This window comes from Lathyrus oleraceus, chromosome 7 (genome assembly GCF_024323335.1).
Source record: "Lathyrus oleraceus cultivar Zhongwan6 chromosome 7, CAAS_Psat_ZW6_1.0, whole genome shotgun sequence".
Classification (NCBI taxonomy): Eukaryota; Viridiplantae; Streptophyta; class Magnoliopsida; order Fabales; family Fabaceae; genus Lathyrus; species Lathyrus oleraceus.
In genome coordinates, this window is record NC_066585.1 from 146,316,739 (window position 1) to 146,388,827 (window position 72,089).

At 39.1% G+C, this 72,089-nt stretch overlaps 3 protein-coding genes and 1 pseudogene across 3 annotated transcripts; 2 read left to right on the forward strand and 2 right to left on the reverse strand.

The window, feature by feature from the left end:
* Positions 1 to 15,405: 15,405 nt before the first annotated feature.
* On the forward strand, positions 15,406 to 18,070 carry LOC127106495 (protein SRG1). The gene is made up of 4 exons (XM_051043780.1): positions 15,406 to 15,735; positions 15,806 to 16,053; positions 17,102 to 17,426; positions 17,531 to 18,070. Exons 1-4 carry the CDS (start codon positions 15,499 to 15,501, stop codon positions 17,795 to 17,797), a joined length of 1,077 nt encoding a protein of 358 aa, XP_050899737.1. The 5' UTR covers positions 15,406 to 15,498; the 3' UTR covers positions 17,798 to 18,070.
* A 13,451-nt stretch (positions 18,071 to 31,521) lies between these two features.
* On the forward strand, positions 31,522 to 31,621 carry LOC127109088 (uncharacterized; annotated as a pseudogene).
* A 2,506-nt stretch (positions 31,622 to 34,127) lies between these two features.
* On the reverse strand, positions 34,128 to 35,595 carry LOC127102505 (aminopeptidase M1). Its single transcript, XM_051039871.1, has 6 exons — positions 35,391 to 35,595; positions 35,002 to 35,286; positions 34,797 to 34,918; positions 34,620 to 34,717; positions 34,356 to 34,533; positions 34,128 to 34,271 (listed from the first exon to the last, which is right to left on the reverse strand). The coding sequence occupies exons 3-6, from the start codon at positions 34,848 to 34,850 to the stop codon at positions 34,128 to 34,130; spliced, it is 474 nt and encodes a 157-aa protein (XP_050895828.1). The 5' UTR covers positions 34,851 to 34,918; positions 35,002 to 35,286; positions 35,391 to 35,595.
* A 300-nt stretch (positions 35,596 to 35,895) lies between these two features.
* LOC127105744 (uncharacterized) lies at positions 35,896 to 36,674 on the reverse strand. Its single transcript, XM_051042946.1, has 2 exons — positions 36,249 to 36,674; positions 35,896 to 36,161 (listed from the first exon to the last, which is right to left on the reverse strand). Exons 1-2 carry the CDS (start codon positions 36,459 to 36,461, stop codon positions 35,940 to 35,942), a joined length of 435 nt encoding a protein of 144 aa, XP_050898903.1. The 5' UTR covers positions 36,462 to 36,674; the 3' UTR covers positions 35,896 to 35,939.
* Positions 36,675 to 72,089: the final 35,415 nt, after the last annotated feature.

Genomic DNA, 72,089 nt, shown 5'->3' on the forward strand with positions numbered 1-72,089 from the left:
CAGAGATGTGTGCAAGCCATTTTTGCCGACCTTATTGAGAAAACAATGGAAGTCTTCATGGATGACTTCTCGGTATTTGGTGGTTCCTTTAGTCTATGCTTGGCAAACTTGAAAACGGTGCTTGAAAGATGTGTGAAGACCAATCTTGTGCTTAATTGGGAGAAGTGTCACTTCATGGTGACCGAGGGGATAGTGCTTGGCCATAAAGTCTCTTCAAGAGGGCTTGAAGTTGATCGTGCTAAGGTTGAAGTGATTGAAAAGTTACCGCCTCCGGTGAATGTGAAGGGAATCCGAAGCTTTTTGGGGCACGCCGGGTTCTATCGGCGCTTTATCAAAGACTTCTCAAAGGTAGCTAAGCCTTTGAGTAATTTGCTAGCTAAGGACCAGGTATTTCTCTTAACCGATGAATGTTTGCAAGCTTTTGAAACTTTGAAAGAAAAATTGGTTACCGCTCCAATTATAGTCGCTCCAAATTGGAATTTAAATTTTGAGTTAATGTGTGATGCAAGCGACTATGCAATCGGAGCAGTATTAGGCCAAAGAAAAGAAAAAAAAATTCATGCGATACATTACACAAGTAAAGTTCTTAATGAGGCTCAAATTAACTATGCCACCACTGAAAAAGAATTACTTGCGATAGTGTATGCGCTTGAAAAGTTTAGGTCTTATCTTATAGGGTCTAAAGTCGTAGTGTATACCGACCACTCGGCGATTAAATATTTGCTCACCAAACCGGATTCGAAGCAAAGGCTCATCCGTTGGATCCTCTTGTTGCAAGAATTTGATGTTGAAATTAAAGACAAGAAAGGATCGGAAAATTTGGTGGCGGATCATTTATCTCGCTTAGTTAATGTGGAGGTTACCGATTCAGAGAAGGAAATCCGGGAAGAGTTTCCTGATGAAAAACTTTTCAAAATTCAAGTTAGGTCGTGGTTTGCAGACTTTGCGAACCACAAGGCTAGTGGTTTTGTGCCTCCCGACCTAACTTCGAACCAAAAAAGGAAGTTTCTTTCGGATGCCAAGTATTACGTATGGGATGACCCGTACTTGTTTAAGTTGGGTAGTGATAACCTTTTAAGGAGATGCGTTACTGGCGATGAAGCGCAGAGCATCCTTTGGCATTGTCATAACTCGCCTTACGGCGGACACTATAATGGGGTGAGAACGGCCACTAAAATCCTTCAGTCAGGATTTTATTGGCCCACTATTTTCAAAGACGCACATACCCATGCGCAAAGTTGTGATAGTTGCCAGAGAAGCGGTGGGATTGGTAAGAGAGACGATATGCCTCTCCAAAACATCCAAGAGGTCGAAGTATTTGATTGTTGGGGCATCGATTTTGTAGGACCATTCCCACCCTCTTATGGTAACGAGTATATGCTTGTCGGAGTTGATTACGTTTCTAAGTGGGTTGAGGCGATTGCCTCACCTCGGGCGGATGCGAAAACGGTAATAATTTTTTTGAAGAAAAACATATTTTCCCGTTTTGGAACCCCCCGAGTGTTGATAAGTGACGAAGGGTCACACTTTTGTAATGCCCCGTTGGAAAGCATTTTAAAACATTACGGTGTATCACACAGGGTGGCAACTCCGTATCACCCACAGGCTAATGGGCAAGCCGAGGTCTCTAATCGTGAGATTAAGAGAATTCTCGAAAAACTGTGTCAAATTCGAAAAAAGAGTGGTCACAAAAATTGGATGAAGCGTTATGGGCATACCGTACCGCCTTTAAAGCTCCAATTGGGCTCACTCCTTTTCAATTGGTGTTTGGTAAAACTTGCCATTTGCCGGTCGAATTGGAGCACAAAGCCTTGTGGGCTCTGAAATTTTTAAATTTTGAAAAGGATTTGGCCGGTGAGAAAAGGAAGGTGCAACTGCTTGAGTTGGAAGAAATGCGCAATGCCGCATATCACTCAAGTTGGTTGTACAAAGAAAAGGTAAAAAAATATCATGACAAAAAGCTTCGAAAGAAAGAATTTGTGCCCGGACAGTTGGTCCTACTGTTCAATTCCAGGTTGAAGTTATTCCCCGGAAAGTTGAAATCAAAATGGTCCGGGCCATTTCGGGTCAAAGAAGTTAAGGAGTACGGAGCTATTGTCATTGAGGACATGGAAAAGAAGGACAGTTGGACCGTTAATGGCCAACGTTTGAAGGTTTATCTTGGCGGTCATGTGGATCGCGAGAGCTGTGCTATTCCTTTGGATGCTCCTCTGTGAGCATCGCACCGTCGAGCTTATCCGACGTTAAACAAGCGCCTGTTGGGAGGCACCCCAACATTGTAAGTATTTATAGTTTTTCTGTGGTGTCGTATTGGGATTTCAATTGTTAAAACCTTGCTGAATGTACCAAGAATGTTGTTTTTGAAAAAGCAAATGCTGTCATGCTCGCTAGATACTCGCTAGGCGAGGCAGTAGCGAGCGGATTCGCTAGTTGCTCGCTAGGCGAAGCAGCAGCGAGCGCTGCGTGGCAGCACTCATTTGATTATCAGCAGGCCACTCTTTTGGGCCCAAATGCACTTTTATTTTTATAACTCTGCTGAAGCACTCTCACAAACACTCACAAGCACTCTCTCACTTTTCATCTCACTATGGCGGCAACTCAGCGCGCCATGCTCGATATGCACGATTCTATGCAGTTGTTATAGCTGCAGGCACGTGACCCCTCCGATGATCACTCGTTGATGACGCATGAGCAGTTTCTGCAGAACGCTAGCTGGCCTGTGGACAGGCCTGTGTTTGGAGAGGGGGCGGGTGCTGGTGCGTCTTCTGGTGCTGCTGATGGAGATGATGATGATGATGATGAGGCTACCGGTTCTGAAGCCGGTACTGATGAGGGTTATGAGTCCGTGGAGGGCTAAGTTATTTTATTTTTCATATTATGTTTTATTTCTATTGTATTTTCAGACTTGTGTATTTTGATGTTGGTTATGTACTTTTGGGGTGTTTTGTCCCCCATGAACAATTTTAAATTTTGAAGTAATGTTATTATTTATGTTTTAAATTTCTTCTGTTTTAATAAACTTTTGGTTGGTTGAGTGTCAAACCTTCTAGATTGGTTGCTCCTCAAAGAAGTATCCAATGAAGGTGCATCCGAGCTTGGATGGCAATGATAAAAATAAACAAGTGAATAATGCTAAGGTACATGGTTACCTCCGGCTAGAATTTTAGAATGCACTAAGAACTTTACTCTTTTTTGTAATTGAGTATTGTCTTTTTGCAACATAATTGAATGAATGTTTCATCTAGGACTTAAAACCACAAATTGTGAGGAAACCTCCATTTTACACTTAAATGTTGGATTCTAATAAGCTTTGTTGATTCATTTGATTCATGCTTTGTCTTTTATTATTGTGAATATCTGGAAGCAATTAGAAATGATCAAGGCACTTGTTTTCTATCGAGCACAACCAGTTCCAAATACAACTTACCTGTGAGCAGAGAGAGTATTCGTTAACCCATTTGAGCTTAAACAGTTGAATCTTAGCTTGAAATAAAGCGAGATTTCAAAAATCTTTTTCTTGAAACCCGGATTTTTTTGATAATTGTTCTTTTGCCGTAAAAAGTCAAGAGCATTCACTTAGGGTGAGTAAGAAATAAGTTGGGGAGAACGAAAATGAGAATCGGTAAGTGCCACAACTCTTGAAAAACCGAGCAAGCATAAAATATATATATATATATAATATATATATATATATATATATATAATATATATATATATATTATATAATATATATAATATATATATATATATATATATATATATAACATAGAAAAGAGAAACATCTGTTTTGTAAATATGATGTGAAAGAAAAAAAAAAAAATAGAGAAAATAAAAATGAATGCTTGCTTGGAAGAAAAATAGTGAAAAACAAAAATTGAGTTGTGAAATAAGAGTTGTGAAGGTTTCAAATGAGAAATAAATGGAACGAAGTTGAGATGTGTGAATAATGTACAGTGAATGTCTCTTTTGCATCGGCAATTTCGTTTTCAATGGCCTTAGAAATGACCCTTGTTTGTTAACCTAACCAAGCTTCAACCGAAAAGCCCTTAGTGATCTTCGCGCTTCCACATTACCATTTATAATTGCTAGACATTGTATGAATTGAATTGATTTCTTCATTGTTTGTTGGAGAGTGAGATTATTCCCGCGGTTGCAAACGCGTAATTTCTTCAATCCTTATTCGAAGAGGAGAGATAGGGTGATTCATTCAAGATAATATTGTTGTGGATAGATACATATTTCGCATTGCTACTAAGTTTTAGTTCTTGTGTATTATTTTATTCTAACCGTTGGAAATTTGTATCAGCCGATTCGCTTGTGTTTGAGCCGTTTTATCCGATTTCGGAGAAACCTTTTTCTTAAGGAAAATTCTCTTGTCCTTCAAGAGGCATACTTTGCTTGAGGACAAGCAAGAATCTAGTTGGGGAGAGTTGTTAGATACCCAAAAGTGCTTATTTGAGCTATCAAATATGGGCATCTTTCACTCCGTTTCCTTGCTAAAGTGTTCGAAACCACCTTTATTTTTGATGAATTGCAATACAATGATAAACGATCTTGGTACCTTTGATTTGTGTGTTATTGTGCAGGAATTAGGCATGAAATAATAGAAAATGAAGCCACAAGAAAGTTGGCAAAGGGACCAAACAAAGGATGCATTCATCAGCTTGCTCGCTAGGCGAGGGCTGTGACGAAGCGCTCGCTAGGCGAGCGCCCAGCGAAAAGCTCCAGTATTTTACAGTGGCAAACATCAACGAACTCGCTAGGCGAGCTGCCAGCGAAGTGTGTAGCGAACACGTCCAGACTTGGTGAAAAGCGCAACCAGCACTAACTCGCTAGGCGAGCCATTAGCGAGCTCCCAGCGAGCATTCAAGTAGCAAAACCTCTCAAGCTCGCTGGAGCGAAGGTTGAAGCGTGGGCTTCGCCTAGCGAAGGTTTTGTTCGCCTAGCGAACATGCCAGTCTGGCAAAGGTTATTTCTCTGGGCGCAGGTGCCTCAGGTGCCTCATTTAGGGGCTCGCTAGGCGAGCCATTCTGCTCGCCTAGCGAGCATGACAGCTCAGTAGCAGCTCTATAAGTAGCAAGGGCTACTTTTTGGAGCCACACTTTACACCTCCATACTTTTGTACTTTTTAAGATATTTTCCAGCATTGCTCTAGAGATCTTTTGTGACCTAGAAATCATTTCTCTTCATCTCTTAACAATCTTTCACAAAAAGAATGTGGATTCCCATCCAATCTCGATCATTCGACTCGGATGTTGATCAACCTTCTTCTGAAACTTGTTGACCAAGCTACCATGAAAATGAGTAGCTAAGTTCTTCATTTTGTCAAGGTTAGATGTAGATGATCATTAGCTTTGTGTGTAAATGGGATGATCTTCATTTGTAAACTCTTTAATGGTGAATATATGGTGAAAACTTTGTTTTATTGAAAACTCTTTGTGTTGGTTTATGATCGAGAGATGTTTACCAACTCTTTACCTAGGTTTTCATCCAATCTTGTTTGTTAGCTAGAGATAGTAATGAATGATTTTGTTCACCATAAGGTTGAACCAAAAAGTTGTCATTTTGATAGATTGTGTTAGAGATAAACAATGGATCAAAATGGGAAAACTCACAATGTGTGTTAGAGATAAACACATTGGGAGGACTTTGTGAAATAGTTTATAATCTAAAGGAGTTTATAAATTTTGTTGATCGAACATATACATGCAAAGTGATTGTCGAACCCTAACTTTGGCAATATTTCTCAAATATTAAAACCAAATCTTTTACCGCATTTTCTTACACTTTTATGCAAGATACCGTGACTAAAACCAAAAACCATTGTTACCTTAAGCTAAGAGTTAAAACAACTGTCGAAAGGCGGTGATATCTCACAATCCCTGTGGAGACGATAACAAAAACCCGACACTTAAAATTACAATCAACAATGATACGACTCTTAAGTAATAAGGAATGATGAGACGGAGTTTCTCCTATCCTTGTCTAGAGCGACTTTGCAAACGGGGCATATGCCCTAGCTATTCAAAGCGTTTTCCCTTATTCATAGACTTTAGTGTAATACGAATCAAATAAACTACCAAGTCTTCTTCATACAAGACAACATCAATGCAAAGATCAACAATGAAGATTCTTCTCCAACAACTTGTCAGTGATAAGAAGCATCATACGCCATGAGCCTTAAGTAATAGGGAATGATGAGATGGAGTTTCTCATATCCTTCACTAGAGTGACTTTGCGTACGGGGCATAAGTCCCAACTATTCAAAGCGTTCGCCCTTATTCATAGACTTTAATGTGATTCTCATCAATCAACCTCAAGTCTTTCTTTTTCATCATTACAATAAATGAAGACAAAGATTCTCCTTCAGCAACTTGAAAGTTAGGATGAGGATCATATGCCACGAGCCTTAAATGGTAAAGAAGGAATGAGACTGGAGCTTTCCTATACTCATTTTGGATATCTTTGGGTGTGAGACGTTTGGCTCGTTGCTTATCGTGTCCACGTTTACTCATAGACTTTAGTGTGAATCTTATCAAATAACTATCAAGTCTGTTCCATTCCCTCAGTCAATCATTTCAATCTTTTCTTGCCTCCTTAATCGCCTTGCTTTCTGCCCTAGTAGGCTGAACTACGAAAGCTCTGATATCCTTATTGCACTATAAGGATACATAAGAAGGAGAATTCAGATTCTTCACGAGCTACCTTATTTATTAATCCATCACTCTTCACTCATCAATCAATACCATCTTTTTGAGATCAAATGTCACATTTCCTTGGTTTACATGTTCATCCTTTTAGGACGCCTAATGAATAGTCCGCCTTATGAACCAAGAGTTGTTTGGCTTGTACCTAGACATTTAATTCATTTGTTTTTTTGTTATTCCACTATAGTGATACCATGCCACGGGCCCCTCACTTATTGGTTTACCTTTGCTCTTCGGTTCAGAGTTTATTCCTTCATGGATCCAAGATATCTTTCTCTTCGATCTCGAATTGTCTGTTCCCCAGCAAGTGATATATCTTATCCTTGTACCAATCAATATTTCCTTGGAATTCCATATTCACCCTTTTAGGACGAACTAATCAATTACCATCTTTGTATCAAGAGTTGTTTGACTTATTGCCAGACATTTAATTCTCTTTGTTTCCAGTCATTCCACGACAGTGATACCATGCCTCTGGCCCCTCACTTGTCGGTCTGTCTGTTTACTCTTTGATTCAAAGCCATTTGACTTTATGGATTCCCATGTTACCATTATGTTGGTATGAGTTATACCTTTCATCACTTTCAATCTCTTTCTTTGTTTTCGTAGTTCCACGAACTACGATTTCTATGACTTTCTCATTGCACAGTGAGAATACGTAGGCACGAGGATGCGAATCCTTGGCGTGCATACTTATAATTATTCCCTCTGCCTTAGGTCACCATCCATATCTTTCATGGTCCATTACCTACCTTCACTCATTACCGTTCACCCTAGTGACATACAGTTTCTTTGAAATCTGACACAATTTCTTTGGATACCCATATATATCCTTTAAGGACGCCTAATGAAAAGTCTCCATTTGTACCTAGAGTTGTTTGGATTGTCCCTAGACATTTAATTCCTTCTTTTTCGGCTACCCATACAGTGATACCATGTCTTAGACCCCTCACTTGTGGCTCGTGCCACCTTCCTTATATGGTGCAAATTCCATTTCTCCTATGGAATCCAATTTATCTGACCTTTGGTTTTAAACAATACCTTTGCAGTCACTTGTTATCAAATACTCTGTCGTACCCCAAATTTTGTTCATCCTTCATATGCTTTCTAGTTCCACTTTATTTTAAATAAATAAAATGTCATAATTGATAGAAGAGCACATGTAAGGATGAACAAGCAGGTCATGACTTTGAGTCCCACGTACCTCACTTTTTATATTTTTCTTCTTTTTGCTTTTTTCACAAAAAACAATATTTTTTATTTATTTTTTAATATTTTTTGTTTTTTATATATTCTTTTTTTTTAATAATTAATTTTCATATTTCTCACTTCTTCTACTATTTTTATTAGGATTATTATAACTATTTTATCATTATTAGATTAGGATTATTATTTTAATTTATTAGAATTATTATTATTTTGTAATCTTTTATTAAATATAAATAAAATATTTTTAAAAAATCAACATTTGTATTTTTAAGCTTTTTAAGAAAATGTTATTTTTTATTAGGATAATATTTTTATAAACAAGTTAATATGATTGATTTTCAAATTAATTAATTTAGAAATAAGTTAACATGATTGATTTTCAAATTAATTAATTTTTATCTCATTAATTTTCCTACCATTTATATTAACCTATATTTCTTGTATATAAGAACAACAAATCATAGTACAGGGTTGTATCTAAAATCGAAGCGCAACCAAAACATACACGTATCGGCAATGAAAAATTTGTATGCATCAGAAAAGGAATCGCCCTCCTCCACTAAGTTGTTCAAATTTCCGAAATCCCGTCGACAAACGAAGCCATCATGCAATCGACATTGCATTGTGCGCAACTGATGTTGCATTGTGCGCAACCGCCCTCATCACTGCAGATCTGATGTCGATCTGGTCACCCTCTGCTTGTCGTCTCCACCATAGTTCCTCCACCCAGCCGCCTCGCACAATGTCGCCGCCACCACACCATCAACGGACCACTTCGAAATCATATGGAACCGTCGTCGTTGTTTCTTTTCCTCTTTTGCTTGTTGTTCGTTTCCAGGATTGATTATGTAATTGATTGTATTTATTATATATCTATTTATGTCTTGAATCTTGGTTGATTTTTTTTTTAGAAAAGGATAATGAAGGGTGGGATGGAAGAAAGCGGAAAGTGTGGATACTACTTCTAAAGACTCCATCACGTTTTGCAATAAGATAGAAAATGGAATGTGAGTACTTCCTTCCTATAACCTTTTTAATTTTTCATTTATTTTAATTTTAAAAGTTATTTTATTCTTTGATTTGAGTAAGTCTTAGTGTTATTTGCTTTATATTAGTTCCAATAATAAAACAGGTGAATATCAAAATAAAAAATAAAAACATTTTACTTCATTAGGATTTTTTTAGATCAAATAGGATGAATATGGTACTAAAGTACTTCACAAAAGTGATAATAATAAAAAATATTTTTAATATATGACAACTTGGTTAATTTAATTTTATTATTAGAGTAAGTTTGTTTAATTTAATTAGTTTATATCTACAATATATATATATATATATATATATATATATATATATATATATATATATATATATATATATATATATATATATATATATATATATATATATATATATATATATATATATATATATATATATATATATATAAATTAAATGTTTATTCAGGGTTTTTAATTAGGATAAGAATATAATTAGGATAATTAAACATAGATATAACTAATATAAATAAAATTTTAAAAATATATATAATTAATTATAGAATATTAATCAAGAATTTAGAGTTGAATGAGGATAATTAAAGTTAATCCATATTTTTACAATAATTATTAATTAGGGTTATAACTTAAAACTAATTAAATTAATTTAGAGTTTAATATAATAATGGGGTTTAATAAAAAAATAATTAAATAATTACTTAAATAATTATGATTAATATGAAATTAAAATACTGAAACTAAGGATTTAAATTAAGTGTTAGGGATTAATTTTAGAATAATTAGGCATATTAAAATTAGGGGTTAATTCTTGAAAAATGGGTTAATATAAATAATATAAAAAATAGGGTTAATTATGGGATATTGACTAAATTTGGAAAAGGGTTAACCTATGGGATAATTTTAGGGATAATAAGGGATAAAATTTAGGGATAATTCTTATTACATTTTATTTAATTTTCTTAACTAATTAAATTATATTTTCAAATCAAATGGGACACGGACATGGGATACAAATATGAGATAAAACATGGGATGAAAATCTAGGATATTCAAGCGATACAAATCGGGGATAAAAATCGGGGTATGGAATATATTATCTAAGGGATACATTATTATTTATTTTCTTAAATAAATTAAGTATTATATATTTTTTGTAATTTATAATAGGGATAATCATGGGATAAATCTCTAAGGAAATTTTAGGGTTTAAGGGGTAAATAATTAGGGATAAGGGTTATAATATTTGAGTTTATATAATTAACCTTTTTATATTTTCATTAAATAAATATTTAATTTATTTTCTTAAATAAACTAATAATTATATTTTTGTAAATAATTAATCGGGATAAAATCAATCTAAACTGACCTCAAACTATAAGTCCTCTATCCTTAGTGCATTGAGGCATTTTATCAAAATCAATTACTTCTCCGCCCCCGATGCGTGAGAATTTTCAAGGGATAAAAACAATCAATCAACCAACATTTTTAAGATGAACTACGGGACTCTGATCTTTCAATAAATTTGAGGGTACGTAGGCATAGAGTTATAAGACTCTAGCGAGTATAATAAAAAAACAATTCTTAGGAATTCCCTTATTAAAATAATAAAATATTTTTGTAAAAAAATAAATAATTAAACAATTAATAAATATTAAAGCAAACGTTCCTTAGAAACACATTAACCCTAGAATTAAAGGAGGGTCCCATTGAGTACAATGGAGGTAAGGTGTGCCTAACACCCTCCCCTCACTTAACCGACTCCTGAACCTAGTATCTCATCCTTAGTTTATAGGTTTTATCATTATTTCCCTGTTCCTTAGGAACGAATAAAGGATGGTGGCGACTCTGTCATTTTTCCAGCTGTGACATACTCAATATTGTGACTTTAGTCACTCCACTCCATTCATTTCCATGATACATTCACTACTCTACCTTCATTCACTTCATGTGATATACCTATTATTTGAGCCAAATACAATATTTCTTTGAACTTCATCTTGTACCCCTTTGTGAACCAATAGATGTTTGACTTGTACCCAAACACCTAATTCATTCTTTTTTCGGTTATTCCAATACAATGATACCATGTCTTAGACCCCTTACTTGTTGGTTCATACCAGTTTTACTCTTTGGTTCATACTTTCACCCTTGGTTGGAGTTCAAATCATATTATCCTTTGGTTTAGACCATACCTTGATCACACTTCTTTTCATCTCCCATCATTAGTTCTTTGAACTACGGAGCTCTGAATTCCTCATTGCACTATGAGGATACGTAGGCATGAGGGCCCCAATCCTCACCGAGCACTTTATCTATTCTTTTCCTTTTCCCCATTCTTTTGTGAGTAATCTTTAGATATAACATTCATTCGAGCGATAACAATCAAAACGGTTCCCATGGAGTACCATGGATGTTAGGGGTGCTAATACCTCCCCCTTGCATAATCGACTTCCTGACCCAACATATCTCTTTCCCTCGGGTTTTATCGATGTTTTCCCTTTCTTTCGAGAATAAATAAAGTTCGATGGCGACTCTGTTGTATGTTCGATCATGCGATATGTTTGGGTATATTTCCGCTAGCTTCAGTCATAAATGAAATATGAGATTTTAAGAAGCGCGGAAGAAAAACATAAAAATGAGAGAGCTTGAAATCATCTTAATGAATTATACCAAATGAAATAATACGTGATTATATGCCACATAAGCTAGATTATTCTTATAGATATTTTATGTATAAGCTTAAGTTTGTGGTGTATCAATCTTATAGAATTATCATGAATTTAATTATGGATTGATAGAATATCTATGTGAAGAGTTTTTAAATCGCTTTGTTTAAAGCGGTTTTGGTTGTCTTGTGATTGACTTGAATTTGGAGCAATCAATCACTTAGTAACATCATGTATTATTTCATTTGGTATAATTCATTGAGATGCTTTCGAGCTCTCTTGTTTAGGATCGAAGGAACCATATCCTCAACTTTTGTAGTCGCAAGACTTTAATCAAAAGTCAGACTCTGATACCGATTATTAGGTGAGAATATGGACACAAAGAGGTCTAGAGGGGGGGGGGGGGTGTTGAGTAGACCATTTCCCTTTAAGACAATTTCAAAAACATTTTAGGTCCTATAAACGAAATCATAGATTTTTAGAAGCACGAAAATAAAACACAAAAAACCAGAAATCTTGGAAGTATCTCAACGAATTATACCAAATGAAATAATACATCATGTTTCTAAGTGCTCAATTGCTTATAATGCAAGTCAAACGTAAGACAACCAAACACTCCTTAAACAAATCAATTTAAAAACTCTTCACATAGATATTCTATCAAGCCATAATTGGATTCATGATAATTCTATAAGATTGATATACCATAGGCATAAGCTTATAAATAAAATCTTTATAAGCATAGTTTAACTTATGTGACATAAAATCAATGAAAATATACAATAATGCAATAGCAATATTAATTTATGCTAGTAAAATAAAGGAGATAAGGGAAGAAGAAAAGATACACCGAGATATATAGTGGTTTAGTGTTTGTCCTCGCTTTGCCTACTCCACTCTTCAATGGTTTTAATTAACCATTAGAAAATAATCACGGTCTTCAACTATTTTAATATGTTTGGTACAAGCATTTTGGTTACAACGAACTATCATAAGTGAATTACCTATGTTGATACACACACTCAAACTGCTAATAAAAATAAACTATCTAAAATATCTTGATCCAATAACCTTGCTATCCATAATAACTTGCTCCAAGTATTTATGTGTGACAATCCACCTGATCCCACCAATTTCTTGTCCGAGCGATTTCCATTATCTAAACGTTAGTTGGACAACTCACAACTTTGTCTGCTAGTAATATTTCTCCAACTCCACCAAAGAGGGATAACTTTCAACTCTGCCTTATGGACAGTTGATACTTGATCTCACTAAAGTCTTCCTTGGAGTATATTGACCCCCCCCCCCTTGATACACAATAATAAAGAACAGACTACATTCAAGAAATGATACTTGCACCTGTCTTCCTGGATAAAAAACAACAAACTTCAAACAAAAAAGTATTAGTTAACATGTCTTCCTGGATATATATATATATATATATAATATATATATATATATATATATATATATATGTGTGTTGTGTGTGTGTGTGTGTGTGTGTGTGTGTGTGTGTGTGTGTATATATATATATATATATATAGAGAGAGAGAGAGAGAGAACACCAAGATTTATACAAGTTTTGTGCTTTCCTCCTTGCATGCACCTAATCTAGTCTTTGATGGTAAATCATCGAAAGTTCGATCTTCCATTATTTGATTTGACTTAGGCTTTTTGTTACAACAAGTCTAAACAAGATGAAGTAAGATAAAACTTCTTAAACAAAGTAATCTTTGCCTTTCATCTTTATTGAATGTTGTATGCAACTTAGCTAACCACAAATACCACCTTGATCTAAATATTCAATATTTGATGTACTTCAATCTTGACACCAATTATCTTCAATCAATCCTGCTTGCAAGCCTTGAATCCTATCTTTAAAAGGTTTTCGAAGGAATTTCAATCTTGAATTCAACCAACTAATCAAACATTTTTGAAAACTACACATTTCAACAACAATTAGAACTGTAATATTTCCTCATAATCAATCATCACACGCACACAAATGTTGATGATTCTTTATACATAAAAATGAAGATAGAGAGTGGAGAGAGATGAAGGTGTGATTCTATATTTCTCACTTTATAAAATATTATGTGTTATTATTTAAGAAAATTAAGAGAAAAAAATCCTTATATAGGTTCAAAAGTCCTTATATGATCATATTCAAAGATGATTTTGAATCTACTTAAATGTTTAATATTTTCCTTAAATATTCAGGTCATGAATCAGATCATATGAATAGATTCAAAAGATGTTATGAATCATATCACTCAAACAGAATAAAAATATGCCATGAAAATTCAATTTATGAATCAATTCACTAAAGGGTTTGAGTTGGATCACAATAATAGAATGAAAACATGTTTTGAGTTTGTGATATATGAATTAATCAATCCAATGTTTGAATTGAATCACATGAAAAATTTGAAACATGACAAGAATTTTAAGCCATGAATCGCTTCATGTACTATTGTGAACTGATTCACACAAACAAAGATCATATGAATTAATAAAAATCTCATTTGAATATATTCATATCCTAGTTTGAATCAATTCGTGTAAACAAAACACTTTGACTCGATTCATGCAATTTATACATGAAACTCATTTTGACTTTGTGAGTGGGAGGTTTAATAAGGAAAAGCATTAGACCGAGGATAAGGTGATATCAGGCATGAGAAAATTTCAAGGAGCACTTGAATGGGATCTGGTGCATGCTTCACTTAGTGACCAAGTTCAAGATTTATTCTAAGTCTTGGCATTGAAACCCCGAATAAGGTGCTCTTGCATGGTTGAAGTTCGTCTAAGATGAGTTGCAATCCTTAAAACTCCTTCCATTACAAGATGTGAGGAGAGGTTCTAGAATCAATTAGAACTTTCTTGACATCCTAGTTAAAAATGTGCACCTTTATCACTATCTGGCTGTCTGCATGACGACAAACTCCATCTTGCTATTTTAGCTAAAAAGTGATGTTTGAGGTCTTAAGAATCATCAAATATTCAAGCAAACCTTATATATAGTCCATTTGTCACAAATTGTTTTTTGGCTAAATTAGACTCGCATTCTCCCGAGAATCCTTCAACTATCGTAGAAATCTCAACATCTTCTGGGTGTCTTTGCCAAGCGTGTTTCTTGTTTGGGATCATGTATGAACTTCATTAAGTGACCATCTTAGATAAATCTGTTGATGTCTCGTTTCGACAAGTAGCATCAACTCTTAATGTTGTTTCCCTTCTCTTGGTGGTAGAGTCCCAATGATCCTAGCCAGGGCTTATTACCTCCTTCCCTTTGGTGTCATGTCTATCCATTTACAATACATGATTTCTTTTAAAATATCGTCTCCTCTTATGTTCAACTAGGTGGTTGGATAGTTGTAATGTTATATTCTCTGGGTGGTAGTTCACATTGTTGTGTTGGAGAATTCTCTTTTAAACTGTAGTTCACATTGTTGTGTTCTTCTAAAAATCACTCTAATCATTCTTATGTTCATGTGAAAGTCACTCTGATTGATCAATTTTTTTTTCAAAACCAAACTAAACCGCGTACATAAATTCTATTACTTATTTATATTTTTTATTAATATGATTTGTTGATTTTAATTTTTTAATAATACTTATAAATTAAAAAATTAATCTAAATTAAACCGCATTTAAATAGATGGTATTATTTTTTTAATAAATCATCAAACAAAATTGAAGTGCCTTTGGTTTTATTTTTCTATTCAAAACAAATCAAAACCTAACAGCAAATAACCTTCCAATACTGCCCCTAAGTCATATATAAATATATATATATTTAACCCCTTTCTCAAAATATATGATGTAACAGTTTCCACTTCTATAGTCTCACATAACAATCAAACAACCATTTGTGTATTCTAAATTAAAGCTATGGAACGAACATCTCTGATTGTTCCCTCTGTCCAAGAAATAGTAAAGCAGCCATTAACAACCGTTCCAGATCGTTATATTCGTCCACATCACGACCGTCCAATAATATCCACAATTACTCCTTTACCCCAACTTCCTGTCATTGACCTTACCAAATTACTGTCCCAAGATCTCAATCTTAAGCAACCTGAGCTTCATAATCTACACTCAGCTTGCAAAGAATGGGGTTTCTTTCAGGTTAGAGAAAAACTTAATCAATTATTATTCATTTTGTTTTACTAATAGTTATTATGGTTTTGATTTATAGCTGATTAATCATGGAGTGAGTAGCTCCTTGATGGAAAATGTGAAGAATGGTGCTAAGGAGTTTTACAATCTTCCATTTGAAGAGAAAAGAAAATTTGGTCAGAAAGAAGGTGAAGTGGAGGGATATGGGCAAGCCTTTGTAATGTCTGAGGAACAGAAATTAGATTGGGCAGACATGTTTTTTATGGTTACTTTGCCACCACAGTTGAGGAAACCACATTTATTCCCTAAACTTCCATTACCATTCAGGTTCTCTTTCTCTAATGCTTTAATTTATTTTGTTTTATTTTTAATGTATTCGTCCATTAGAATTTTGATTAATCTGCAATGGAAACCAAGAAAGAAAGAAGTTTATATTTGAAATATAAAACATTACGTCCTTCCAAAACAAAACAAAAAGGGACATTGACATATTCACCATAAAAAAGGACATTAACCAAATGACAATAGAGAACAAACAACAAATGAAAGTGACCGACAAACAATATATTACCACGTCAATACCATCTCAAAACCACTAAACGAATTAAATTAAAAAAATGTTTTGAAACATCGAGTTTATTTTTGCCATAATTACTCTTAATTTAATTTAATATTCCGTTTTAGTTCTTTAAGTAAAAAAATATTATAAATTATTCCTTTAATTTCATTTTTATTATTCTATTTGATTCTTTCCGTCAATTTCTGATAAAAAAATATTAAGTTCGGTGACATGCTCTAATAGTAACATTGAGTAAGTATATACAGTTAAAAATAGATATACTATAAAAATAAATATATTATTTAAAGATATTTTACACGGTCAGTTAATCACAATTATTGATTTTTTTTTTAGAAAAATTTGACTTTTTCTATAATCACATGTAAAGTAACCAAACGGATGATTGTGATGTATTGACAGTTTAAAATTTTTTATACTAACAGTGTATAACAATTAATCTCTTAAACAATATATCACTTTTTAATTATATATGTTTGAATCAGATTTGTATTAATAACATTATTATCACGACTTATCATCAAAACTTAACATTTTCCTTTAAAGAAATGAACTAAATAAAATAATTAAATGACGTTAAGAAATTATCTGATAATATTTTTTAATTAATAAATTAAATTAAGGGATTAGATTAAAATATGTATTAAATGTTTATTTTTCTATTTACAGAGGATTATTGGGTTTGGGTATTTTAATTAATATTTAATTCATAATAAGTTATTATTAAAAAGTAGTATCTTATTTTTTAAATTAAAACTACCGTATTAATTAATTTTTGGTGTGGTTGGAGTAACACAGAGATCATTTAGAGACCTATTCTACTGAGTTGAGAAACCTTGCCATCCAAATCATTGACTTTATGGCAAATGCCCTAAATGTGAACACCAATGAAATTAGAGAACTATTTGGTGAAGCAGCTCAATCAACAAGGATTAATTATTATCCACCATGTCCCCAACCAGAGCTTGTTACAGGACTCAATTCACATTCTGATGGTGGTGGCCTCACAATCCTTCTCCAAGGCAATGAAGTGGAAGGTCTTCAAATTAAAAAAGATGGATTTTGGATTCCTGTTAAACCACTTCCTAATGCTTTCATTATCAACCTTGGAGACATGTTAGAGGTATAATTAAATTATTAGTTATTAATTATTGGTTTTGTCCTTATTAATATTATTATACATTATCAACTTAATTATTGTTTTTTTTAATGGTGGTTATTTGGTAGATGATAACAAATGGAGTTTATGGAAGCATTGAGCACCGAGCAACGGTGAACTTGAAAATGGAAAGGTTTTCTATAGCTACATTTTATAGTCCAGGAATGGAAGTGATGTTGTGTCCAGCACCAACTCTTGTTACTACAAAAACACCAGCAAAATTTAGAGCGATTAGTGTAAAAGATTTCTACTTGGGATACCTTGGAAGAGAGCTACGTGGAAAATCATTTCTTGATAGTTTGAGGATCCAAAATGAAGATGAGAAAGGCACTTAGGTGTTAAATGATATCAACTATGAAAGCTGAAGCATTATATAAGTTTGAGATCATAAAAATATATATACAAAAACTTAGGGACTTCATTTTTGCCCTAATGTTGAAGCATATATGTTTTTGCATAGTTTCTTTTCTTGTCTTTAGTGTCTGTTTTGTAAGAGAATAAATGTATATTTGTATCCTGAACTAGTTCATTGGTCCAATAAGTCTCGCATCATATTCAAGTTTGTTTGAACTAATGAATCAATTAATAAATCTTACTATTAAATCAAATGAGATATGGCGAGACTTATAAATTTAATTATTAAAATATTAGTATCTACCGATATATTTGTAAAAGGTCCCGTCTAAGACGAGGATTGTAGACCACTTAGGAGAGGCGACGACAACACGTTGTCTCAGGAAGGGTATCCTCTTGCTCCAAGGTTTTCTTGTCGCCTAATGGTAGAAAACATCAAATAAGACGTTTTTTTAGAAGAGAGAAGTCGGAATCATGAAATGACTAACGTTCTCCTTAGAAATAGGGATTCAACGGTCTGCCATTAACTAAGTGGGAGGTAACCCTATACAAAAAAAATATGAGGCCCACGAGGCCTATATATATACTCCCTTAAAGGGATGAAAAAGGATAGATCTTAAGTCATATAGATCACTCCACATGATACACTCATATCTAAGCACATTATTCTGTAACAAGTCCTCTCACCTCACGTAAGCGGGTTCCTAAAACCTCCATAATCACCACCGTACATGACTTCTCACCACCGTGAGCAAGCCTTAACCACCGTTATTTGTTATACATCTACAAAGGTCTCTAAATCCCTCTGTCCTTGCAGGAGGAACACAAACACTCGTATTTTTTAACTAGTACAATGGTGCTCTTCTTGGGGCGCCGATAAAACTAACATGGTCATACCCCTACTCTAACTCCCTCCATCTTCCCTCCTAAGTGGACCACAATAGTCTATCTTACAATACAAACACAATTTTCGAAGGTTTCACTAGTGGAGGTAGCTCCAGAGCCTCCCGAAGGTAATACACAATGCAGCAAATGTGATATCTCATGGATTCTCCAGGGACGTGCTAGGGAAAACAGGGGTTAACATCACCTTCTCCAAAGAGGATGCCCTCGGAATCAACCCTCACGATGATGATTCTTTGGTCATCTCTGTGCAACATGACAATTGGGATATCAAACTGTAACACCTCAAAATTTGCCCTCCTCTCTTGGGACTAGCATAATATATTTGCATTGCATTTTTAGGTCATTAGTCATTGCATATTGCATATCATGTGGTTACATTGTGCAAAGTCATCCTCACAAGTCTTGATCAGAAGATAGGAGGTCATGTGCAAGCTAGGGTTTCATTGGACTGGTCATCAATCATCTGAGGATGTGGAGGTCCAAATTAGGGTTTTGAGATTCTCAAGGAGTTTGAGCTACATCTTGGTTGAAATGATACATCATCATCATGGTTGTGATATCATCCAAGAAATTCAAGAGGATTGATCAGATACCTTGAGATTAGGGTTTTGACCACTGGTCAACCCTAATCATCTGTATTGGGCCAATCAGGGCATAGCAAGGAGATGGGGTCTACAGTGGATATGGGGATCATTTCATGATTGTATGGAGCTTATTGAGGCTAGGGTTTCATCCTTGAGCCATTTCATCAGAAGATTAGGGCTCAGATTGATCAGTGCATTGCCAAATTCATCTATCAGTTGAAAAAGTCAATTGTGGTCAACTGTGCTTGATTTTATGGATTTGGAGGTGGGAGAGAGTTGGATACACTTCATTCATGTTGAAACAAGTGTTATTTGACATGTCAAAGCTCAAGAATGAAGAAAATAAAGTCAGGAGAAAAATTGCCAAAAATAGAAAGTGACTTGTAATGGAAGTTTCCAAAAATGGAAAGTTTTTCACCACAAAATTACGTGTCTAAAAAAGCTTCAAATGAAAATTTGTTCAACATGAAAGTTGTAGATCTTGGTCTCACCTTTCCAAAAAGTCCAAGAACTTGAAATTCCCATGTATGGTTGGCAAGTTATGGTCCATTCATTTTCAAAAAAGACCCACAATCAAAGTGGCATAACTCTCACATGGAGTGTCCAAATTGGATGATCTTTTTATGATCAAACTCCATTTCACATGTACTTTCATGGTGCATAATCAAAATTCATCAAAAATGGTCAATGCAAAAGGTCAATTTTCAAGTGCACTAATTAAAATCCAAGGGCAAAATGGTCCAAGTTGAGAAATAATTGGAATTTTGGAATGGGAGTTTTTGCAACACATCACAAATGATATTTAGAAGTTGCTTGAGCTGTTATGAGCTGTCATATGGCAATATTTGGCAAGGGCATTTTGGAGCTTTCACTCAAATTGCACATTAAGCTAATTTCATTTCATTTGGTTAATTGGTGATTAAGAAGTGATTAAGGGATAGTATATATCATTAATCATAACTGAAATGATAATGACAATCACAATTCTCAAGGTTTCTAACTAACTTTCCCTCCAAAAGTGCAAGAACTCAAGAATCCTCATTCCACATTTTTGATCCAAATTTCTCAATTCTCAACCAAATTGGAAAATTCTTGTTGCTTCGTGATCGCTCGACTGGGTGAGTCGAGAATGGGATACAAACTGCAAGTGCACAGTTCTATCGCGTAGTTTTAAAAGATATCGATCCCACAGGGACTTATGAATCGATATACCGTTATCTAAGGTTACTACGTAAATCTAAGGTGAAAATGTTTGATTGTTTGGGAAAAACTAAGAGCTAAACTAATATCTAGATTAAATATTAATAAGACGGATATCGGTATGTAGTTCGTCAAAACTAGGGAATCAAGTCTTTGTCGGTTTCTTGGTTTTAAAATGAATCGTTTCGGTTAACTTTATTGGTTAAAGGTTCTATCTCAAACTCTCGCTCTGTTGAATAAACCATGATTTTATATTAATGTTGCTGTCACTTATAATTAAGTCAAAAACCATATTTTGAAAGCAATAAAGTTGCAGAAACTCTTTTTAAGAAAATACTGACCGTTTTAAACACCCTTATCTCAAACTCTCGCTCTGTTGACTTAGGTTATATAATTAAATCCAAATGCTTAACTCTCGTCCTCACATTCAATCTTTAAAAATACTTTTTGGAAAAGGTCAGAATTTAATTAACTCTAAAACTTGCTCTCGCCCTGATCTAGAATTAATGCCTAACTTACACTGTCCAGTTAAAATCTCAAACTCTCGCTCTATTGATTTTAACTTCTTTATGTCTTTTACTTTTGTAAAAAATCTTGTTATTAAACCTGTAAGTTGAGACCGTAAAAAGATTGATTTTGATTTTAAGTTTAGGTAGACCGACTCAGTCTTGATCCCTTATTCTGCTTACTTTACATACCGATACCTAGGCAAATTAGCCAGACATGCTAAATAAATAAGAATTTATATCATGCATAAACAGACTCATTTCAGGCAGATAATATAGATAAATAATAAAACAAAATATTAAACAATGATTAAAGAACCTGAATGCGTAATACAATGGTCTTGAACACTCCACCACAAGCCGGTAGGATTTGTTCTTGGATTCTTCAATTAAACAGTAAATTAAATCAAGGAAATAAAACTGGAATATAACGTAAGGTTAAATCCAGTATAAAATTGCACAATAGTTTCCGGTGTAGAAACTATTATGCGAAAAATATCTAAAAGCTAAAACTGGAAAGGTAAATTTGCAAGGGAAAAAGAACGTAAAGCTTGCAAAAGAAATAAATAAAATAAACAATGCTGGAAAAGAAAAAATAAGCAAAAGGCGTGAAAAGAAAATTTGGCAGAGCTTCGGCAATGTGAGCGTGGAAAAACCGGTCCGCTGAAACTTCCCAATTAGCTGCTATTTATACAGCTGCTGGTGTAACTGCTTTTCAAGGGTTTCCGTGTGCGTGGTCTCGTTCCGAGGGTTAAGCGTGCGTGGAAATAGCTTTCAACGTGGTCAGTTGAGTTCCTTGCGCCAAAAATATAGGGGACTGGTGTGACGCTCGTCACACCATGTGTGACGCTCGTCACAGGAATGCTTTTAGTGTGACGCTCGTCACAACCCTTGTGACGCCCGTCACAGGCATAACGTGCACTTTCTTTGGGCTGGGCTTGGTCTTTGTTATTTGTTTCCTTTTTATTCCTTTTTACACCTCCTTTTCTTCCCTTTTTCACTTTTGCTTCAAAATGGATACCTGACATAAATAGCAAGGAAATACTGCATAATATCTGATAAAATGAGATAAACTAAAGTAAATGATAATATAATCTAATTGAATTAAGTCTTAAAATGTGATATAATTTCGTGTTATCAAACTCCCCCATACTTAAATCTTTGCTTGTCCTCAAGCAAAATTCAGTATAGAACTTGTTAAAAGTTTTAGCCAGATGAAATTTCAAAGCACACATCAATTCGTACTAGGTTGCAAATGGGTTTTTGTTTGGGAGGACTTGAGTTTAATCTTGACATCAACAACTACCGTTACAACTTAGATAACCCTACCTTATGCAAATCAGTTCAAGTACCCTATGATAGCTATCCTGGTTCCTTTGGTCTTATTTTACCCGTTTTCATTCTAGCGAAATCACATTAAGCCCTTTATCTTTTCGCGCACATAGTGGAGTAACCGGTTAGTGATTATGATCCGCTTTTAGCTAGAAGTTCTGGTACATAAGTCGGATAACTTCATTATTCAGTCCATTGCAAATTGCGGGGGATCGAACCGTAGTCCGCCCTACCAAGTTCAGTACCAGATTCCTACTGAACCAACTCATAATGGATCTTTCGTATTGTGCTTTTGCATGATCTGCAACCTTTAGATTAAATGATCTGGTAAGGATCACCTAATTTACTTAGTGCATTTCTTGATATATTTATATATCTTAGGTTACTTTTGGGGATCATTCACTTATATTCATCGGCTCTCCACGTAGTTTGCTATTAAGATGGTGCTGACTTCTGTATAAACTACTTGGGGTTGCCATAGAACTAAAAGTTCAAGGAATCGGTATAATAGGTACTTTATCCTGATCTAACATATTGAGGTTCTCAGAGCGTTGTTATGGTAATGATTTTGTTTTGATTTCACTCAAGTTTTATAGAGTAAGCAACCTTTATACTTATTGGGTGTGTTAAAATTTTTTTGTTATGGCTCAAGAAAATTGAGGGAATAGATAATAGAAATTTTCACACTCGGACTTAACTTAAAATAAATTTTTTTTTTTTTTTTTTTTTTTTAGATAGTAAGAAAGGGAAATAACAATGAAAGGGAAGGTAACATACTTGAAAAATGGAAATAGGAAGAATATTGTTTCCCCCCCATACTTAAACTAAACATTGTCCTCAATGTTTTAAGGGAAAGAAATACAAAATGGAAATGCAAAGAAAATAACAACTAAGACTGCCTTCCGCCTCTGGTTCTTGGACCTGGTGATCTTTGACGTATGTCTAAGTTGTCGAACCTGCTGAACAATTCAGTAAACCGCTGGTCGGTTATGGCATTCCGAGCGTCCTGTTGCTGTTGCATTTGACGCATCATCTGCATCATCTCTGCATTCTGTACCTGCATTCCATCGATAGCATCCATAATGTCGTCGTTGGTTGCAGGCCTTCTTCGTCGACGACGTTGGGAGGATGGGCCAGTTGCATTACCGGAAGGGTTGAGCGGGGCTGAACGTTGTGTAGGAGGATGATCACCTTGTTCCATTTCTTCAAACTCATCTGTTTGTGGGTTTGTTTGTAAAGGCTCGGTGGTTTCAGGAGCGTTTAGATCATAGAGGTGGCGGTCGGGGTTTGTGACATCAGTTAGGGCGATATTTGGTAGAACAACGCTTGGGACAGCCTGGTTGTTCACCATAAGATAATACCCTCCGCCTATTCTGTTTTTAATCAGGCGGCTGGAGCGGCAATAGCTGATATCCATAGACAGGGGAGGTAGGGATTCTAAAGTTTGGAGTTTATCCCCTAAGTTCAGGCCAAGTGCTATGGATGTTATTAATCCACCAATTATAAAGGGTTGCCGGCCTCTAGCACATAAGGTGCGGATATGATGAAAGAGAAAAGAGGCGGCGTTTACCTGAGTATCCGGTTCGAAGACGCATTGGAGGAAAAATAGCTCCTTTGAGTTGACCTTGCTGTTGTTTGGTCTTCCAAAAATTGTGTTTTGCAAGATGCGGATGAAGTACCGGATAGTGGGGTTATGTATATGGGAGAGAAGGAGTTCTTCCCAGTTGTAGGTATCTATACCGGTAATTTTCTTAAAAAGGCCAAAAACGCCAACTGTGTTCCAGTTTGAGTTTGGAGGGATTCTGGGGTGTACCTGACCTTCTATGGGAAATTGTAACATGGTACTCAATTGGTTTTGGGTTAAGGAGTACTCGGTGTTGAACATGCGGAAGGTTGCGGTACCGGTTAAAAATTCGTCTTCACCGGCGGGAGTGGTGTAGTCGTATGAACTTAAGAATTCTAAGGTTAGGGATGGGTAGGTGGGTTGATTATGAGTGCAAAGGAAGGTTAAGTCGGCTAGGCGGAGCATCCATTCGATACCTTGGAGTAATCCTAATTGTTGTAAACAAGTTAAATCGGGGTACCTGGTGGAAGCGACGCCTCGCTGTTGGAAACGTTCGAATTGCTCTTGCTGGTAGTTGTCATCTCCGGATCGGAAGATGATATTTCCGAAATTTTGATTTCCCGCCATTGTGATGAATTTTTGAAGGGGTGATTTGGAAAGAAAAAGAAATGTATTTGAGAGGAGAGAATTGTTTTGTGGTGAATGAAGGAAGTTTTGGCAGGTATTTATAGGAGAAGGGTTGGAAGATAGAAAGAAAAAGTGGTTGAAGAGTAATTAAGTGTGGTAAATGAAAAATGAATGGGGAATGTAAAAAGTTAAAGTGTAACGTTCGTCTCCAACGGCTCCCTAACGTTCACATGTCTGAGGGGCGTTACGCTCGTCACAAGGCTGTGACGCTCGTAACAGGCAATAGACGTGCCGTCCGTTATGGGTAGTGTGACGCTCGTCACACATTTCTTTTTGGAAAGGCTTTCAGCAGCGCTTCACAGAATTACTTTGGTAGCGTACTTTAATGTTTCATTTTGCTTATGATCATTTTTAGTCTGCAATTTTAATGTATTGTGCATGCTTACTTGCTTTGTATAATAATAATAATAGGTAACAACAGTAGAGCGTAATAGCCATTGCATAATAAAATTAACTAAACAGCTTCAATAAGAATGATCATAATGTATTACAGGGAAGGAAAACAATGAAATGAAATAGAAATAAACATGAATTCAAACAACATTAATGAAAAATCTAGCCTAAAACTAAATAACTTAGAAAGAAATAACTAAATTCCATCTATCTTCGGATCTCTGGCCGGAGGAGCAAAAGAGTTAACATGATGCCGTAACATACGTAACTGACTTGCCGTGCTGCTCATGTATTCTAGGATTTCAAGTCTCAAGTTGTGGAAATCTTCCCTGAGGGCGTCTTGCTCTGACATCAAGGCTTCAATGACGGTTTTAATATCTGTTCCTGGCATATGATGTCGGAGATCAGGCATGGCTGATTCTTCGGTCATGACAGGCTGAGGAGGAGGATCAATATCATAGTAGCCGGAAGGTGTCTGAGGGTCAGATTCAGCATGAGAGATATGGTCAACATAGTGCTCATAGTCATCACAAATCTCATAATCCTGGATGGATTCAGTGGATCCAGCCGGAGTTGGGGTTTCATTCAGGTTATAGAGCCAGTTCCTTTGGTTATGAACACTAGTTCTAGGATCGGGCATGGTGAATAGGCAGAGAACCTGGTTATCAATAATAAGCTCAAACTCATCAGACCCTATGTTTGCTATAAACATAGTGTTGAAGAGGAAGGGTATACTCATAGTAGTAATGCCACAAAAAGGGCTAAGGTCAAGCATAGGCTGACGTAATCCAATAGCATTACCTATCATAGTGATCAAACCGCCTATTCTAATGGGTGCTCGCTCATCCTGGATAAGGTGGTCCAAATTAGCTAACATAAAAGTAGCACCGTTTACTGGACGGTTCTGGGAAGCACAAAATATGATGAAGAGTTCATCACGTGAAACTGAAGTACTATTTGGCTTCTTCCCAAATAAAGTGTGGGTCAGGACCTTATGGAAATAGCGAAAAGCCGGGTTATGTATGTTTCCAGAGAGAAACTCATGTTCTTCGGGCTCATCATTTCCAGTCAGCTTACCCCAAAAGTGTTCAAGCTCTCTATATTCAAAAAGTTCTTCCTGGCTTACAGTGAATGTATCAAAGGAGGTAGGAAAACCCAAAAGGTTGGTGAAGTCTCTAATATTAAATTGGTACTCCATATTGAACATTCTGAACTGGATAAAACCTCTGCTAATTCCTTTTCCATGGCTGGGTAGATAGATTAATGAACTAAGGAATTCTAGTGTGAGTCTCCGGTAGGTGGTGAAATGTCTCAGGATAGGGGAGGTCTCCCATCCTATCTGATTCAGCAAAAACAGGACACTCTGTCTCAATCCAAGGCAGTCATCGCCCAATCATCAGCATATAAACTAGGTAGCATCTCTCTAGCGGCTAGTTCTTCAAACTTTCGTTTCTGAGCCATTCCTCTGAACTTGATACCCATACGATCAGAATGTCCCATCTGGTTAGTGTTAGCTAGAGAAAAGAAACATGAGTTTAAGTCAGGATTTGGCCAAATGCCGAAAGAAGAAAAGAATTATTATTATTATATATATATATATATATATATATATATATATATATTTTTTTTTAATAAATCAATAATGAATACTAAATAGAAATTAAAAGAATAATTAAGAGAAAAATAGGGAAATGATAATAATAATAGAATAATAAAATAACAAATTAATTTGTGGATTGTCTCTCACTAAGCGCTTTGTTTAAATGTCGCAAGCTCGACAAAGAAACTGTTAAATATAGTCTATGAGTCCTGGGGGCGTTTCGTCTAAGTGTAGAATTTGCGAATCCTCGTTGGTTTCCGCATAGTGATAATGTTTCAGACGTTGCCCGTTTACGGTGAACGGTTCTGTAGATTGTCCTTTTATTTCTACCGCTCCACTGGGAAAGATTTTAGTGATATGAAAAGGTCCTGACCATCTGGATCGTAGTTTTCCCGGGAATAACTTTAGTCTAGAGTTAAATAAAAGTACTGCGTCGCCTTGCTTGAAGATTTTCCTTGATATACGCTTGTCATGCCATTGTTTTGTTCTTTCTTTATAGATTTTGGCATTTTCATAGGCGTCTCTTCTGAGTTCCTCTAATTCGTTTATGTCAAGGATTCTCTTTTCACCGGCGGCTTTATAATTCAAATTTAAATTTCTAATAGCCCAATAGGCTTTATGTTCTAATTCTACCGGGAGGTGACAGGATTTTCCATAAATGAGCTTAAATGGGGTCGTCCCTATGGGAGTTTTATAAGCAGTTCGGTATGCCCACAAAGCTTCTGGTAATTTCAATGACCAATCTTTCCTTGAAGTGGCGACCGTTTTTTCTAGTATTTGCTTGATTTCTCTGTTAGATACTTCCACTTGTCCACTGGTTTGAGGGTGGTAAGGTGTTGCTATCCTATGTCTCACTCCATATTTAAGTAGTAGTTTTTCGAGTACCTTGGATATAAAGTGTGATCCACCATCACTGACTACTATTCTTGGGATGCCAAATCTCGGAAATATTATATTTTTAAAGAGTCTAGTTACTACTCGGGTGTCATTTGTTGGAGAAGCTATAGCTTCGATCCATTTTGATACGTAGTCAACTGCCACAAGTATGTATTTGTTACCGAAAGAGGATGGGAAAGGTCCCATGAAGTCTATCCCCCACACGTCAAAAATCTCTACTTCCAAAATACCTTTTTGTGGCATCTCGTCACGTCTAGATATGTTTCCCGTGCGTTGACATCTGTCACACTCCTTAATAGCCGCATGTACGTCCTTCCATATAGTTGGCCAATAAAAGCCAGCTTGTAGGATTTTAGAGCAGGTCTTGGATGTACTTGTGTGTCCACCATAAGGCGCAGAGTGACAGTGTTGGATTATATTTTCTACCTCTTCGTCGGGTATACATCGACGGAAAATACCATCGGGGCCTCTTTTGAAAAGTAAGGGATCATCCCAGTAATAGTGTTTTATGTCGTGGAAGAATCGTTTCTTCTGCTGGTAAGATAAAGTAGGTGGAACTATTCCGGCAGCTAAATAATTGACTAGATCAGCGTACCATGGTATGACAGATATAGCTAAGGTGGTTTCTACTTGCATGTCGGAGTTGTTCTCTTCCAAAGTAGCTATGAGTTTATCATACGAGAAATCATCATTAATGGATGTTCTTTCCGGTTCAAGGTTCTCAAGTCTAGAGAGGTGGTCTGCTACTACGTTTTCAGTTCCTTTCTTGTCCTTGATTTCTAAGTCGAATTCTTGTAGTAACAAGATCCATCTTAGGAGTCTAGGTTTAGCATCTTTTTTGTTAAAAGGTACCTGATAGCAGCGTGATCAGTGTAAACTATTATTTTGGCTCCTACCAGGTAAGAACGAAATTTATCTAGCGCAAATACCACTGCTAGGAGTTCTTTCTCGGTTGTGGCATAATTCATCTGTGCTTCATCCAGGGTTCTGCTAGCGTAATATATAACGTGAAGCTTTTTATCCTTTCTTTGTCCTAAAACAGCACCTACAGCATAATCACTGGCATCGCACATTATTTCGAATGGTTCATTCCAGTCTGGTGTCTGCATAATGGGTGCGGAGATCAATGCTTGTTTAAGAGTTTGAAATGCTTTTAAACAGTTATCGTCGAATATGAATTCAGCATCTTTCATCAACAGTCCGGTTAAGGGTTTAGTTATCTTAGAGAAGTCTTCGATGAATCGTCGGTAAAAACCGGCGTGTCCTAAAAAACTTCGTACTTCTCTCACGGTTCTTGGGGGTTGAAGATTTTCGATTACCTCTATTTTGGCTTTGTCTACTTCAATTCCTCTGTTCGAGATGATGTGTCCTAAAACAATTCCTTCTTGTACCATAAAGTGGCACTTTTCCCAATTAAGTACTAAGTTTACTTTCACACATCGCTCCAGAACTCTTTCCAGGTTTTCAAGGCATTCTTCGAAACTTTGTCCGTATACAGAAAAGTCATCCATAAATACTTCCATGATGTTTTCGAGAAAGTCGGCGAATATTGCCATCATGCATCTTTGAAAAGTTGCAGGGGCATTACACAGACCAAACGGCATTCGTCTATACGCGAAGGTACCAAAAGGGCATGTGAATGTCGTCTTTTCTTGGTCATCAGGGTGAATTGGTATTTGAAAGAAGCCTGAATAACCGTCTAAATAACAGAAATGTGAATGTTTAGCTAATCGTTCTAACATCTGGTCAATGAATGGTAAAGGGAAATGATCTTTTCGGGTTGCTTTGTTTAGTTTCCTATAATCAATGCACATTCTCCATCCCGATTCGATTCGTTTAGTTATAGTTTCTCCTTTTTCGTTTTCAATAACGGTTATGCCTCCTTTCTTTGGTACAACGTGTACAGGACTAACCCATTTGCTATCAGATATAGGATATATAATACCTGCTTCTAATAACTTGGTTATTTCTTTCTTTACTACCTCACTTAGGATCGGATTTAGTCTTCTCTGGTGTTCCCTAGAGGTTTTACAGTCTTCTTCTAACATGATGCGGTGCATACAAATAGAAGGGCTTATTCCTTTAAGATCGGTGATGTGGTATCCTAGTGCGGTTGGATATTTTCTTAAGATATGTAGGAGTTTTTCTGTTTCGAGTCTTCCTAGATCTGCATTAACTATCACAGGTCGTTCAAGTTCTAAGTCTAGGAATTCATATCTCAGATTTTTGGGAAGTGTTTTCAAATCAGGGGTGGTTTTTTAAGACACTGCGTAGGATCCGGTGTTATTGCTAGGCATTGTTTAGATTTGTCCTCTAAAAGATAGTCTGATGATTTGTCTTCTCCTGACTCTGCTTCTTTTATGCATTCATCGATGATATCCATGAAGTAACATGTATCTTCTATTGCAGGTGCTTTCAAGAATTGGGAAAGAATGAATTCAATTTTCTCTTCGCCTACTTCGAAGGTGAGTCGTCCTCGTTTTACGTCTATGATTGCACCGGCAGTTGCTAAGAATGGTCTTCCTAGTATAATAGGTGTCGTATCATCTTCTCTAATGTCCATAATTGTGAAGTCAGTGGGAATGTAAAACTGACCTATGCGTACGGGAACGTTTTCAAGGATTCCTACAGGATATTTGATGGAACGATCTGCTAATTGCACAAACATTTTGGTCGGTCTTAATTCTCCCATTTCCAGTTTCTTACATATGGATAAAGGCATAACGCTAATTCCGGCTCCTAAATCGCATAAGGCTTTGTCGATGACAAATTTTCCTATGTGACAGGGTATAGAGAAACTACCCGGATCCTTGAGTTTAGGGGGCATGTTTTGGATTATAGCGCTACATTCGGCAGGGAGTGTAACGGTTTCGCTATCCTCAAGTTTCCTTTTATTAGAAAGAATTTCTTTTAAGAATTTAGCATATGAAGGCATCTGCGTAATAGCTTCGGTAAACGGAATTGTAACGTTTAATTGTTTAAGGAGATCAACAAATTTTCTAAATTGGCCTACATCTTTGGTTTTAACAAGCCTTTGAGGGTAAGGTATAGGTGGTTTGTAAGGTGGTGGAGGTACATAAGGTTCCTTCTTTTCTAGGGTTTCCTTATTACTCTCTTCCTTTTCCTTAGGTTCACTTTCCTCAGTAGATTTCTTAGGGTTTTGGTTTTCTATCCTTGGGTCAGACGGTCCTTCCACTTCCGTTCCACTTCTTAATATAATTGCATGAGCTTGGCTTCTCGGATTGGGTTGGGGCTGTCCAGGGAATGTACCAGTTGGTGCAGCAGTAGGTGCTTGTTGTTGAGCTACTTGAGATATTTGCGTTTCCAGCATTTTGTTATGGGTAGCCAGGGCATCTACTTTGCTTGCTAGTTGTTTAAGTTGTTCGCCAGTGTGTATGTTCTGGTTTAAGAAATCTTTATTGGTTTGTTGTTGGGAAGCTATAAATTTTCCATCATGATTTCCAGGTTGGATTTTCTAGGGGTATTATTGTTAGGATTCTGTTTCTGATATCCCGGAGGTATAGATGGGGCTTGATTTGGAGACTGTCCAGGTGCGTATAAAGCATTATTACTCTTATATGAGAAGTTTGGATGGTTCTTCCAATTTGGGTTATAGGTATTCGAATAGGGGCTTCCTTGAGCATAGTTTACTTGCTCTGCTTGGATTCCAGTCAAGAGTTGACATTCCGCAGGAGTGTGGCCTTGGATTCCACAGACCTCACAATTCTGAGTTATAGCAACCACGGCTGCTGGAGGTGATACGTTTAAACTTTCAATTTTCTGGACCAAAGCATCCACTTTTGCATTGACGTGATCAAGGTTACTTATCTCGTACATGCCAGTTTTCGGTTGAGGTTTTTCCACATTCGTTCGTTCGGTTCCCCACTGATAGTGGTTTTGGGCCATGCTCTCGATAAGCTGGTAAGCATCAGCGTAAGGTTTGTTCATTAGTGCACCACCTACAGCGGCGTCTATTGTTAACCTTGTATTGTATAAGAGACCATTATAAAATGTGTGAATTACTAACCAGTCTTCCAAACCATGGTGTGGGCAAAGTCTCATCATGTCTTTGTATCTTTCCCATGCTTCGAAAAGAGACTCGTTGTCTTTCTGTTTAAATCCGTTTATCTGGGCTCTTAACATAGCTGTTTTGCTTGGCGGAAAATATCGGGCAAGAAAAACTTTCTTCAACTCGTTCCATGTGGTGACTGAGTTGGAAGGAAGAGATTGAAGCCATCTTCTAGCGCTATCTCTTAATGAGAAAGGAAAAAGACGAAGTCGAATTGCCTCTGAAGTGACACCATTAGCTTTAACAGTATCAGCGTATTGGACAAATACGGATAAATGAAGGTTTGGATCTTCGGTAAGATTTCCAGAGAATTGGTTCTGTTGCACAGCCTGCAACAACGAAGGTTTAAGTTCAACGTTGTTTGCTTCGATTGCGGGCGGAGCAATACTTGAATGCGGTTCATCTTGCGATGGAGCGGCGTAATCTCTAAGAGCACGAGCTGGTTCTGCCATCTCGGTTAAAGAAGGAAAAATGTTTTTGAAATCAGGAAGGTTTATAGGAGGGAGATTGTTTTCAGCACGATATTCCCGAATTCGTCGTAAGACTCGGAGATATAGTTCGATATCGTTGATTCGTAAATAGAGCGGTTCGCCTTGAGAGCGAGTGCGTGGCATACAAATCAACGAAAGAAAGAAAATAGAAGAAAAAGAAACCTTAGTCTCTACAGCGTAACGGAAGAGTTACGATATCGATTGAATAAAAGTCCCCGGCAACGGCGCCAAAAACTTGATCGCTCGACTGGGTGAGTCGAGAATGGGATACAAACTGCAAGTGCACAGTTCTATCGCGTAGTTTTAAAAGATATCGATCCCACAGGGACTTATGAATCGATATACCGTTATCTAAGGTTACTACGTAAATCTAAGGTGAAAATGTTTGATTGTTTGGGAAAAACTAAGAGCTAAACTAATATCTAGATTAAATATTAATAAGACGGATATCGGTATGTAGTTCGTCAAAACTAGGGAATCAAGTCTTTGTCGGTTTCTTGGTTTTAAAATGAATCGTTTCGGTTAACTTTATGGGTAAAGGTTCTATCTCAAACTCTCGCTCTGTTGAATAAACCATGATTTATATTAATGTTGCTGTCACTTATAATTAAGTCAAAAACCATATTTTGAAAGCAATAAAGTTGCAGAAACTCTTTTTAAGAAAATACTGACCGTTTTAAACACCCTTATCTCAAACTCTCGCTCTGTTGACTTAGGTTATATAATTAAATCCAAATGCTTAACTCTCGTCCTCACATTCAATCTTTAAAAATACTTTTTGGAAAAGGTCAGAATTTAATTAACTCTAAAACTTGCTCTCGCCCTGATCTAGAATTAATGCCTAACTTACACTGTCCAGTTAAAATCTCAAACTCTCGCTCTATTGATTTTAACTTCTTTATGTCTTTTACTTTTGTAAAAAATCTTGTTATTAAACCTGTAAGTTGAGACCGTAAAAAGATTGATTTTGATTTTAAGTTTAGGTAGACCGACTCAGTCTTGATCCCTTATTCTGCTTACTTTACATACCGATACCTAGGCAAATTAGCCAGACATGCTAAATAAATAAGAATTTATATCATGCATAAACAGACTCATTCCAGGCAGATAATATAGATAACACTACAACAAACAAGACCTTAGACAGCGCTTTTTTTAGCCTTAGACAGCGCTTTAAAACGCTGTCTAAACCTCCGCTGCTAAAGGTTTAGACAGCGCTTTTTTAAATCTTAAAAGCGCTGTCTAAGCCCCCCCCTTAGACAGCGCTTTGGCCAAAAGCGCTTTATAAGACCTCTTATTTTAAATTTTTTAGGTATACCTTAGACAGCGCTTTTGAAAAGCGCTGTCTAAGCCCCACCCCCTTAGACAGCGCTTTGGCCAAAAGCGCTTTCTAAGACCCTTCTATTTTAATTTTTTTAGGTATACCTTAGACAGCGCTTTTCAAAAAGCGCTGTCTAAGCCACCCCCTTAGACAGCGCTTTTTCCTAAAGCGCTTTCTAATCCCCCCCTTAGACAGCGCTTTTTACAAAAGCGCTGTCTAAGGTATACGAAAATTTTTGAAACTTTTGTTTTAAACCACATTTTTTCTAGGTTTATTAACCAGAATTTCTACCTGTTTTCAACCAGATTTTGACAGACAATTATCACATTTTATATATGCCATTTTGGCCTTTTTTCTACCAATTTTTGGCTAACAAATATATATATATACCAATTCAAACCAATTTTGCCTTAAATGTATCAAAATATATACAAATTTATGTACACATTTACAAGTCATAACATATACTACAAATGTACACATTAATTACACAAATTTATGAACAACATCTGCCTTGCTATTTACATCCGATTTCCCATCATCACCCTCCTTATACCCGATCATTTTATTTAACTGGTTCCAGTCCTCTTCACTGAAATTGAATTCCTCGGTTTCCTCTTTAGGAGAGTTACCGTTCCTAACAGTGTATGTGATTATAGGTGAGCAGCACAGTCAAAACTAAAGTAAAATCCAAATTTAATGGCTGAAATATTAAATTGAAAGTATTTCTAGAAAGGACTCCACACCATCCAAATACCTTGTTATGCCTTCACTGAAGATATTTCATTACCCAGAATACGCGTTTTCTCCTGACTTAGGTCAGTTTCTCTGTATAGTTTCAGAAGTGATTCATAACCCGAGCGGTTAGATTTGGTTGCCCGTTTCATTACAGCCACGTAAACTGCCTGCCAACATAAAAAAAGTCATCAAAAGAAGAATACATAAGAAGATTCCATATGTTCAAAATTTCTAATGATGCTGCAGCGAACCCTTCTTATATCAGGTGGAAGAAGTGGAGTATTTCTGTTTTCTAAGAAAGCCTGGAATCGCCTGCTTGCTTCATCCAGTGTCAGATCATGTCCAAATTCAGCAAGGGAAGTCAAAATTTCTCCTCTCAACAACGCATCATCATGAGTTTCTCCTGGTTTAGGATCCCAACCAAGCCTCCTGCAAAGCAATATAAACAGGAAAGTTGTAGCAGAAATACTCTAATTCCTTAAAAAAATCGTTAACCGCAATAAAAACCAACTTACTCTGCAGAGTACTGGAGAACATTAATAGAAAACTGTTTGAAATAATCTAGCAAGTCTGGAACTGCATCAGCTGCAATATTTTGAACTTTAGAACTTATCTGTAAAACAAGAGAACTAAAATTAGATCCAATAAATAACCTATGTAACTAATGAGCAATATTGGGAAGATAGCATTACTGATATCAGGTTAGAGAGCACAGTATAATCATCTTCCTCCCTATAAGCTGCCATCAAGTTAAGCAAGGAGGTCAATGATTCTTTGCGAGCATTACAAAGTGCATATGTATCATCCAAAATTCCTGTCAAAGTAGTAACTCACAAATTATCAGTATTTTCCTCTTCTACCATTGGAACTAAATTGTTAAGAGATTATCTAATTTACCAAACCGGTCTGATGGAGATAATATTTTTTCTCTATTGCATATCTAAGTTTAGCAGCAAGCAACTCATCATATTTCACCCTGTAGAAACCAGCCTGCTCCACATTAATTTTAATCCAAGATTTGCTGTCTTCGGTAATCGGGGAACCGAGTAACTCTTTAACATCACGTGTTTCAGATTTTGTTTGGAAGAGGAAATTTTTGTGGACGTCATATGAGCCAAAGCATAATGTTATTGGAACAATCCATTGGCCTTCCCCTTGAGCACCACTTGACAAGAATTGTGACTGCCGATAAACATACAAGGCTCCCAAGTTACAATACACATAAAGGGTTTTCTCTGAAGATAATCACGACAAGAAACTAATGAAAAGGTTGGATGCAATGGTACCTGATCAAACTCCAAATTCTGATTGTTGACTTTAACAGATATAACAGGATATCCTTGCTGCTTAGTCCATGTGGTCATTAACTTATTCACAGGTTCACCAGATCCTTCCTCAAGTGCAGCCCATAGATCCTCAGTCTTAGCATTTGAACAAGCATGCTTTTTTATATATGAAGCTAGTGACCTCTGGTTAGATAAAAAAAACAATGTGGGAATTTTATGTTTATTTTATTTCTTAATCCCTCAATTTATGAAGTATCTTTATGGACTATTTCCTATAAAAAGAATATCGCTTTCATTGGAATAAACATGTTCTGAAGTTACTGCATACTTTACAATTATAAAAGCAAATTTGTATATCATACATTAAAAAGAAATTACAACAGAGAGTAATCCTAGAGCAGAAAATAGTCAGAGATGCTATTTCTTTGCCTAATAACATACAACATGTCAACCCGAATTACACTCAACACACACCTCATATTCCTCCCATTTTCCATATGTAACCTTTCTCCTCTTCTCTATCTATAACCCTATTACAGTAATTAACAATCAAAATCTTAGCAGTTGACAAGTAATGTATAAGGCTGTGAATATAATTGAAGTTAAATACCTTGCCTTTTTCATCTGATCGGATACAGCTCTGTAAGCATACTTCCACCAAGACCTGGAATCAGCTTTTACTGGCACCAGTGGACGGAAATGAGCATACTTTAGACGTTGATTAAATGTAGCGAAGTTGTCTGCTAATTTCATCATATCTCTGTATCCATCCTGCAAAGACAGAAATGCAAAGATTATCCTCAAAAATGATGACAATCTCACACAACAAAATGACCAAAAGAGAAACAACAAATGAACCTTAGATAAGCTGATTGTAACATCATCCAAATTCACAACAGCCGTCTGCAATGGTTGTTTGCTATCAGCAACTTCACTCGAATGCAGCTTTGAGTACTTTGCTTTCCCAGTTACCGGCTGCAGAACATATGAGTGTTTTCGCGACAAAGTATCCGCTGGTTTCCCATCTTTAGTTCCAAAATTAAATATCTGATTTTTAATGAGAATCGACATGAGATACAAAAAAAAATAGTGGCAGACTAATAATAAAATGGAGAAAACAAAAGAAAATTACATGCCACTTCCAAAGAAGTCAAATGAACCATTCCTTCAGAGGCAAAAAGACCTACTCTACTTTAAATATTTGGAGTTCCATTCAAACCAAATAACTTTGGAGTTCCATCCATCAGTGTTTATTTACAAACTCTAATAGCCCAACACCCACTATTCCACAAGCCTAGCAACATTTACTATCACAGATTCACAATAGCCCTTCACTGCCCAGAGTACAGCACGTTATGAGATACATTCAGATAGTTTGTGACATAAAAAGGAGTATTTACTTTATTAAAAATTAAAGGGTTGAGCTAACAAGTTCCCTGAGGCCACTGCTAAGGTATTCATAAAAATAAATAGTCTTGAAAATACAAGTCAAAACATATGTAGAAGTAATAAATACACAACTTCCTATGAGGAAGTTACCACTTTTGATTACTTAAACAATGCACTAAGGGCACTCATTAGCATTTTCCAAAATTAAAATATCAATAACAGCAAGAGTGCAAGACCATCAGCTGTATGTGGCAGCGTGTTTGATAAATATAATTACCTGGAGATCATGTGTTATTCTACAAATAAAATAAGCCGTGACATGAAGAACTCGCATACCATATATTATAACAGTTTAGAAGCTTGCCTCATAACAGAGAATACAGTAATTATGATAAAGACAATGGTGCAAAGAAGCATAAACACAGTTCACACAGAGGGGGAAAATGGGTAGCTTTCAAATATAGAAAAAAGTTTGCATAGACTAGTACCTGGAAAAACTTATTCCAAATGCTGGTCTTGCCAAGACTCAAAGGATGTTCCCCGTGAGTGATTTGTGATCTAGAAAGCATGCACCTGGTCTCACATTTGACTTCGTCGGCATCATAATCAGCAGAGTCCCACATCCTCCTCGTGATTTCTGACTAACTAGCCACAAAAATATTCAGACGGGGGCTAAGTAGACAAAGCAAATAGAATATTGACTAGTTAGAATAACCAACAAAATCAACTAACTTACGAGATTGATAAGAATGTCTTGTTTGAAACGTTTGTATTGTGACCTCTTCTTTGCCAATTCAGAGGACCAAAGGGCATGATCAGGTGGTAGATAACCTAGCAGAAGCTGCAAAAAAAAATAATAAATAAATAAATTGCAACATCTATATACATTGATTTTTGACTTTGGACCTATTTGAATTGACTTATTTGAGTTTATCTATCATCACTGACCTAAATACTTGTGAGGGCTTATACGAACAGTATATAACAAGTTCATAAATTGTTTTCAGCTTATTTCCATAAGCTCTTCAAAAAAGCTAATGAAAATAGTTTATATTTTATAGGTTATATGAAAACCATTTAACTTTACTTGGTGTTAAGTTATAAAAATAGCTTATCCATAAACACGTATATGATAAACAACCATTATGCTATAAACACTTAATTAAATTGTTCATCCATACCAAGGCTTAATTGAAATTTCAAAGAAAAATGAAAAGGAAGTTACCTTCCAGACAGTAGAACGTAAACCAGGAAAATCAGGTATCCCTTGAGAAGCAATTCTCCTCAATTCCCGCATATCTATGACCTTCCTAGATAACTATTAGTAACCAAAGAGTTAGCAATATAATCATAACTGAACAATAACAACTATAAGCTTTTTTATTTCAGAGTAAGGATGATGGAGTGAAACGAAAGCTACCTCGGCTAACAATTGAGCCTGGCACTGGGCCCGGCGAGAGATGGACATGTCATCGGCGGAGGAAGTAGAAGCAGAGGATGAAGAAGAAAAGGGAGATGAAGTGGCAATACCATTGTGATTTGTACGATGTTGAATTAAAGGAGGATCTTCTTCGACGGTGACAGGGGGTGGAGAGGGAGGTTCCGGTGGGTCAAAAGCGGCGGAAAAGCGGTTGTGTTCGGAGGGGGAGGACCAGATAGGACTGTTGAGCCAATCGGGAACGCGTTTCTTCGCCATAGTTCTAGGGTTTGTTTATTTCGATTCGAGGTATGAATAATGAAATAGTGGTAGTTAGTTTAAGAGGAGTAGATTTTAGAAAGAGGACGAAGAACGCAATAGCATGCATTTTACTGTGAAATTAAATGGAGAAGGGTTTGCTTACGGCTGTTGCTGCAAATGGAGTGGGCCACTGTACACATGGGCTGTGCAAATGCCACCGCAACATACACAAATTCTAACCTCAACATGAAATCGCCGCTGCCGGAGGTGATTCCGGCGCGAAGGAGACGGAGGGAGTACGGTGAGCCTTGAAGCAGGTTTTGGTTTGAATGGGGTAACACTGGACTTAGGTAAATTATCCTTTTCTTTTTAATTGAAAGACTTTAAACAGCGCTTTCTCAAAAGCGCTGACTAAGGTCTATATTTAAAAGCGCTTTCTAAAAGCGCTGTCTAAGGGGGGGTCTTAGACAGCGCTTTCTAAAAGCGCTGTCTAAAACCCCCCCTTAGACAGCGCTTTCATTATTTTTTTAGAACAGTTTCCGTGTTTTATTTTTATTTTAACCTTAGACAGCGCTTTCTTTTAAAAGCGCTGTCTAAGATGCGCTGTTAAAAAACCTTTTTGGCGTAGTGTAAATAATAAAACAAAATATTAAATAATGATTAAAGAACCTGAATGCGTAATACAATGGTCTTGAACACTCCACCACAAGCCGGTAGGATTTGTTCTTGGATTCTTCAATTAAACAGTAAATTAAATCAAGGAAATAAAACTGGAATATAACGTAAGGTTAAATCCAGTATAAAATTGCACAATAGTTTCCGGTGTAGAAACTATTATGCGAAAAATATCTAAAAGCTAAAACTGGAAAGGTAAATTTGCAAGGGAAAAAGAACGTAAAGCTTGCAAAAGAAATAAATAAAATAAACAATGCTGGAAAAGAAAAAAATAAGCAAAAGGCGTGAAAAGAAAATTTGGCAGAGCTTCGGCAATGTGAGCGTGGAAAAACCGGTCCTCTGAAACTTCCCAATTAGCTGCTATTTATACAGCTGCTGGTGTAACTGCTTTTCAAGGGTTTCCGTGTGCGTGGTCTCGTTCCGAGGGTTAAGCGTGCGTGGAAATAGCTTTCAACGTGGTCAGTTGAGTTCCTTGCGCCAAAAATATAGGGGACTGGTGTGACGCTCGTCACACCATGTGTGACGCTCGTCACAGGAATGCTTTTAGTGTGACGCTCGTCACAACCCTTGTGACGCCCGTCACAGGCATAACGTGCACTTTCTTTGGGCTGGGCTTGGTCTTTGTTATTTGTTTCCTTTTTATTCCTTTTTACACCTCCTTTTCTTCCCTTTTTCACTTTTGCTTCAAAATGGATACCTGACATAAATAGCAAGGAAATACTGCATAATATCTGATAAAATGAGATAAACTAAAGTAAATGATAATATAATCTAATTGAATTAAGTCTTAAAATGTGATATAATTTCGTGTTATCACTTCGTGTTCCTTGATCCTTCTTCTCCAACTGTTTCATCAATCTATTGCCAGAAAGCATCCAAATCGCGACTGTTCAAAGTGAGTGCAACAATGGAGTTTGGAGATTTCTCACATCTGGATTGTGCTTGAGCTGAAATACAAGTTCCAATCAACTTCCTAAAGCTTCATCTTCATCTGTTTTTGGTAATTGCGCGCAAAGGCTTCAAGAACAACCTCTGCCATTAACACAAGGTTAAATTTCGAATCTCATCTTTTTTTGAATTTCCATATGCGTTTTGTAGAGCTTGCAACGTAGATGAACATGCTGTGATTGGTTTTTGATTTGGTGAACTATTGAATGTGTAATCATGATTTTTAGCTTTGATGTTATTTCTTTAATTGATCGATCCGTGAGATATGTTAGGAATTAGGATGAATTGATCACATATTCGTGATCCTGGTACTCAGACGGTTCCAATGGATATCCGCTTGTTAATTTTCATGGTGATTTGAGGTTTTTCGATTTTCTGCATTTCTGAGCTTAGAACGATGATGATCTTGTTGTTTTCTGGAAAAATACGCGTGTAGATCTTCAACTTTCCATGGCCTCTTTTGAATTGTGTTTGGCGCCACTGTTGGCCAATCAAAACATTTCCTGGCCGCGTCTGGAAACGACGCCGTTTTGGTGAATTTCAAAGAAATTGCAAAATTGCCACTAATCCATTTAATTATATTATTTCAATTGGTTTTTTCATTTTCATTTTCATTTTGTTACAAGAACTTCAATAAATCATAGAGAGCTCATTTTTTATCCAAAATTAGTGAAACTTTTTGCATAATTCTCATGAGGATGTGTAGAATTTAATGGTGATTTTTGTGGAATTTTTGCATGTATAGAAAATTAAAATGCCTAGGGTTTGTGGAATATGTCACATTTGTATACACTTTGCTAAAACCTTCATGAAATGCTCATGCTTCCGAAGAAATGGATGAAAATTTTTGTGCTTGTTCTGGACTCATTGATAGTGATTTTCATGTAAAGTTTATGATTTTTGGATACTTGGTGATGGAGATATGATTTTTTGATTAGAGGTGTGACAATTTGTGTCACACCAAGCTAGGTCATCTTTCTGATTTTATTTGTATGGCCTAGAAATGTTTGATTGTGTTGAAATTTTGCATGGATGATCATTGATAGGTCAAGATAACATGTGATTTTTGCTGGAATTTTTGATGGAGTTTTCAATTTGATTGATAATTTTCTTCACTGTTGGTTCATTTGGCAACATTATGTGACACATGTTTGTATTTCTTTTGTGAAATTCTCATATGGTATTGGATGAAGATGAAATTTGACATGAGCATATTAGACACATTGTAGGACATCATGATTTTGATCCCATTCATTTCTAATATGTTGTCACTGTTTTATGAATTATTGAAGTGGATGCTTGTTTGGATGCTATGAATTGGCTTGTATAATTTTGTCTGGACTTCTTGATTTTCATTGACCTACTTCCCCTTGTCCAATTGAGCTGAAATTTGACATGCTATCCATTGAATGTGTCCTGTTTAGGTGTGAATTTTTGTGGAATTAATTGAATTGTTTTGATATGGATTTGATTGAGATAGTTCTGTTTGGTTCTTTGAGGTTGCAAATTGCCTAGTTTGTACCTTTTAGGTCATGAAATGATATTGGGGATTGATATGAGCATGGGACCAATTGCATTTGCTTTTAATTTGGTTGAATGTGATTTTGGATTGGTTTACACTTGCTGTTTAGAATTTTTTATCCCTTTGGACCCTAGGCTTGGCCTAGTGGTCTAGTTTCTCACATTTGGTTTGGATTTTCAGGATGAAATGCACAATGCTTAAAGGAGATTGCTTCAAGGCAATTTGAATTGAGTTTGGTTGATGTTGAGAACTAATTTGACTTTGTTTTGTAGGGATTGATGCTTGAGCTTGAGCTTATAGCTTGCACTTGTGTGCATTAACTTGTGTTGCTTGTACAGATTAACTGATTAACCATTTGCTGTTTACTGTTTGTCTGTCTGAGTACTGATGATACTTGATTGATTTCAGGTACATTTAGTTGCTTACAGTTCCTTGAGAACTTGCTTGCTGTTGCTTGGTTTTTAAACCAATTGAGGTAGGACTTCTATTCTCCATGTAGTCTGGAAGACCTGGCCTGTTACTTGGCCAGGCAACTGTCTGAAGTCCTCCTTAAGAGGCGATGTTTGTGCTTGTTTACATTTGTGCCAAGCAGGTAAAAGACCTTGATTAAGGCAATTGGTGGATCATAGAGATATGCAATCTATCTCCCACTATTCTGTTGAGTCGTCCCTCTGCTCACACCACTGTGTTGATGCATTGGGACACAAACCCCAAGATCTTGTACTTTGTACAGTTGTGTCAGAGTCTTGAGTGTAGAAGGGTTCCTCCATTCTGGACCCACGCTCCTTTGTCTGAAGCTCTCCCTGGTCAGGGATAAGAGCTGTGAAGTCTAATCTTCACTCACCTTTCATATGCTTCACCTTAGCCCCGCAATGGCAAGGTTAAGAGCGAGCAATACCCATGTACAGATGACTTGCTTCGGCAGTCAAACCCATTGTTTGAGCCCACTTGACTGGTTATAGTGTGTGCTTGGTGAATATTTGTTTGCTCTGTTTGCTTGTATGCTTGTATGCTTGCTTTCTTCCTGGATAGGATTAGCTTGTTGTTGTGCAAGTGGGTAGAAACCTGAACATAGGGCAATGATGCATGATAACACTAGGCTCGAGTACAGCTCCCTGGTAGTGTGTCTTCCCTTTGTGTCTGGCTAGCCTTTCTCCCCCTTTGGGGGGAACTACGTCGCCCTGATCCTCATGCCAGATGAGGTACGTAGGCAGGAGACCGTGCGAGGTCTCTCCGGGCACCCTTTTCTTTTTTTGCGTGTGTTTTGTTTGCCAGCTATCAGGCTCGAGTTCCCGACTCCCTGTTAGTCTGTGTGTTCAGTTTCTTCTGACGTCTCAGCGTCTCTTCTTGCTTGCTTGATGACTTTTAGGTCCGAGTTCCCGACTCCCTATTAGTTTGTGTGTTTCTTCCCCCGTTGGGGGGAACTACATCGCCCTGATCCTTGTTCCAGACGAGGTATGTAGGCAGGAGACCGTGCGAGGTCTCTCCGGACACTTTTTTTCTTTTTGTGTGTGTTTGCTTGTTAAGCTTGTGTGTCAGGATATGGATGTAAGCCCAGCGATTGGCTGTCCGTATCCTGATGGTGTTTGATTGTGCTTGTTGTGTGCTTGGAAGCCGGTGTAAGTCCATCAAGTGGCATCTGGGTTCCAGTGTGCGTGTGTTTTGGTTCGGATGCTGATGTAAGCCCCGTGATTGGCATTCAGGCTCCATGTTTGCCTGTTTGGGTGCGTGAGCCGAACTACAGCAGCTCTGATTCTCGTTCCAGACGAGATATGTAGGCATAGGATGCGATGTCCTATCGAGCTCCCTTCCTCTTAACCCCACCTGCGTTCCTTGTGTGTGTGTGCGATGTTTTAGCAACCTTTTCTTTCTTTTAGGACATGGATCCCGTCGAGTACGACGGACGTGAGGGGTGCTAATACCTTCCTCTTGCGTAACCGACTCCCTTACCCTTTCCCTTTGGTCGCGAGACCATGCTTTTTCCAGGTTTCTCTGAGCGTTTCCTTTCCCTATTTTGGGATAAATAACGCGCAGTGGCGGCTCTGTTTGTGTTTTTGTTTTAGCCCGCCGGTTGTTTTTTCGCGGATGCGACAGCTGGCGACTCTGCTGGGGACTCTGCTGGGGACCTTCTACAGATGTTGACCTGCGCTGGTCCATCTTCCCTAAGCGAGTCTCTCCTAGCGTGCTAGGATAGTTTAGGTTGCTTGTGCCGCTTTATTTATTGCATTTATTATTCTAACCAGTGTATATATTTGCATAAATATTTGCATGCATCATACTATTATGTTGCCGTCCTCTGTGCAGGTGGTTCCTCTGTTTGGGGTGGGTGTTCTGAGTGGGGCTAAAACCCAGGCCCGAGTATACACCTAGGATTAGCGTGGTCTCACGTTCCTCATTTGCTATATTAGTATGATGTTGCAACGTGACATACCACAAACCGGACGAGGTTCATTTGATAGTGCTTTCCATTGTGGAATATTTCACTTTGGTTGAGTTACTTCATCTGAGCTGTTGACTCTGGTGACCGATCATTTCCCGGATCTTTGGTTTAGACGATCTCAGGAGAGCTACAATGGCACACCCGAAAGGGCAAACCCATTGAGTATCTTTGCCCGATTGTCGAGACCATTATCCGCCTTAGGGTGACCTGATTAGAATTTACCTGTGAGGGGAGGGTGATTCTTACAGATGCATGTTCTGTTGGTGACTCAGATGGTGACTTTTGGTTCCGTTGATCAGAGTCCTATTTATAAGTCGGATTTATGGTCATTTATTGCTGAGACGCCGGAGTGTTGTCCGCGTTATTTATCAGTGGGGATCCGTTTATTTCAGGATTCCCCGGGCCGATTCAGAGGTTGCGGGTATCTGCTCAGAGATTGTTTGGTGATGATGATGATGATGTATCTTTCAGTTCCGTTTATTTCGGAACCCCCTTGAGTCAGATTTGTGGTTACATTTTCCTTCAGATGGTTGTGATCGGTTCAGAGATCAGGCTTCAGAGCAACAGATGATCAGAGGACTTGGAGGATGGCAATGCATTGCATTCATACATATGCATCATTCTCATTTTGCATTCATCTGCACCTAAACTACGTTTAGCCATATGGGGAGCATTATTGATTGAGAATCTGGTTGAGAGACATCTTGAATTTCAGAATATGGATGTCAAAATGTTATCTGTCTCGATGAAACCAGAATCAAAGGACATAAGCTTCCTCATACGGATAGACGTTGCATTCATGCATATTAACCTGTTTGTTGTTTTGCAGGTATAAGTTCTAACGCGCTTGATTGCTGCAGGAATCATTGCTCGTGCTCGCAGAGCTGTACCTTTGCACTCAACCCGTCCTCACAGATATTTCACTCGGCACAATACTCCTAGACTGATGGATCTTCCAAATACAGACATCCTCGAGCTGAAGGACAAAATGAATGAGCTGATCAACATCATGCAAGGCTTTGCGGTTGGTCAGAAGGCGTTGGCTGATAAAGTTGAGAAGCTCGAGCGGGCTTCTGCAGCTGCTAACAGTGGGGTTAACCTGGATGGTGTCTCCAAACAGGGGCTCGGTGGATCCAGAGACGGTGAAAAAAGAGCAACCGTAGGTATGGTGAACAACAATGCTGGTGGATTTGGTGCTGCTACTGGTGGTGGGCCCGGTCTGGGGCATAATCTGAAGGATAGTCTGTTCCCACCATTCTTTGGGGTTGACGATGACAGGGAGGAGGACCGAGAAGCTGATCAGTTCTCGATGCACAATGAACCATTTGGTCCGTACAGTGCTCCGCCACAGAACAAAGAGATTCAGTTGCTGGCAGAGAAAATCAGAGCTCTGGAAAGCCATGCTACTCCGAGATTTGTCAACATGTCAGATATGGGGCTAGTGGAGGGGATTGTGATCCCACAGAAGTTTAAAGCGCCCTCATTTGACAAATATAATGGGAGTTCCTACCCGGAGACTCACCTTCAAGCCTTTGTCCGCAAGATCTCTGCTTACACTACTGATCAAAAGCTTTGGATGTATTTCTTCCAGGACAGTCTGTCCGGAGGATCCTTGGAATGGTATACCAAGCTGAAATCTTCTGATATCAAGAGCTGGCAAGATCTTGGCGATGCCTTCTTTAAACAGTATCAGTTCAACGCTGATATGGCTCCGAGTCGTACCCAGCTGCAGGGTATGTCTCAGAAGAATAACGAGGGGTTTAAAGAATATGCTCAGAGGTGGAGGGAGTTGGCTGCCAGAGTGCAACCTCCATTGGTTGACCGAGAGATGTCTGATCTCTTCATGGGTACCCTGCAGGGGGTTTTTGCTGAAAGAATGGTGGGTTGTCCCGTCACCAACTTTGCAGACATTGTGGTGGCTGGGGAGAGAATTGAAAGTTGGCTGAAAATGGGGAAGATTCAGGGTGGTAATGCTTCGTCATCAGGATCGAAGAAGCCCTTCGGAAATGGCCAAAGGAAGAATGAGGGTGAATCGAGTGCTGTGTATGCCCAGAGGGGATACAGTAGGGATCGTTACTACCAGCACACTGCTGCAGTAACCATCCCTGCTGGTAATCAGTCAGTACACAGCAACGTCAGCCACCTCAACAGGGAGCCGGGTACCAGGTGAAAGGAAAAGGGGTTGATCGCCATTTTGACAAGCCGCCCGTGACATATGCGGTTCTGTTCAAAAAGTTGATGGTTCTTGGGTTGGTGCAGCCGAGGGAGATGGTTCCGATGAGATCAGATCAGAGGCCTCCTAATTATGATGAGAACGCCCAGTGCGAATTTCATTCTGGAACACCGGGGCATAACATTGAGGGCTGTAGAGCATTCAAGAATGTTGTCCAGGATCTGGTAGACTCCAAAGCAATCAACTTTGCTCCATCTCCCAACGTGAATGCCAATCCCATGCCGGCACATGGTCAGGCGATGGTGAGTGCAATTGCTGAAGATTCGGATCACGCCTGTGTGATGGGTAGAGAGACTGACAGTGACTGGGAGATTGATCAATGGATAAGATCGTGCGTACTAGGAAGCTGGAAGGCCTAACAAGATCAGCACTGTCACTCATCCTGAAGAGTAATAATTTCTTGTTTTCAGTTTTATCTGCATGAAAGCCATACGCGTTGCCCGACACGTAATGGTTCATTGTAAGGGCCACCTCATGTTCATAATTTGCAACATTTCTGCATCATCAATAAATGGATGTTTTTCAGTCAAAAGGCGGTGTTCCCTGTTTTTCATTTATTTTTGCAGTTTAAAAAACAAATAAAAATGGCAATGTTTATTTTCATTTTCCCTTTTTTTTTATTTGTCTCGTTCCGACTTCAAAAATAAATCTCCGGATCTCATTGATAACAATTCGGTTACACATCTGTATGACTTCGACAATCTGATCTATCATGTCGAAGAATAAGGCGAAGAAGATTGTGATCTGCTGGAAGATTAGCCAGGTTGTCAAAACAAGAGGAGAAGGTGATTCAGCCGCATGAGGAGCGAGTTGAGATTGTTATCCCAAGCGCCGCCGAGGTCAGAAAGGAAACGAAAGTTGGGGCCGCTTCAGAGGCAAGTCAAAAGCAGAATGGTAGTCCTATTGAAAGAGCATGTGGATACCTTCGCCTGGTCATGTCAGGATATGCCAGGGTCGGATACCAATGTCGTTGTGCACAAGCTACCATGAAGAGAAGATTGTCCTCTAGAGAAGCAGAACGCCGGTGCTACTTATCAGAGAGCAATGGTGACTTTGTTTCATGATATGATTCATCATGAAATTGAATGCTATGTTGATGACATGATAGCAAAGTCCCGGACAGAAGAGGGGCATCTGGCAGATCTGGCCAAGCTGAGTAGACCAGTTGAGACAATTCAAACTGAGGTTGAATTCAAATGAGTGCACTATCAGAGTGCGGGCCGGTAAGCTGTTGGGGTTCATTGGAAAGGAGGAATCGAGGTTGATCCTGCTTAAAAAAAAAATAAAAAAATAAAAAAAAAAGGAAAAGAAAAATAAGAAATGCCTGAACCGAGAATCAAGAAAGAGGTTCGTGGTCTACTAGGTAGATTGAACTACATGTCATGGTTCACATCTCACCTAACAGCCACGTGGGAACCCATTCAAAAAAGAAGAGATCAAACGGTCAGGTGGAATAATGATTGCCAAGGGGCATTGAAAGTAAAGGAAAAAGTTGCAGGAACCTCTGATTCCGATGACTCCTGTGGAAGGAGCAATTGTTAATCTGGAACTTGACGGCCTTCGAGGGGTCTACGAGGGGTATTGGGTCAGCATGACGAGTCTTGTCGAAAAGAGCATGCAATTTACCTTAGCAAAAAGTTTACCGACTGTGAAACGATACATTCACTGTTCGGGAAAACTTGATGTACTTTGGCATAGGCTGCTCGCCGACTGAGACAGTGTATGCTGGTTCATACCACTTTGTGGATTTCGAGATGGATCTGATCAGGTAGATTTCTGAAAGAGCCAGCAATGACCGGACGGGTTGCGAAAGGGCCAACGATTCTGATTGAATACGATATTCGATATACCGCTAAGAAAGCAATCAAGGGGTGTAGTGTCTGATTACATCGCCCAGCTACCCGTGGAGGATTATCAACCGATGAGGTTTGAGTTCCCTGATGAGGACATCTCGAGGTGCTCTAATCGAAAGATTGAGAGTGACCGATCCCGGAGAAGGGGCCTGACCCTGAATCTGAACGGATTCTGATATCTGATGGGGAGGTTAAGGTGAATGAACTTTTGTTGCCCGGATAATGTTTGAATGCACCGACGGTGTGATTGTGCAGAAAATGGTGGTAACCTACAGAGACTGGCATGAGATGTTGCCGTTTGCATTGCATGGGTATCGAACGTCGGTGCGTACATCTACTGGGGCAACTCCTTTCTCATTGGTATATGGAATGGAAGTTGTGCTACCAGTTGAGGCTCAGATTCCCTCTTTGGGAGTCCTGATGGACGTAACATTACAAGAGGCTAAATGGGTGAGGACCCGGTACGAAGAGTTGAGCCTGATTGAGGAAAAGAGGCTAGCAGCCATCTGTCATGGGCAGTTGTACCAGCAAAGGATGAAGCGTGCTTTTGACAAAAAGGTACGACCTCGGGTATATCACGTAGGTGATATGGTGCTGAAAAGGATCCTTCCTCCTCAAAACGATCGAAGGGGCAAGTGGACACCCAATTATGAAGGTCCGTTCGTGGTCAAGAAGGTCTTCTCTGGCGGAGCCTTGTTGCTAACGACCATGGATGGCGAGGATTTTCCATCCCCTGTGAATGCGGACGCAGTTAAAAAATACTTCGTATAAAGAGACCCGCTGGACGAAAAGAACAAAATAGTCCAGGCAAAAATGGGCGTCCCGGCGGACCGAAAAAAAAAGGAAAAAGGTTCGGGCAAAAATTAGGGATAACAAAGAAAAAATGTACACCCGGCAAGTCGAAAACCTGAAAAGGCGACTTGGGCAAAAAAGGGTATCCCGGTGGATTGAAAACCCGAAAGGGCGGTCCAGGCAAAAGAGGGATTGAAACGAACAACTGTGTCCCGCATGATCGTTTGCGCTTTGGTTAAAGCATCGTGGATAATACCCGGTAGGGATCAATCAGAAATGTCTTGTTCAGAAGGCAGAAGCATGGAGAGTCTGAGGACATATGGGGTGTAACCGAGTTGGAACTCGATGAGATCACGGATTTCACATTGCCATTAGGATAGATTTTTCCTTTTGTGCGCAATTACCTCTTTTCAGGAATTGCTTCCTTTGTATTGCTCGGTTTGAGCCACACACTTTTCCAATCAATAAAATGCATATTCAGTCAAATAATTTTGGTTTTTTGTTTTCATTACTGCTTTGATTGCAAAAACATCCAATTATTATGATAAAGAATCTTGCACTTTAAGACATACAGGTCCCTTCCAATGCATGTTTATAAGATTGAGAGCTTGAAATCTTATTCGGAAGTTTGAGTGACCCAAGTGTTGAAATCTTGACACGCCTGGGGCACGATTTTATCTAACGATCTGTTTTGCAGGAACTGTTAGATATTTTTCACTCACTTGCAGGTTGTGATGTGGAAGCTGTTGACAAAGACAAGTCCCCATGGAGTCCAATCAGGGACGCATGACTAGAAGAATGACGAAGAGACGTTGAAGCGTACGACGATCCTTGAATGTTATCAAGAAGACTCTTCAAAATCGGAAGATTGGAAAGTCCGTAGAAATTCCCCGCAGGGTCCAATCAGGGACGAGTGAATGGTTAGGGAGGCGACGAGAGACGTCCGACGACCTTTGGAATTAATCAAGAAGACTCTTCAAAGTCGGAAGATTAAAAAGTATGTATAGTCCCCAGGAGTTCGCTTTCCGTCGAGCGCGGCGCGACTTGGGAATACAAGATGATGGAGCAGAAAAGGTCCAGATGGGTCTAGGAGTTCTCAAAAGTGGAAAGCTGATATGAGATGGGGAGGCGGATACCGTGGTTCGACGAGTCGATGGGTGTTCTGCACCAACTTTTCTCATTTCCCTAGCTAAGTCCCTAAGCAGAGTTGTGAGGACTAAATCCCCAGCAAATCCAAGGTCTGTGGATCCCTTAGCAGGGTCAGGATGGTTATCCTCGGCATGTTTAAAACGGTGTTTCCTCAGCAGCCAGGTCTGGAGGTTGCTATCCCCGAGTGGAGCGGGTTTCAATGAAATATATCTCCAGCAGTGTTCATCCTACCAGTGGATGGGATGAGTTTCTATAGCAGACTGATATCTGCATCCCCAGCTGAGTTGATTCTACCTATGGATTGCATGGGTTGTCCCCAGCGGAGTGGCATTCGTTTTCCCTAGCAGGGTCAGGCTGGTTATCCCCAGCGGGTGTCAAATTGATGCTTTCCCCAGTCGCCAGGCCTGAAGGTGGCTGTTTCCCAGCAGAGTTATTTGTGAACATTTCCCCAGTGAAGTTGCCAGGTATCTGTGAGGGTTCTCCAAGCAGGTTCGGGATTGATATCCCCAGCAAATCAGAAAAACTGTTGTATCCCCACAGAGTGTTGGTGGTGCTTATTCCCAGCAGTTTCTCGAGCGGATTGGGTGCAAAGGAGATTTTCCCCAGCAAGGATTGCCTTTTCCCAGCAGCAGTGCTTATTCCCCAGCATGGTGGAGATCGGAGACTGACGAGCTCCTCAGCAGAGTGTCTCGTGCTCCTCAGCAGAGTCCCTTGAGGGGGATACCTTTTTATACATTCATCATGAAAAATAGCATAGCATGTTGCATAGAAAATGATAAATCACGTAGCATTTCCATGATTATGGAGCATTACGCAGGAAAAATCAATCATGCATCATATTGCAAGCATAAAGCTAGTCTCAGACTGTGGTTACTGTTTGAGAGGTGATTTTACCCGAAAAGCAAGGTGTTACTCCGAGGAGTTTAGCCATATGATTTAATCAAAAATATTCCCCAGTAGTGCGATACTGGAGGAAGTTTTTTTTTCGTCGAGCAGAGATGGGAAGTGTTACGCGATCAGCGCAATTCAAGCCGTGGTTACCGCTTGGAGTTTTGTTTCGCCGGATGGTGAAGATGTTACTCTGAGGAGTGTAAGACCCCAATTTTGGGCCCTAAGATCCCTCATGGCCCATACCATATCATATCATGGCCTCAAGGATCATTGCATGCCCTAGCTTCCCTCCTAGTGGGTAGATTGCCTTGTGGGTTGGTTCTTGATCACCAAGCATACCTTGCATTTGTATATTATTGCCTTTCATATGTTTACTAACCAAAAAGTACAAAAATATTGTCAGTCTAACCTTGTTGCTTGCAGTTGAAGCAATCATCAGCAATTAGGTCAAAGACAGTCAACAGTCAGTCAAAGCAGTGGATGGTGGCCATTCTTGCAGAATTTGGGCACCATGATCAATAATCAAGAGTTCATACAACTTGGGACATCATTTGAAGTCAAGATCTCAAAGAATTAGGGTTTGGAATTCATCAGAAATGCTCCAGTCATCCAAAACCCTAGAAAAGTCAAACTTGGTCAACAGTGGATTTAATCAGTGATTTGATGAATAGAATTGATCTGAAGGAGCTCATTCATGCTTATGTAAGCCTCATATATCATGCCAAACCTCATCATGGAAGAAAATCAAGTCAAACAGAAAATTTTCCAGAAATAGAAAGTGGACCTGTAATTTCAACTGCCAAAAATGGAAACTTCTTGATCCTCAGTTTACATCATGATACAAGCTTCAAATGAATTTTTGCCCAACATGAAAGTTGAAGATCTTGTTCTCCCATTTTCAAAAAGTCCAAGAACTCCCAAATCCCATGTGTGGTTGTCAAGATATGATCAATTCAATTTCAAAAATTTGTGAACTTCAACAAGCCATATCTCATGAACCATAAGGCCAAATTTGGTGGGGTTTTTTCCTACAAACCACATTTTTCCTCCTCTTTCCAAAAATATAAATTTCATTCACCAAAACCTTGCCAATCAAAATGGCATTTTTTGACCTATTTCATTTAAAAATCAAGTTTGACCCAAAGTTGACTTTTTGATTTATTGATTTTTTCTCACTTTGGCCAATTGGGAAATGTTTAGAATGACATTTGAAACTTGTTCCAAGCCCTAACTCATGCACATACCACTACCATGCTACCATTTTGGCCAAAGTTGCAAACTTGGCAATTTTTGCAAATGGTTTGAAATAAGTAAAACAAGGACAGCACTTCATGAGCAACAGAAAACAGCAGAAACAAAGGACATTTAAGACTTGTCCAAGGCCCAAACTCGGGCAGGACTTTGCACCTCCATGTTCATTTGTACCAAATTAGCAAAATGCAAATATTCCCATTAAAACTAAACCAACTTAGCACATGGATTAATAATGCTAAACAGAAGTATAAATGCATTTTTCTGTCATTTCTAAACCTAAAAAAACACAGCAGCCACGATCAGAAAAGCTCCATTCTCTCATTCTTGCAATTTTGCATATTTGGATTTTCTGCTCAAAACACCAAAAACCCTTGAACAAACCTTCATTGTTTCTTCATCTAGACATCTTTGTGAGCTCCTTTGAACCATCAAATCTCATCTGCACAGCCATCTTCATGTTCTGTTTTCACTAAGGACCTTTAATGGCAGTTAGAGCTGTGAAGAGTTCCAGGCATCATTGAGCTCATTTCCCTCAAGTATCCTTCATTACCAAGCATTGTCTTCATCTGTTTGCACTCATATCCATCAAATAACCACTGTTCCATCGAGTTCTTCAAATCAAGTAAGTTTTTCGACCCTCCTTTTTCTCCAATCCATGGTATGTTTCTGGTAGAGTATGCATCACTGAGTCCATTGCTACTTATATCATGCTAATTGGTCGATTATGCTGAGAGAAAGCTGGATTTCATTTTTCATGTTCATGATAACTTTTGCTCGATTTGCCTTGCTGGAAGAGATTTAATGAAATTTGATGATGCATTCTTGTTACTTGATGTGTGCTGATGCTATTGCTATGCTCATTTCTTGATTCTGGGCATTTCGAAATTTTGATTATATGAAGGTGATGAAGTTGTATGCCCTGTTGTGTACAAACCCTAGCTTGTTTCCAGTTTTTGTTCCAGAATCGTGTCTGCTATTGTTACTTGTGATTGTATGAATATTCCTCTATCATTGCCATGCTGCTTATGTGATGTTTGTTGGAAGTCCATTTTTGATGTTGATGAACACATGATGTTGCTGTTGAAAACCTGGTATTTTTTCCAGAAATCCTGCTTTATGTATGCATGAGTATTGGCTGCTGTGTTTGCTTGTGATTACATGATTCATTTCCATGGCCTTGATGTTGTATCGTGTTTGATTTGTTGATGAACCAAGTGGTGCCTTGCTGCAGAAACCCTAGCTTGTTTCCAGTTTTGTTTTCCCAGAACTCATATGCATTTGGTTTGTTGTTGTTTTGCATGAACCGTATCAATGCCATGTTGTTTGTGTGCTATGTTGGAATTTCGATTGCCATGATTTTGCTTGAAAATGCCATGCCTTGCTGCTAAACCCTAAGGGTTTCTAAAACCAGAAAACATGAACATCCATTGGCCGAGTTACTATTCTATTGGTGAGGACCAATCAGAACATTTCATTTCCCCTGCCCAAAACGCACAGCTTTGATAAGTGAGGCGGGTATTTACCAAATTGCCATGCGCTGACCATTGTTTGACCCTTATCCCATGCTATGTGTTCATGATTTGCTTCGATTATTCATCAACTTCCAAAATTAATTTCTCATTCATTTTAACTCCAAAAATCCTGAAATTTGTTGCACGATGGTCACAAGGATGTCTAGTATTTTATTGTGATTTTTAATTAATTTTTGGTTGGCTGAATTTTAAATGGTATGAGTTTTCTTGTCATGTATGCTCAATTGATACCTTGTGCCAAAACTCTTGTGAAATGATCATGATGTATCCAATGCCCCTGAAACTTTTTGTGGTGAAACTAGACTCATTCACCTTTGTTTTGATGTAGAGTTTGTGCATTTATCATTTGTGGTGTGTGAGTTATGATTTTCTGAAGTAGGGTGTGACAATTTGTGTCACACCAATGTTATGCAATCTCTTGACTTTTGTTCACATACTTCCTAGCATCCAAATGACCCCAAATTTTGCATGAATGATCTCTTACATGTCTAGTTGATGTGTGATTTTTCCTGGAATTAATTGTGCAATTTCCAATTTGTTTGTGAATTTTCTTCTCTGCCTAGTCAATGGTTGACTTTATGTGATACATGATGCCAAATCCTTTGTGAAATTCTCACATCTTATTGTATGATCATGAAATTTCATATGTCATAACTAGACATCTTGAGCTTTGCATTGGTGTTAATCTCATTCATTTCTCTTCTGTTTTCAATTTGATATGATTTTTTGAAGTTGACCCATGTTTGTTGACCTTCATTGTGCATGCTTGAATTTGGTTTGACTTCTTGATTTTAATTGACTGCCTTCCTCTCATCCAAATGCAATGAAAGTTGACATGCTTGCCATGCTAGATGTTAGGATTGAATGTGATTTATTTGATAATTTTTGAGATTGTTTGGGTTGACTTTTGAATGAAGTCTTGCTGTTGACCTATTTGTGCTTCTCTTTGCTATGCTTTGCATTCTTTTGTGTATGAAATGACAATGATGCATGATTTGATTGTGAATCCAATTGAGATTGCTTCTTAAATGTTTGAACATGAATTGGGTTGACTTTTCTTTGCTGTTTGACCTTTTTCTTTCATCTTTGACCCTAGGCTAGTCCTAGTAGTCTTTTGAGCTTACAATTGAGTTATTGTTTCAGGTTGAGCACCAATGCCTCAAAGATCATTCAAATTTGATTGAGTTGGATTATATATATCATGTGCTAACCCTTGTTTTGTAGGTGTGACTCATATAGTTGAGTCTTGTGCTTTGCACATTGGTCCCTCTGTGGTTGACTGTTGTTTATCCATTCCTTTTGTTTTGAACTGTTGACTTGTTTACTGATTAGTTTGACTTTTTCAGGTACACTTTAGTTGCTTTAGTTGCTTGCTTTGCTATTTAGCAATTGCTTTTGAGGTATAAACCTTTCTTCTTCATGTAGTCTGGAGTCCCGGTCTGTTATTTGACCGGGCAAACTGTCTGAAGTCCTCCTTAAGAGGCCATGCTTGTGTGTGTTTAAAATTGTCCCAAGCAGGAAAAGTCCTTCAAGTAAGGCAATTGGTGGAAGGTAGGGATAAGTAGCCTATCCCCTACTATTCAGTGTGTCCTCTCTTTGCTCCCATTACATGGTTGAAGCATTGAGATAAAAACCCAAGATCTAATCGAGTCAATAATGTGGAAAGAGCTCCATCTTTCTGAGCTCCCACACTTTCTTATATGCTCTCCCTGATGGGGATAGAAGCAATGAGGCACACCCCTCATCTCCTATTCATCTGCTTCACCTTAGCCTCTCAATGGCAAGGTTAAGAGCGACATTTACCTATTACAGTGGACTTTCATAGTCAAACCCTCTTGTGTGAGCCCCCTTGTTTGGCTATAGAGTGTGCTGTTTGATATTCATTGATTGATTGATTGCTTCTTATGCACACGTTTGCTTGTATGTTATGCACTCATCATCATTAATTGCTCATCAATGCATAATCATCTCATTTGTCTTTATGACTTGTCTTTGTTGTTTACCCATTGAGGACAACTGTAAGTCCATTTCTTTGGCATTTGCTCCTATGATATGGAAGTGAGTATAAGACCATCACCTTGGCCACTCATCTTATCTTTGCTTGTTGCATTGTTTGCTTTGTATGTGAGGATACAATTGTATGTCCCTGCAAGTTGGCATTTGTATTCCTAGGATCATACTGTGGAAGTTAGAGTAAGCCCAGACAGATTGGCATCTAACATCCATGTTTTGTTTTCTTTGTTTATGTGAGGTTGCAATTATAAGTCCCGGTAAGTTGGCATTTGCTTTCCTGTGATCATTTGTTGCTTTTGTTCTTGTATGTGAGGATCCATTGTAAGTCCCTGTAATGTGGCATTGGATTTCCTATGAGCATCTGTGGAGTTAACTTAAGTCCAGATAGATTGGCAGTTAACTTCCATTGTTTCATCTTTGTTTTCTTTTGAGGAGATTAGTGTAAGACCATTGAGTGGCTTCTGATATCCCTTTCTGTTTTAGGAGACTGGTGTAAATCCATCTATTGGTATCCGGTATCCGCTTTTTATTTCTTTGTTTGAGGAGATTAGTGTAAGTCCATTGAGTGGCTTCTGATATCCATTTTGTTTTAGGAGATTGGTATAAGACCAGTGATTGGCATCCGATATCCGCTTTTCTTTTGCTTTGTGTGTTTGTTATTATCCATTGCATTCCAAAGGACACACTTGAATCATCTTCTATATGATTTCAAGAAGTGAACCTTCTAAGAAGTTTTACTTTCTATCTCCATCCATTCATCATTCATTATGTCCTAGACTTTTTCACACTTTACTTTTCAAACTTGACATAAGTGCTGTGCAAACATCTTCATGTTTTTCAAACTAAAAACCTGGACTCAAGTCCTTGACTTTTTTCAAACTTCATTTCATAATACTTCTTTTGAATCAATCTTAATCCTACTTTGACTTCATTTTCACAATCACAATCAATCAACTTCACCCATTCACTTGTTTTGGCTTTGTCCATTGTTAATCTTTTCACACATTAGCCATAGGTTTCAATTATCATTGTGGTTGATATAAATCTTGCCTATCCTTAGTGAGTCGACAGTAAGACTTCCGTACTGAAAACAGGGTTAACCCCTCTAGTGCGTCGAAGCTATCCTCACATGGTGGATGTTGTTCTTGGTCGAGTTTTCTCCCATTGATAATGAAAAGCCTCAGTGTTATTGTTTAAAATTGAACCCAACCCACTTTTGGAAATCTTTTAGCCGAACTACGGCGTTCTGATCCTTACCTTTGATGGAAGGTACGTAGGCAACGGGTTCATCCGTTCGAACCCAATAACCCAATAAAACATTGTATATTCTTTTCTCATCATCCCAATCATGTTTGCACAATCTTTATGCCATAACAAATAACAATATTTTACAACAAGTGTGAAAAGGGCTCCCTAGGAGTACCTAGGACGTGATGGGTGCCTAACACCTTCCCATTGCGTAATTTACCCCTTACCCAGAATCTCTGATCTTTTTATTAGTTTTCTACGTGTAAAACTTCTTAGGCTTTTGTTCGCTTTTTAGCCAATCCTTTGGATAAATAAAAGTGCGGTGGCGACTCGAAATTTCAATGTATCTCTTGCTTATGATTTAATCGATAGATCATATAGCGACGAATACACCGCTACAGGAAAAGTGGCGACTCTGCTGGGGATGGAATATCCTTGGTGGTATTGCCTACTTTTCACCTTTGTGTGATATATTATTATTTGTTATTTGACATATTTTTGTACAATTTGGGATAACTGTATTGATTGTAATGTTTGAATTGCTTGATATACAATTGCTGTTTGCTTTGGTGATCTGTGAGATGAGTTCTGTACCCGAACTCGAGTGCACTCTAGGATAGGAGAATGGCATAGTCTTGTCGATTGGTGTGGAGTAGTCCTTAGCCAATTGACTTGCGAGTCCATTCACTTGGTGGAGGTCATGTTGGATTAATAATGTCACACAAGTTATTTGTGGTTAGGCATTATTCTTTCAATCATGTTCCGCAGAAGCCAAGGACCTTAGTTTACCAAACCCATCTTGGCCTATTTTTAGGACCGTAGTGCGGAGGTCGTTCAGATGTCAGTTCTGATACGATTGTTACGCGATACTACACTCATAAGAGTTTCTCTTGAGAATATTCTTGGAATACGAGTATTCGTTCCTCCGATAATATTCGAGAGATGGAACGATGATTATGGGAACCTCTGATAGAACATGTCTGGCAGGTTTAAACCCTAGTACACTCCCTTTGGGTGGTTCTTAACCGAGACTCCATGCTCGTGACTCTCAACAAACCCGTGATTCGTGGTTGAGTCGTTCAAACATTGTTAATATCAATGGATCCCGGATCAGGCGTAAAACCTAAAATCCATCAAAGCGGCTGGTTGATATTAGGAATGTTTGAACCGGTTCATGTACCGTTAATATCAATGGAACTTGGGTGTCGATAAGGTGAAAACCTAAATCCACCAAAATGGATGATTGATATTAGGGAGACATAGAGCTTTCCCACGACCTTTGTTTGGTGTGCTTTGCTTGATCCTTGAGTGTGTTTGTTGCATTCATGCATTCACGCATTCATCCACATTCATGTCATCAAAAAAAGAAAATTTTCAAGGAACTTAAAGGGTTATTTGCAAAATTTTCAGACATGGAAAGACCGAAAAGGCATACAAAGAAGTACAGCTTTAAGCAGCCTGATGTAAAAGAATTAAGGAATCTGACATCATATGTATTAGATCCCTTGGGTTTCAAAGCTCGCTATGGAAAGCTTCTACCGCTGCTGACCACTCAGGTTGACGAAGGATTGATGAGTACTCTGGCTCAGTTCTATGACCCATTGCATCACTGCTTCTTATTTCCGGACTTCCAGTTGTTGCCAACTTTGGAGGAATATTCTCATCTTATTGGGATTCCGATTCTGGATCAAGTGCCGTTCAGTGGCTTAGAGGATATTCCATCTGCTCGAGAGATTTCCAGCTTGTTGCACATAGATGAAGATCTGATTAGAGCTAATCTGACTACCAAGGGCGGAATTCAGGGTTTTCCTTCCGAGTTCCTCATTGCCCAAGCTACCTTTTATGGGAAGGCCATGAGTGAGGATGCCTTTGAGGCTCTATTTGTGCTGCTCATCTATGGATTGGTGCTATTCCCCAACTTCGACAAGTTCGTGGACATGAACGCCATTAGGATCTTTTCAGTCCTTAATCCAGTTCCGACCTTGTTGGGTGATGCGTATGTCTCTATGCATCTGAGGAATATGAAGAATGGAGGAGTCATTGTCTGCTGTCTACCCCTGCTGTACAAGTGGTTTATTTCGCACTTGCCTCAGACAGTCGCTTTCAAGGAGAACAAGGGATGTCTACGGTGGTCTCAGAGACTCGTGTCTCTCACCAATGATGATATCACCTGGTATGATCGCGTGTATGATACCGTTCAGATCATCAACTCTTGTGGTGAATTCCCCAATGTGCCTCTTCTTAGTACATGTGGTGGGATCAGCTACAACCCTACGCTTGCACGTCGTCAGCTTGGGTTCCCCCTAAAGGATAAACCCCATAACATTCTGTTAGAAGGTGTATTCTTTCAGGAGGGTAAAGATCCCCAAGGCCTGAAAGCCAGATTTGTCCGCGCTTGGCGCAATATCCGCAAGAAAGGTAGGAACGAATTGGGTCCAAAGAACTGCATCGCTTTGGAGCCATACACCTCTTGGGTCAGACAGAGGGCTGCCACCTACCTAATGCCGTATGATCATCCGAGACCTACACTGTTGGATGTGGCTGGGCCTTCAACCCTCCCTACCCAACGTGTAGAGGAGTTGAGAGAAGAAGACCTTTCGCGTGCCTGGATCCGTGAAAGGGAGGAATTGCTGCAGCAGCTCAAGGAGAAGGATGCTATGATTGAATTTCTCGAGCACCGAGTGATCGATGATCCGAACGACGCTTGGACTTCTCTGCTTCCTCAGTCTTCCAAGTTCTGGAAGAGGAAGTATGACCAACTTGCGAAGGAGAAAGCTGATATGGAGGCTGCCTATGAGAGAGAGATCAAGAAGTTATGCACTTCTCGTCTTCCAGCATCCCGAGCTGTTAGGGATCCATAGGATGTCATTTACCTTTCCTCTTTGTAATGAATTAAAAGAATGTTGTACTTCTTTGTCTTAATATTTTGAATGAAATATTTTCCATGAAAATTAAAATGTTTAAATATTCAAAATAGTGCAAAAAATACCCTAAGGGTTCCTTGAAAATCAAGCATTTGCACAAGCATTTCATGCATCATTCTTGCATAAGCAAGTACTCCTTTGTTTCTGGTCTTCCGGTTCTAACCTTTGCTCTTCATTTATTTTGAAGACAAGCTGACTCACCGGTATTATACAAGAGTCAACTCTGCCAGAATCATGGAGCAGTTGGAACAAGAGAACCAGAGTCTGAGAGATGAGGTCGCCAGACTTGGCGCTTTAATGGAGCAACTTCTTGCTGCCCAGAATCAGCCTGCTCAACAGCCAGCAACTCCGGTTCAGCGGACGGTTATTTCAGAAGTGGCTACTTCAACGGTGCCTGTCAGTGCCCAGCAGCCAAATGCCATGCCTCCCGGTTTTCCTTGGGGGATGCCTCCAGGCTTCATGCCTGATTTGCCAGCTCCAACGTTTGTCCAAATGCCGGCATCTAGCCCGGTCCCTATTCCCGTTCCTCCTGTCGTGCATACCATGCCCAGGGTAGACGACACCATCTATCACTCTGAAGCTTCTGAAGGCTCAGATGTTCATGAAAAGATGGACGCTATGAACGATCAATTCCTTGAGCTGAGAAAGGAATTGAGGACTCTCCGTGGCAAAGATCTCTTCGGCAAGTCAGCAGCCGAACTCTGCCTAGTTCCCGGTGTCAAGATACCGATCAAAATTCAAGGTCCCAGACTTTGAAAAATACAAGGGGAACACCTGTCCATTAGCTCACCTGGTCATGTACGCCAGGAAGATGTCAACACAAACTGATAATGATCAACTCTTGATCCATTATTTTCAAGACAGTTTGTCTGGTGCCGCGCTCAGATGGTACATGAGCCTGGACAGTGTCAACATCCGGTCTTTCAACGACCTTGGCGAAGCTTTCGTCAAGCAATACAAATATAATGTTGATATGGCGCCTGACAGAGATCAGCTCAGGTCCATGTCCCAAAAAGACAAGGAATCGTTCAAGGAGTACGCCCAGAGATGGCGTGAGCTGGCAGCTCAAATCACTCCACCATTGGAAGAGAAAGAGATGACCAAGATTTTTCTGAAGACTCTTGGTTCATTTTATTATGAACGAATGGTGGCTAGTGCTCCCTCTGACTTCACTGAAATGGTGAACATGGGGATGCGTCTGGAAGAAGGTGTCCGCGAAGGACGATTGGCTAAAGACGATGGTTCTTCCTCTAAACGATATGGAGCGTTTAAGAGGAAAGAAGGTGAAGCGCATGCCGTGCAGTCTCAGCCGAAGCATAGAAGACCCTCTGTTCAGAGGAAGCCTGCACGACATTCTGGTCATCAGCACCAGGTGGCTAATGTAGCGCCTGTATTCAAAGACAACGCGCCGCAGTATCAACCTCAACAATATCAGCATCAACAGCAATATCAGCAACCGCAATACCCACAGCAACAACAACGTCCACAGCAACAGGCTTACCAGCCTCGTGGAAGTACGACCAACCAAGCCAACATGAACTATGATAGGAAGAAGGTCAGCTTCGACCCTATTCCGATGACATATGCCGAGCTTTATCCCTCCTTGTTGGAGAGGAAGTTGGTTTCTCCCAGGGATCCCCCTGCTATTCCTGCAAACCCGCAATGGTGGTACAAACCAGACCAGCATTGTATCTACCATTCCGGTGCTCCGGGCCACAACGTTGAGAACTGTTTTCCGCTGAAGACTAAGGTGCAAGACCTTATGAGAAGTGGAATCCTGAGTTTTGAAGACTCAAATCCGAATGTCACCAGGAACCCATTGCCTGCGCATGGGAAATCTGTAAACATGATCCAGGAGGACCTTGGGAAGTACAAGGTTAAGTACATTAGCCATATCAGGCAGTCGTTGGTTGGATTACACCGTATGCTGTGTCAATACAGCTATTTGGAGCATAACCACGGCCAGTGCCGCGTCTGTTCGGTTAACCGTTGGGGTTGCGACCAGGTTCGCCGAGAACTTCAGAAGATGTTGAATGAAGGTACCATTGAGATTCTCCAGAATCGCAACGTTGATACAGTTGAACCTGAAGTGAATGTCATCTCACCAGTGTTCAAACTACCAGAGCCCGTTGTTATTCGCTACAATAGCAACAAGCCTAAGGCTTCACCTTCTTTGGTCATCAAACCTGCAGGCCCTGTGCCTTATTCATCTGACCGAGCTGTGCCATTCCGGTACAATCCTGTTGCTGTCCAGGATGGGGTTGAAGTGCCTCTGCCTTCCACTTCCGTGACCACTGTTGCTGATGTCAGTGGGTTGACCCGAAGCGGTCGTGTGTTTTCTGCGCCTGCAAAGGCTACTGTTTCTGAATCTGTTGAACGTCCTGTGGGGACTGCTGCCAAAATTCAGAATCCGGCACTTGATGTTGCCAAACCCTCCTCGTCTGTACAAAAGACTCCCGTTTCTTCAGTTGGCCCAAGTGGCATTGTTGATGAAGAATCTGATGAGATGCTGAGGCTCATCAGAAAGAGTGAGTACAATATTGTAGACCAGCTTCTACATACGCCCTCCAAGATTTCCATTCTTTCCCTATTGCTGAATTCAGAGCCTCATAGGGAGTCTCTGCAGAAAGTTTTGGACTTGGCGTACGTTGATCACGACGTCACCCTGGAACAATTTGATAGCATTGTTGCAAACATCACTGCTTGCAACACTTTGAGCTTTTGTGACGCTGATCTCCCTGAGGAGGGAAGAGACCACAACATGGCTTTACACATCTCCATGAACTGTAAATCTGATGCATTGTCCAATGTACTGGTGGACACTGGATCTTCTTTAAATGTATTGCCGAAATCCACACTCTCACGATTGTCATATCAAGGGCCTCCTATGAGGCAGAGTGGCGTTGTTGTGAAAGCTTTTGATGGGTCGCGCAAGACCGTGATTGGGGAAGTTGATCTCCCAATCAAGATAGGACCAAGTGATTTCCAAGTTACTTTCCAAGTAATGGATATCCACCCATCTTACAGCTGTCTCTTAGGCAGACCATGGATTCACGAGGCTGGCGCCGTGACATCCACCCTACACCAAAAGCTGAAGTTTGTGAAAAACAAGAAATTGGTCGTAGTAGGGGGAGAAAAGGCTCTCCTGGTCAGTAACTTGTCTTCTTTCTCGTACATTGATGCTGAGGATGAAGTTGGAACTCAGTTCCAAGCTTTATCTATTGATAAACCAATCGAGAAGAAGTCTCCTTCATTCACTTCCTACCGAGATGCTAAGCTGGCCATTGAATGTGGTGCAGTTGCTGGATTAGGGAAAGTGCTTGAACTCGAAGATAACCGATCCCGGGCTGGCATTGGCTATGGTTCTGGGGCATGCAACGAGCAAGGTCTGTTCACGAGTGGAGGTTTCATCCATGCTGATCAACCTGCAGAAGAGGAAGCTGCTGCTATCATTGAAGAAGAAGATGCAGAAGATTTGAACAATTTTGTTATTCCTGGTGGTGTCTGCCACAATTGGGTCGCTGTAGATGTTCCTACAGTTATCCATAGATCAGAGTAATTGTTCACTTTGTTTAAAACCCTTCTCCCATGCCAAAAGGAGAAGTGATGACATTGTTGGCAAAGCATATATACAATGATATTTTCATTCAATTTTTGCATTGTTAAACATTTGTTTTTCCTTTGTTTTCACTTTTTGCTTTTCTTTATGAAATCAGTGATCACAAAAAACCATAAAAACAAAAACCAAAAGCAATAAAAGCAACATTTTTCATCTGCATAATGATTTGCTTGTTTAAATTCTGAAGTTTTTCTTAACCAAAATCATTATGCAGGTTGATCCTAAAACCCATTGAACATAATGATCCAACGCCATCTCCCAACTTTGAATTCCCTGTATTTGAGGCAGAGGAAGATGACGTTGAAGAGATTCCTGATGAGATTACCCGTCTCCTTGAGCACGAAGAGAAGATCATTCAGCCGCATCTCGAAGACTTGGAAACAGTCAACTTGGGATCTGAGGATTGTGAGCGCCTGGTAAAGATTGGGGCACTTCTTGAAGAGTCTGTCAAGGAAGATTTGATCGGTTTGCTACGAGAATATTCAGATATCTTTGCTTGGTCCTATGAAGACATGCCGGGTTTAGATACAGATATTGTGCAACATTTCCTGCCTTTGAAGCCTGAGTGCGTGCCTGTGAAGCAGAAGCTCAGAAGAACTCATCCAGATATGGCAGTGAAGATCAAAGAGGAAGTTCAGAAGCAAATTGATGCGGGGTTTCTGGTGACTTCGACATATCCTCAATGGGTGGCCAATATTGTGCCTGTTCCTAAGAAGGACGGAAAAGTCCGTATGTGCGTTGATTACAGAGATTTGAATAAAGCTAGCCCAAAAGATGATTTTCCTCTACCACACATTGATATGTTGGTAGACAATACAGCTAAATTCAAAGTCTTTTCCTTTATGGACGGATTTTCCGGATATAATCAAATCAAGATGGCACCAGAGGATATGGAGAAGACAACATTCATCACACCTTGGGGAACATTCTGTTATCGAGTGATGCCCTTCGGTTTGAAGAACGCCGGAGCCACGTATCAACGAGCTATGACTACCTTGTTTCATGATATGATGCACAAGGAGATAGAAGTCTATGTTGATGATATGATTGCTAAGTCCCGAACGGAAGTTGAGCATGTTGAGCATTTGTTGAAGCTTTTTCAGCGTTTGAGGAAGTTCAAACTTCGCCTAAATCCGAACAAATGTACCTTTGGAGTCCGTTCCGGCAAGTTGTTGGGTTTTGTGGTAAGTGAAAGAGGTATTGAGGTTGATCCTGCAAAGGTCAAAGCAATACAAGAGATGCCCGCACCCAAAACTGAGAAGCAAGTTCGAGGTTTTCTTGGCCGCTTGAACTACATTTCCAGATTTATATCCCACATGACTGCCACATGTGCGCCGATATTCAAGCTCCTCCGGAAAGATCAGTCTCATGATTGGACCGAGGATTGCCAGAAAGCTTTCGACAGTATCAAAGATTATCTGTCTGAACCTCCGATTTTGTCTCCGCCTGTAGAAGGAAGACCTCTGATCATGTACTTAACAGTTCTTGAAGACTCGATGGGTTGTGTACTCGGTCAACAAGATGAATCAGGGAAGAAGGAGTTTGCTATTTACTACCTCAGTAAGAAGTTTACTGATTGTGAGTCTCGGTACTCTATGCTTGAGAAGACGTGCTGTGCTTTGGCTTGGGTTGCTAAGCGTTTGCGCCAGTACATGATAAATCATACAACTTGGTTGATATCCAGAATGGATCCAATTAAGTATATCTTCGAGAAGCCTGCTTTAACTGGGAGGATTGCCCGTTGGCAGATGTTGTTGTCAGAGTATGATATTGAGTATCGAGCTCAAAAAGCTATCAAAGGTAGTATCTTGGCTGACCATCTAGCACACCAGCCAATTGAAGATCATCAGTCTGTTCAGTATGACTTCCCAGACGAGGAAATTCTGTATTTGAAGATGAAAGATTGCGATGAGCCTACACTTGATGAAGGTCCAGAACCTGGTTCCAGATGGACGATGGTGTTTGATGGCGCTGTTAATCAATATGGAAATGGAATTGGGGCAGTAATTGTTAATCCCCAGGGATCGCACATTCCGTTTACAGCAAGGCTAACTTTCAAATGCACGAATAATATGGCGGAGTATGAAGCCTGTATTATGGGACTTGAAGAATGCATTGATTTGAGGATCAAGTATCTTGATGTCTATGGTGATTCAGCTTTGGTTGTCAATCAGATCAAAGGTGAATGGGAGACGAATCAACCAGGTCTCATCCCATACAGAGATTATGCAAGGAGAATTTCAACTTTCTTCACAGAAGTTGAATTTTATCATATTCCTCGAGAGGATAATCGGATGGCAGATGCCCTTGCTACGCTTGCTTCTATGATAGTTGTCAGATGGTGGAATGATGTTCCCAACATTACTGTGATGCGCTTGGACAGACCCGCTCACATATTTGCAATCGAAGAAGTGAAAGATGACAAGCCTTGGTATTTTGATATCAAGAATTTCCTCCAGAACCAGGTCTACCCGCCTGGGGCATCTGTGAAAGATAGGAAAACGTTGAGAAGGTTGTCAGGCAGTTTCTACCTCAGTGATGAAGTGCTGTACAAAAGAAATTTTGATATGGTTTTGCTCAGATGCGTGGATAGACACGAAGCAAACCTATTGATGACTGAGGTCCATGAGGGTTCATTTGGTACTCATTCCAATGGACATGCCATGGCTAAGAAAATGTTGAGAGCAGGCTACTATTGGCTGACAATGGAGTCTGACTGTTGCAAGTATGTGAAGAAATGTCACAAGTGTCAAATTTATGCGGACAAGATTCATATTCCTCCGACACTACTGAATGTGATTTCATCACCATGGCCTTTCTCTATGTGGGGAATCGACATGATTGGCATGATTGAGCCGAAAGCGTCCAACGGACATCGGTTTATTCTCGTAGCAATTGATTACTTCACCAAATGGGTTGAAGCCGCTTCGTACGCGAATGTAACCAGGCAGGTGGTTGTGAAGTTTATCAAGAACCAGTTGATTTTCCGTTATGGTGTGCCAGAGAGGATCATTACTGATAATGGATCTAATCTGAATAACAAGATGATGGATGAGTTGTGCGCTGAATTCAAGATTGCACACCATAATTCCTCTCCTTACAGACCTAAGATGAATGGGGCTGTTGAAGCTGCTAACAAGAATATCAAGAGGATTATCCAGAAGATGACTGTCACCTACAAAGATTGGCATGAGATGCTGCCATTTGCTTTGCATGGATATCGTACGTCTGTACGCACTTCAACAGGGGCAACCCCTTTCTCTCTTGTTTATGGCATGGAAGCCGTTCTCCCAGTAGAGGTGGAGATCCCATCAATGCGAGTCTTGATGGAAGCCAAGTTGACTGAGGCTGAATGGATTCAGAGTCGTTATGACCAACTGAATTTGATTGAAGAGAAGCGATTAACTGCCATGTGTCATGGTCAGTTGTATCAGCAGAGAATGAAGAAAGCATTCGACAAGAAGGTCAAGCCTCGTATGTTCAGAGAAGGTGACCTTGTGCTCAAGAAAGTCTTGTCTTTCGCGCCCGATTCCAGGGGCAAGTGGACTCCAAACTACGAGGGTCCATATGTTGTTAAGAGAGCCTTTTCAGGCGGTGCTTTGATGCTTACAACAATGGATGGGGAGGATTTCACTCGTCCTGTGAATTCAGATGCAGTCAAGAGATACTTTGCCTAAAAAAAAAAAGTATATGCAAATGAAAAAAACAGAATAGCTCGCTAAGTTGAAAACCCGAAAGGGCGGCTTAGGCAAAAATGAGCGTCTCGGTGGAGAACCCGCGAGGGTAATCCAGGCAAAAATTAGAGACTTGAAAAAAAGAGAATATTTGCATCCCGCTAGATTGAGTACCTCACCCTGGGGCAATCTAGGCAAAAATTAGGGATTTGGCAAGTAACTGCATCCTGACAAGACTTTCTGTTCGCCAGTCGTCATTTCGTCAGAAGGTTCTCGATTCGTCGTCAACTGAAGCTTCGGATACATCGAGATTCAAATTGGTAGAGAAAGGATCATTATGTTCAATGTAGCCCTCTTCCAATATATATCACTGATTTCAAATTTGTACAGATCTATGGAGTCTTGCCATTTGCAGACTACCATTCTATCAAATCAATTTGAGCTTTTTATCCAATTATTTGCACTCTTATTTGTTTCAAATTCAACAAATGTTTTGCATGTTTTAAATTGATAAAATGTCATTGTTTTAAACAAATCAAATTTTTCAAAATTGTTGTTTTAAACAAAGTGAACATTCACAAGATTGAAAGGATACTCAAGAATATCTCAGTGCTCTCCCGAGGGTGGCATGATTTCCAACAGGTAAGGCATTCGTTCATATTCCTGGTTTGGTGGTATCTTCTTTCTTCAGATCTTTGTTGGGGTTGTTCCTCAAACAAAGTTGTTGTTGGGGTTGTTCCCCAGTATAGTCACAAGCAGAGTGTTGTTGAAGACTTCATTTTCTCCAGCAGCAGTTTTTCCCCCAGCATGGGTGTTTTCTTGTAGAAGTTTCGGCGGTTGATGATTTGTCATCTTGGTGCCCCGTCACTTTCTCCAGTGGGTCGTATCCCCAGACTTTATTTGTCTCCTCAGCGCAGTCATGAGTATAACTGATTGATTGATATTCCCCTCTGAGTCGCGAGTAGAGCTGTTATTAATATCCCCACCAGAGTTGCAAGTGGAGTTGTTACCGCTTTTCCCCATGCAGTGTTGCCAGCGGAACTGTCTGTTTCCTCAGCATGATCGCTTTCTTTTTGAAGACTCGGTAAGTCAGTGGTTTGATACCCGGTACGTTACCCTTTCCCCGGCGAAGTCGTCTGCGGAAGTTTTGCTATCTCTCCATCAGAGTTTTTCCCTTCAGCGGAGCAGGATTTATTTTCCTATTCAGTGATTGATTTGGGTTGACATCCCAGTGTATTGCAACCACCTTTTCCTCAGCTTAGTCTACAGAATGTTTGGTGTGGCAGTTTTGCCCGTTGATACTCCTTCAATCCCCGTATGGTTGGATGATGGCTCTAGCCTCCAGTGAACGGATTGATTTCATGACTATCTGTGATCCCCAGTAGAGTGGTTTATTGCAGAATCTACTTGTTGTGATCAATTTGCTATGTATATTCTCCCCAAGTGGAGTGGTTCGTTGCAGAATCTACTTGATCTGTCCTCCCTCAGTGGTTTGTCCCCAAGAGAGTAGCCGACAGTTTTCCCCAGTAGAGTTGCTTACGCAGTTAGATTCTATCTGGATGATATCTTTCTCCCTCAGTGGGTTGTTCCCCAGCGGAGTTATGTGGTGTCGCTTCTACAGCAGTTCGTGCTTGTGCGACGCACTTTTTGTTTCTCAGTTGACACTGGGATCCCCTGCAGATACCTTGGGATTTCTCTTGTTTCCCTACAGATTTGTCTTGGTGGCTGCTTTGCCCGTTGTGACTTTCTGTACCCTGATTGGGTTGTTTCCTGATATCTCCGATCCTCTGCTTCTTCAGCAGTACCCGTAGATCTTTGCTTTACAGCATGTGGATCTCCGCAGATTGGCTTTCCAGCTGGTTTTTCCCTTGGAAGTATAATACCGGACGTTTTGCTCCTGAACCTGTTTGTGTTAGAATTGTCTGTTTTGTCAGCATTCATCAAACATAAATCACGCATATTCATGCATATTCATAAGACATTCAGATATTCATGTTGCATTCTTGCCATGTATCCTTTGTTTGTCGTGTCTCCTGCAACGGGTGATACAGATCTCTTTATAGATCTCCCCAAGCAGATGTTGGGCGTTTAAAATCTCTCCATATAGAGTCAACCCCATAAGCAGAAAATGTTGTCTTTCTTTCTGCAGTTCCCCACTGAGATATATCCTCGTGGATGACGGTTTTTTCCGTTTCCTCCCAACACATATATTGGGATGGATTTTCCTATTTGAGTTACATCCTCATTAGGACGTGTCTTTATTCAGTCTGTCTTTTCGGATTATTCCCGAATTGGCTATTTGTCAGATATCTTGTGTTTCCCAGTGGGGTTGTTCCCCAGCAGAATGCTTTTGGGCCTCTACCCTCATAACCGGTAGTTGTAAGTCCTATCTTTCCTGGCTTTCTTGACAGAATTTGTGGTTATACACCTTTTATTCTCCAGCCAGAGTTTTTGGTTTTCTACCTACTACCCGGTAGTTGTAAACCCTATTTTCCTGCTCTTCAGCAGTTGGTGGTTTGTTATAAACCCTATCTTGGTTTCCCGTGCGGATTTGTGATTTGTTCTATCCCCCACGCGGAGTTTTTGGTCTTCTACCCCGTATTCGGTAGATGTAAACCCTAATTTTGTGGTTATCTTCATCTAGTCTTTGATGTTGATTTTCCTTTGCTTGGATAAGTTGCTCAGATCAGCACTTATATCCCCAGCAAGTCTTTTGTGGATAATTGTCGTATGCTAGCAATTTTATCCCCAGTGGGTCCTTTCACCGTTTGCTAGTGATTTGTTCCCCGGATCATTGGTTGTATACCAATGCATCCCCAGCTAGTCTTCTGTGGATAATTGCCGGATGCTTGCAAATTATCCTCAGCAGATCGCCTTTCATTCACCCTTTTGTTGGTAATGTCTGTTGCTCCCTTTTGATTGGTTATCATTATATACCTAGTTTGGTATCCCGATGCCTTTCTTTTCGGTTGATTTATCCTTTATTAACCCAGTAACCGGTTGTGGATAATCTTCCATGCGAGTATATTATTCACGGTCTGCCGGTAATGAATAATATGTCTCGTACGCTCTTCAGTCGAAGCCTTTTGTGTTTTCCCTGATTGAGTAAGATTCGTTATTTCCCTTTGTGGAGTCGAATATTCTTGTTGTCGGATAATTGCCGGATGCTTGCAATTTATCCCTTTGAGTTGTCTTTCGTTTACCCGGATGCTTGGTATCGATTGTCTCTCTATTGTGGTTAGTCACCTATTATATACCCAGTAACCGGTATCTCTGGTGTCTTTTCCTTTCGAGTATATTATTCACGGTCTGCCGGTAATGAATAATATATCTCATGCGCTCTTTAGTTGGAATCCTTTGTTGATTTTCCCCAACTGAGCAAGATTCGTATTCTTTGTAGAATCGAATATCCATCCTTTAACCAGTTTGTGTTTTGGATGATGAGTGTTTTGGAAGTGAAATCCAATTCACGTTTCGGTAGATCACCTATTATATACCCAGTAACCGGTATCTCTGGTGTTTCTTACCATGCGAGTATCTTATCCACGGTCTGCCGGTAATGGATATTGTATCTCATGCACTCTTTGGGTTTGTGTCCCCAGTCGAGTAAGATTCGTTTTCCCGTTGTGGATTCGAATGCCCATCCTTTAACCAGTTTGTGTTTTGGATGATGAGTGTTTTGGAAGTGAAAACCAATTCACGATTTCGGATCTTTATCCTTAAACAACCCAGTAACCGGTTCAGGATAATTTTCCTTTCGAGTATATTATTCACGGTCTGCCGGTGATGAATAATATGTCTCATGCGCTCTTTGGTCGGAATCCTTTGTTAATCTTCCCCAGTCGAGTAAGATTCGCATTCCTTGTGGAATCGAATGTCCATCCTTTAAACAAGTCTGCTGTTCTAGCTTTCTTCAGGGTGATGAGTGTTTTGGAAGTGAAAACCAATTCACGATTTCGGATCTTATCCTTAAACAACCCAGTAACCGGTTCAGGATAATTTTCCTTTTCGAGTATATTATTCACGGTCTGCCGGTAATGAATAATATGTCTCATGCGCTCTTTGGTCGAACACTTTGTTTGTTTCCCCAACTGAGTAAGATTTGCATTCTTTACAGAATCAAATATCCATCCTATAAACAAGTTTGCTTTCGCTCTCTTCAGGATGATGAGTGTTTTAGAACACACACCAATTCACGTCTTTGGTTGGTCACCTGTTACATACCTACAACCCGGTATCCTTGGTGTTCCTTCCTGCTTTGATTATACCGGTAACATCTCATTTCTTTGGTGCTTCCTCAGTGAAGTTTTTCTTGTTGCTTCTCCCCAGGAGTCAGCTTGTGTCTCTCCAATGGATTTATTTTCCTTTGGAATTTTTCTTTTCCCCAGTGTGAGTCCTTCACTCCTCAGTGAGTTCTCCAGTCTGTTTTCTGTTATTTCCTAATCAGAGTCGTGTCTTGTTCACGCTGTGTCAGTTTTGTCGTTCCCCAGTTTAGAGTCGTGTCTTGTTCACGCATTTCTTTTTCTTTTATTATCCCCAACGAGAGTCTTGTTAGAGTCTCTGTTCCTGGTGAGTGTACTACTCCGATGGATCGTCTTTTCTTCTGTGTGAATCATATTCCCCACAGAATTTGTGTCTTTTGCATGCATACATTTGCATCATGAGGTCTCTTAGGGACCAAAATTTGTCTCATTACTGTTATTTAAGCCCATTCTACCGCGTCGAGATGAAGATTTCTAAACTTCACTTCTCCGGCTAGAATGACCTTAAATAGGGGCATCTGTAAGACCCCAATTTTGGGCCCTAAGATCCCTCATGGCCCATACCATATCATATCATGGCCTCAAGGATCATTGCATGCCCTA

Bases quoted from the DNA above. Each gene is read 5' to 3' on its own strand.
- LOC127106495 (XM_051043780.1), top strand. From the start codon at position 15,499: ATGGAACGAACATCTCTGATTGTTCCCTCTGTCCAAGAAATAGTAAAG. The intron at 15,736-15,805 runs GTTAGAGAAAAA...TTTGATTTATAG, and splicing joins AAGAATGGGGTTTCTTTCAG to CTGATTAATCATGGAGTGAG. The intron at 17,427-17,530 runs GTATAATTAAAT...GTTATTTGGTAG, and splicing joins ACCTTGGAGACATGTTAGAG to ATGATAACAAATGGAGTTTA.
- LOC127102505 (XM_051039871.1), bottom strand. From the start codon at position 34,850: ATGGCAGCTTATAGGGAGGAAGATGATTATACTGTGCTCTCTAACCTG. The intron at 34,718-34,796 runs GTAATGCTATCT...CTTGTTTTACAG, and splicing joins TGCTCTCTAACCTGATATCA to ATAAGTTCTAAAGTTCAAAA. The intron at 34,534-34,619 runs GTAAGTTGGTTT...ATTGCTTTGCAG, and splicing joins GTTCTCCAGTACTCTGCAGA to GAGGCTTGGTTGGGATCCTA.
- LOC127105744 (XM_051042946.1), bottom strand. From the start codon at position 36,461: ATGTCGATTCTCATTAAAAATCAGATATTTAATTTTGGAACTAAAGAT. The intron at 36,162-36,248 runs GTTCATTTGTTG...CTGTCTTTGCAG, and splicing joins TTACAATCAGCTTATCTAAG to GATGGATACAGAGATATGAT.